General features: G+C 49.0%; 1 pseudogene; it reads right to left on the bottom strand.

Moving 5' to 3' along the window:
* Positions 1–25863: 25863 nt before the first annotated feature.
* LOC134943401 (cytochrome c, somatic-like) lies at positions 25864–62368 on the bottom strand (annotated as a pseudogene).
* Between the last annotated feature and the right edge of the window lie 9721 nt (positions 62369–72089).

The following is a 72089-nucleotide window of genomic DNA, read 5'->3' as shown; positions in this document are numbered from 1 at the left end:
TTTACCTGGCACTGTGGGGGCATTTGTATACCTGACACTGTGGGGGCATTTTTGGATCTGGCACTGTAGGGGCATTTTTGGGATCTGGCACTGTAGGGGCATTTTTGGATCTGGCACTGTAGGGGCATTTTTGGATCTGGCACCGTGGGGGCATTTTTGGATCTGGCACTGTGGGGCATTTTTGGATCTGGCACTGGGGGGGGCATTTGTGGATCTGGCACTGTGGAGGCAATTGTGGATCTGGCACTGTGGAGGCAATTGTGGATTTGGCACTGCACTATTGGGGGCATATGTCTGTGTATCACGTCTCATTTTAATTGGCCACACTCACTAAATGACTGCGGGCATTACTACAGGCAACATTACTACTGGGGGCAATACGGGCATTGCATAAGGGGCACCACTACTATGGGGTCTATATAAGGGGCACTACCAGTACAGTGGACATTGCATAATGAGCGCTACAACTGTTGGCATTGTATAATAAGCGCCACCTCACATGCACCGAAGCCGCACGCAAATGTACTTCCCCTTCCATGGTGCCCCCCCTATCATTTTCTTCTGGATCCGCCCCTGTCTGGATGTTCGGTAAAAATCCCTAATAGGCAAAACATTTCTTGAAGTACGTGTGAACTTGGCTGATCTACACGTATGTCACACGCGGATGTAATGCACTATATGTACTCCCCTATTCTTTCTGCTCCAGGTGTTTACATTGAATCCATCAACTAGTCTGGCTTGGACTGAGGGGAAGCTACCATTGAAAACGCACTTAGATGTTTTTACCGATTGTGTATTATTGAGTTAAGCGCTTATAAACCTTCTAATGATACTCTGTGGACCCCTTCATTCAAAAGTAAAGCATTCATTACCTTTAATACCAAGATATAATGACACGGAGACTTGAATTTGGCAGAAAAATTGTTAGCTATTTATTGTACCCTAACCATTAGCAAACCTGTAAATTGAAAATTTAGTTAACATGCCGATTCAGCCGGCATATGGTGGCAGAAAAAAGAACGGCTCTATTGAACTGACGCTAACCTTAAAAACGTTAAAATTCAAAACTATCCTAATTTAAATACAAACTATAAAATCGGTAATAGGTGCCCAACTCAACCCCCACGGTGACTACCCACCCTGATGGGTGCTGCCGCTGCCCCCGGACGGGTGGTCGAGCGGCCTTAAAAGTCGATGGAGGTGAGTGCACCTAAACCACACCAAACTGTAAATCACTACAGCTAACAAGACAAACTACAACCTGCCGTTCTTTTCCGCCAACAGCGAAAGACTCCTCCCCAGAGCCTTCGCACCGCCACCATAACCTCAACCTAACTCCTGCAACACTAGAAACAGATCCTCCAGGAAAAGCATCATCCCCTCATTGGACAGATGCACACCATCAGGCCGAAAAAAGGTGACTGTCTCGAAACCGAATCCTAGTTTGGCGAACCACTTTGCCTCCGTGGGACAACACCCACTTCGCCACCGCCCAATTCACCTTTTGCCTGGCCTCATCAATCAAGCGACCGTCTGCCACACCTCGCCAACTCAACCTTGGCACCATCATCGAGAACACCAAGACGCAATTGGTCCATGCCGCGGCCACACTGGCCAGATCCTGCATCATGGCCCACCGCAGCTCCAAAGATGTCCTCTTCCCCAGGTCGTTGCCACCTAAGTGGACAACCAGTACCCTAGGGACTCCATGCTCGCTGGCCTGACTGACTAATCTACTCTTCAGATCTTTCCACATCATCCCCCGCCAACCAAGCCAACGAACGCCATGAGCCCTAGGAAACATCTGTGCCCCCTCCGAGGCCAAAAACCTGGCTGCCCAGTACACATAAGAGTGGCCAACCACCCAGATAGCCAATTCATCTTCTACCCAACCTGAAGAGAAGGAAAGGGGTAAAAATTGGTTACTAAGTATCTAAAGCAGTGTTTATTAAACGCATTAACCTGAAGGATCTGCCAAAAGAAAAAATGGGCTTTTGTTTATTGCAGAAGTCACGGCCTAGCCGATCTGCACAAGCTTCCGGCCAATTTGAAGCAGAACATAAACACACAATGGGAAAAATCAAATTAAAATAAGAAAATAAACGGGGGGGAGGGGGGGTTTAAAACGGGAAAAACATGTAAGAACTCAGCTGGAGGTGAAAGCGTAAAAACCTGCTGAGGGACTTTGATTAGAACTGATCAGCCGAATTGTAGATTAGAATTCAGTCCGTCAAGTCAGGCAAAAAATCGCAAAAGAACTCCAGACCCCGCTGCCAGCAGCGGCGAGTAGCTAATCCCTGAGTAGGATAAACAGGGTAGACAAACAGGGCCGTCTTAACAGCAGTGTGGGTCCCTGGGCACAGCAATACACTGGGGCCCCTACTCATCCTCCAGCGGTAGGGGTGGGAGGTGCTATCAGTGGCAGCTTTGATGTCCCGCGGGTGGTAGGGGGTGTTCTATCTTCCGCTCAGCATGTAGGACCTGGAGCAGTAATTTCTGCTTATTACTCCTTTACTGAACAGATGTGGTGGGAGGGAGAACACTAAACTGTAGAAGGAGGCATTGGGCTGAATGAAGGGGCCCCAGTACATGACTTCCAGGGTGGTATGGGGTGTTTAATACATAAGGGAGGGGTAGATAGTGGAGTGGGCTTAATTTTCATCATTTTCTGGTGAGAAAAAAAGCTTACTTGACTGCAGATATCTCAAGTTCCTTAGATTTGAATGGGATAAAAAAAAACTAGAAAGTCCCACCTGTTAGGAGGTACTGGGACTTGCGTATCACAGTTCAGGAGCCAGAGCAATCCACCAACAAAAATATAAAACTGCATACCAGGCGTGTGGAGCTGGAGCAGGGACCGGCTGCTGGAAGGCTGATATCTCTGGTTCTGGGCATAGTAGAGACAAGCTGCCAGTGTCCAGCAAAAGTGGAGAGTTCCAGCTTTTGAAATGTACCCTCAGGAAAACTCGAAGTCATACAGAGCCCGAGATATCTGGCTGGGAAGAGCAATTAACAGGCTCGGATGGGGACCACTGCTTTGAAGTTCGATATCTCTGGTTCCCCAGGGCCGATTTTCAAAAATCTGGTACCCCTGGAAAGAGGGGACTCTCAGCTATCAGCCAAGGGCCCTTATACTCCTGGGGCCCTTGGGCAAGAGCCCATTGAGCCCATACGAAAAGACGGCCCTGGAGACAAACCGATACACCACACAAGGACGTACTGAACTTTACGACAGGACTTCTACAACTGCAAATAAAACCATATTCAAGCAAACATCTCATGCAACGGGGCGAATATATCATCTGTAACTTGACGACTTCCATCGCCCCACCGCCTGGATTTCAGCCACGGAAAACCCTGCCGACGCAGCCGACGTCGCAGCCCCGATGCGGAAGGAATGCGTCCGAAAGCAGCGGGTGGAAGGCCCAAGCTCGCCAGACAGCGACCCAGCATCCAACGAAACTGATATTTTGTCACTGGCATACCGTCATAATGCAGCAACCACGACCCCCGACCATCGGGCCGTACTGCTGCATACTGAACTGCCAACCTCACTGGGCAAATGCTCTCCTCCAGCGCCGAAACCAAGGTGACCCATCGCCCTCTACCTACTTGGTCCGTCTTAGAGCGACGCAATCTGCACAGCAAGGACCTCTCACCCACCACCACGTCTTCGAGAAGCATGCGCGAATCTGCTCGCTTAGAAGGCGCCACCAGCTCCGACACCCAAAAGGCACCGTGATAAGCCATTGAAAACGCCAACCGGAACAGCAGCGACTCAAAAATGGACGACGCGATATTGCCAACCGCCATGATGACAGCCGGTAGCAAGGCCGCATCAATGGGCCGCCTCCTATCAGGCGGCGTCGGCACCACGCGCGCCCACCCCTTCATCGCCTTAAGCAGAATCCCGCTCTTTGTCACGTCAGGGACACCCTTGATTTTGTTAAAGAACGAAATACCAGCCAAGTACCGGGATACCACCGCTCTGGACCTACCCGAAACAAACAGCTGCCAAATAAAAGAAAGCATCAGCCGATGCCCGCTCTTACCTTGTTGACTTCGTCCTTGGACAAACTCCTCCCACTCGCTCCAAGCTTGTCCGTAAGCCTTGAGCGTGTTCGGAGCGACTGACCGCATCGCTAGACCCTCCAGTCCGGCCCGATCACCTGCCAGACATAACCGGGACATTGAAAACCTTGCCCATCGGCCTCGGGTGCCAACAAACAAAACCTCTCCCATTGACCTCGTGACAACGCGTCGGCAATTCCGTTTTCCAGCCCAGGCACATGCTGCGCGCGGAACCACACATTCCTACGCAAGCATGTCAACAGCAACTGCCCCAGCACCCGCAGGACCACCAGTGATTTTGCCCTCTGGTTATTTATCGCATGCACCACGCCCAGATTGTCACATCTGAACAAGATGCTGCGATGCGCCAGACGATCGCCCCAAACCTCCAGTGCCACCATAATGGGGAAAAGCTCCAGCAGCAAAAGGTCCTTAGTGAAACCCTCGCGATGCCATTCCGCCGGCCACGAGGCCGCGCACCAAGATCCCTCCAGATAGCAACCGAACCCAGAGGAACCCGCCGCGTCTGTAAACAGCTGCAGCCCAGCGCTGTCGACTGTTGGGGCCTGCCATATACACACCCCGTTGAAGTCCTCCAGGAACGAGGCCCATACGGCCAAATCCCTCTTAATCTCGGAGGACAAGCGTACGAAATGATGCTGTCTGGCACACCCCGCAGTCGCCCTTTCCAGCTTTCGGCAGAAAACCCTGCCCATCGGTATTACCCGACAAGCAAAGTTCAACATGCCCAGCAAGGACTGCGCCTGCCGCAGCGTGACTTTGCGCGACCTTACGAACCGGCAGATAGCCTCGCGGAGCTTCGCAACCTTGTCCTGAGGCAGTCGACACGATCCCGCCACCGTGTCGATTTCTATCCCCAAAAATGACAAACAGGAGACTGGCCCCTCCGTTTTATCCTCGGCCACAGGAACGCCGAAGTGAAAAAACAGAGCCCGGATGCTGAACAGCAAGTCGCCGCAGCGTGGTGAATTCGCCGGACCCACACACAGGAAGTCATCGAGGTAATGGGCGACTCCGTGACCACCTGATGAAGACTCCACGCACCAATGTAGGAATGTGCTAAACCGTTCGAAAAAACGAGCAGGAAACGGAACATCCCATCGGCAAACACTTGTCGATGAAATACTCCGCTCCAATCCGAAAACCCATAAAACGGAATGAGTCCGGATGCAACGGCAGCAACCGAAACGCGGATTCAACATCTATCTTAGCCATCAGGGCACCAGGGCCGTAACTACGGACCAACTCTAGCGCCTCGTCGAACGACTGGTACACCACCGAGCAATGAGCCGGCGGTATCGCGTTGTTGACCGACGACCCCGACGGGTAAGAAAGATGCTGAATGAGCCTAAAAGCACCTGGAGTCTTCTTGGGAACTACCCCCACTGGGGAGATGACCAAGCTATCCACCGGGGGTGAGATAAACGGTCCCTCCATCCTACCCAGCCTAATCTCCTTATCCACTTTCTCCCGCAGAACCGACGGCAAGGCACGAGCAGACTGGAGATTCCGTTGGGCCCGGACCGAAACTTTGCTCGCAACAGCCAAGCGAAACCCAAACTGAAAACCGTAAAACAAAAACTGCGCGTCCGCCCTATTTGGATACCAATCCAACCACTTGGCCATTGTATCCAACTTAATTGGCGTTGGAGCTCTGCGGAGCGCTCCCGCTCGCGCCAGGTCTTGGGTAATTTTGCTTACCCCGGGCGCCCTGGCGACTGCCTTTAAAGCAGGTAGAGGCTGGGTGGGAGCCGCCACATTGCAAGCACAAATGTCGAAACCGACACTGCTTGCCGAAGGAACAGGACGCATTGTTAAAGCACTTCCCTTTTGCGGCGCCCCCCCCACGGACGGCCGACCTACCTGTCTTGGCCGATCCGCAGTCCGCGCCGGTCCCTTGGGCGGACGACCCTGCGCGGTGCCCGTCCGCCCCCGGATTCCGGGGCTCCCTAGCCTGTTGAGAAGCCCGGGTGACTTGGAGCCAGACTTCCACGTCCTTGCAACCAAAGTCTATCACCTGCAAGCAGTCCTGCTTTTCCCGGAATTTCTCGTCATACATCCGCCATTCGATGCCCGACGATGTGTGCTGCATATCATGTATTAAATGCAGGTATCTGATGACGTTCATATGTTCGTCCGGTCTATCTTCTAGGTAACAAGCCGCGAAGACACAAAAACCGGCCAGCCAGTTGTCGAAGGTACGGAAAGCCTCAGCCCCGATGCCCTTCTTCGCTGACACCGACTTATAGTCCTTCTTTGCGTCCTTCATCAAGACGAACATGTCACAACTGAGGGCCTGAGCTGACGGGAGGCAGCCTCAGTTGTAGGGGCTGAGATGTACCGGAACCTGGGAGGTTGTATCAGACCCCTGGACATGTAAGTAACATGAATAATAACTGCCCGAAGGCGTGACCACGACAACTTGGATAAAAGTCAATGATGTTTATTATGACAACTCCGCAACACAGCAGCAGTAAAAGAAAACGTAAAAGTCAGCAAAGAATAAATACAGTTCCTGGGTACTACAGGATGGCAGGAGCCACAGGGCACTGGTAGTGTGAGATAGTTCTTATGATCTTCTAGATGGAAAGTCCTTACCAGGCCCGACTGTAGCAATAGAGATAACCCAGGATTGTGCCAGCTGGTGTTCCAGGAAAAGCTGGGTTGCTGAAGATAAAACAGCTGCTGTGGATACTGGCTGGAACCAGACTGTTGTTAGCACGGAGTGGATACTGGCTGGAACCAGTTAAATAATAAATGAACTTGGGAGCGATGAAATATGAACTGAAATGTAGAACTTGAGAGCGGAGAAATAATAATACCGGTGGAGAGTGGTAAAGTGTAGAAAGGACACCGGCCCTTTAAGGGAAGCTGTACTCTGCTGGAAGCTGAGCTGGAAGCAGGCAATGTTGTAGCTGGAAACAGATGAATCCACAATGGATTGGAGAGTCAGGCTACACCGCAGGTGGAATGCTGGTGCGGGTCTCTATGGTGGAAGTCTTGAGACAGGAGCTGGAACCTGGAAGACAATCACAGGAGAGAGACAAACAGGAACTAGGTTTGACAACCAAAGCACTGACGCCTTCCTTGCTCAGGCACAGTGTATTTATACCTGCAGCAAGGAAGGGATTGGCTAGGCAATTATGCAGATTATCAATACTGAGAACAGATTGGTGGAAATGATCAGCTGACAGAATCCAAGATGGCTGCGCCCATGCAGACACTTGGAGGGAAGTTTGGTTTGTAATCCATGTGGTAATGAAAACAGTAATGGCGGCGCCGGCCACCGGAGACAGGAGGCGCCAGGCTGACAGATGCACATCCAACCACGCGGACACAGCGGAAGCCGCGGCTGACGTAATCGCCACTCAGACACTCTGCATGCAGAAGTTCAGGGACGGCGGCGGAGACCGCGGGAGACGCCATGCCAGGTGTAATATGGCGTTTACTGTGACAGCTTCCCAGAGTGACAGGAGAGGATACAGGAATGTACACATCAGGATAACAGATGGGATCCGGTCCTGGAGCGCTGAGCCAGCCTTAGGAGGCATCTGATGGGTAAGAAATGGCGTCCAGATACCCGGATCGTGACAGCACCCCCCCCTTTAGGAGTGGCCCCAGGACACTTCTTTGGCTTTTGAGGAAACTTGGAATGGAATCTCCGGACCAAGGCAGGAGCATGGACATCAGAAGCATTGGTCCATGAACGTTCCTCAGGACCATAACCCTTCCAGTCAATAAGATATTGTAGTTGACCGTAACGGTGATGTGAGTCCAGGATCTTGGCCACTTCATACTCAACGCCTCGTTGAGTTTGGACTTTCGGAGTTGGAGGAAGTGAGGAATGAAACCGATTCAAGATCAGCGGTTTCAACAGGGAAACATGGAATGTCCTGGGTATTTTTAAGAAGGGAGGCAACTGGAGTCTGTAAGCAACAGGATTGATGACTTGTTCAATCTTGAAAGGACCGATATAGCGAGGTGCAAACTTCATACTGGGAACTCTTAACCTCAAATTCTTCGTGGATAACCATACCCGATCACCCACCTTGAGAGCAGGAACTGCTCGACGCTTCTTATCCGCAAACTTCTTGTACCTGAACGATGCCTTGAGCAGAGCTGATCGTACGCTCTTCCAGATATTGGCAAACTGATGCAAGGTGATATCCACTGCGGGAACAGAAGTTGCTGGAAGCGGTTGGAACTCAGGGACTTTAGGGTGGAATCCAAAGTTAGTGAAGAATGGTGTTGAAGCAGATGAAGAATGATACTGGTTGTTATGACAGAACTCGGCCCAGGGAAGTAATTGAACCCAGTCATCTTGAGAGGAGGACACATAGATGCGGAGGAAGGCCTCCAAGTCCTGATTCACCCTCTCGGTTTGACCATTGGTCTGAGGATGGTAAGCCGTGGAAAACTTTAGCTTGACTTGGAGGACTTGACATAAACTTCGCCAGAATTTGGCTGTGAATTGAACTCCTCGATCTGAGATAATTTCTTCAGGAAGACCGTGGAGTCGGAAGATCTCTTGTATGAATACTTGAGCCAACTTGGAAGCTGACGGAAGACCGGTGAGAGGAATGAAGTGTGCCATCTTGGTGAACCGGTCAACTACCACCCAGATGGTATTGAACTTGTTGCACATGGGTAAGTCTGCAATGAAATCCATCGACAAGTGGGTCCATGGTCGACGGGGAACGGATAGTGGAACCAGTTGCCCCGCAGGCGACTGGCGGGATACTTTATGTTGGGCACACTTTGGGCAAGATGCAATAAACTCCAAGACGTCCTTTTTCAGAGTTGGCCACCAATAGGACCTAGAGATAAACTCCAGGGTTTTTTGGATACCTGTATGTCCGGCAAAACGGGAAGCATGGGCCCAATGCATGAGCTTCTTCCTTAGCATCGGCTTCACAAAACTTTTCCCTGATGGGGGCGTAGAGTCCATCCCTACCGTGGAGAATGCCAACGGATTTATAATAGGATGCTTGTCTGAAGACTCTGACTCATTTTCTTGCTCCCATGAGCGGGAAAGGGCATCGGCCTTGCGATTCTGAGAGCCCGGACAGAACTGGAGTTTAAAGTCGAACCTGGAAAAGAAAAGTGCCCATCTGGCCTGACGAGGGTTGAGACATTGTGCGCCCTTCAGGTATAAAAGGTTCTTGTGGTCTGTAAGTATGGTGATTGAATGAGAAGCTCCCTCCAACAGATACCTCCACTCTTCTAGAGCGAGCTTGATGGCTAGCAACTCCTGGTCGCCAATGGCATAGTTGCGCTCAGCTGGGGAGAACTTCCGGGAGAAGAAACTGCAAGGGTGTAAATGGCCATCTTTAGCCCTCTGAGATAACACCGCTCCTACTCCAACGGAGGAGGCATCCACCTCTAAGATGAAAGGAGAGTCGATGTCAGGCTGTTTCAGAACAGGCGCAGAGATGAACCTTTGTTTTAAAAGATGAAATGCTTGCATGGCTTCTTCAGACCACTTGGACGGGTTAGCACCCTTCTTAGTGAAAGCAGTAATAGGCGCCACAATGGTGGAAAAGTCTCGTATAAACTTTCGGTAATAGTTGGCGAACCCTAAGAACCTCTGGACCCCTTTGAGGGTTAAGGGTACCGGCCAATTTTGGATTGCTTGTAGTTTCTCAGGATCCATCTCTAGTCCGGAACCGGACACAATGTACCCTAGAAACGGAATGGACTTGACTTCAAAGACGCATTTTTCTAATTTGCAATAGAGATGATTGACACGGAGACGGGACAGAACCTCTTTAACCCAAAAACGATGTTCCTCTAAATCGTTGCCAAAAATGAGGATATCGTCTAGATAGACCACGACATGACGGTATAGAATGTCTCTGAAGATCTCATTGACAAAATGCTGGAAGACAGCTGGAGCATTGCTCAATCCGAAGGGCATGACGAGGTACTCATAATGTCCGTCACAGGTGTTAAAGGCGGTCTTCCACTCGTCACCCTCACGGATCCGGATGAGATTGTATGCACCTCGCAAGTCCAGCTTTGTAAAGATGGTAGCTCCGCTAACTCTGTCAAAGAGCTCAGTAATCAGGGGTAAAGGATAACGGTTCTTGATGGTAATGTCGTTCAAACCTCTGTAGTCGATGCACGGCCGCAGACCACCATCTTTCTTTTTTACAAAAAAGAAGCCTGCGCCGGCTGGAGAAGAGGAAGGTCGAATGAACCCCTTTGCTAGGTTCTCTTTAATATATTCCTCCATAGAATGCGTCTCAGGCAGAGACAACGGATAAGTTCGGCCTCGAGGTGGAACCTTCCCTGGAACGAGATCAATCGGACAGTCCCATTCTCTATGAGGAGGAAGGATATCAGCAGAAGCTTTACTGAACACATCCGTGAAATCTTGATATGGAGGAGGTGGAACATCAGACGACCTGGGGGAGGAAGAACAGACAGGCAATACTTTAAACAAACATGTCTCAGCACAGGAGGAACCCCATGCCAGGATTTGCGTAGTCGTCCAATCAATTGTAGGATTGTGAAGACGGAGCCATGGAAGGCCCAGGACCACAGGATGTGTGGCTCTTGGAATCACTAAAAAAGAAATAAGTTCGGAATGAAGAACTCCCACTCTCAGACGAACTGGTAGAGTCCTTAAAGAAATAACTGCATCAAAAATTTTGCTGCCATCCACGGCAGTTAAAGAAATGGACGAAGGAAGTCTCTCGGTGGGTAGGGACCACCGTTTAACATAGGCTTCGGTAATAAAGTTCCCAGCTGCTCCGGAATCAAGGAGGGCAATGACGTTCCGATAACGTTGAGCAACTTGAAGCGAGACTGGGAGATTACAATCTTGAGGAGATGGAGAGGAGATCATTACTCCTAGCCGGCCCTCTCCTTGGCGAGCTAGGATTTGGAGTTTCCCGGACGTTTGGGACAGGCATTAATGGTGTGAGACGGAGCTGCACAATAGAGACAGAGAAACTCGGAGAGACGTCTTCGGCGCTCAGCAGGAGTTAAACGGGAACGGCCAAGTTGCATGGGCTCATCTTTAGATGGTGACAGTTGACGAGGAGGAGGAGCAGAAGATTTTGGAGCAGATGATCTTCCACGCTCAGTTGCTCTCTCTCTGAAACGTAAATCAACTTTCGTGCAGAGTGAGATTAGCTCATCTAACTTAGAAGGTAAGTCTCTGGTAGCTAACTCATCTTTAATACGCTCAGATAAGCCATGCCAGAATGCAGCATACAGGGCCTCGTCGTTCCATGCCAGTTCGGATGCCAGGATCTGGAACTGTATCAGATATTGTCCTACAGTACGTGACCCCTGGCGTAAATGGAGAATCTCGGATGAAGCTGAGGTTACCCGGCCTGGCTCGTCGAAGATGCGCCTGAATGTTGACACGAAGGCAGTGTAGGAAGATAGCAGGGTGTCGGACCTCTCCCATAACGGTGATGCCCAATCAAGGGCTGAGCCACTGAGAAGAGAAATAATGTAGGCAATTTTTGTACGGTCACTGGGAAAATTGCCAGGTTGTAGCTCAAACTGAATCTCACACTGGTTGAGAAATCCCCTGCAGAATCTTGGAGATCCGTCAAATTTTGCTGGCGTTGGAAGATGAAGACGTGGAGCAGAAATGGGTAAGGTGGGTGGGGTTATAGCTGGAGTCACTGTGGTTGACGCACCAGACGCGCCTGATCCACGGAGAGTTGTCTGAATCCCATCCAGCCGAGTAGAGAGATCCTGGAGACAGCGGATGATGTGGCCCTGTGCAGCCTCCTGATGTTCTAGTCGGGCTGCCAGTTCTTGCATCGGCCTGGCCGCTTGATCCTGGTCTCCGGCTGGATTCATTAGGTCAGTGCTTACTGTCACAACTGAGGGCCTGAGCTGACGGGAGGCAGCCTCAGTTGTAGGGGCTGAGATGTACCGGAACCTGGGAGGTTGTATCAGACCCCTGGACATGTAAGTAACATGAATAATAACTGCCCGAAGGCGTGACCACGACAACTTGGATAAAAGTCAATGATGTTTATTATGACAACTCCGCAACACAGCAGCAGTAAAAGAAAACGTAAAAGTCAGCAAAGAATAAATACAGTTCCTGGGTACTACAGGATGGCAGGAGCCACAGGGCACTGGTAGTGTGAGATAGTTCTTATGATCTTCTAGATGGAAAGTCCTTACCAGGCCCGACTGTAGCAATAGAGATAACCCAGGATTGTGCCAGCTGGTGTTCCAGGAAAAGCTGGCTTGCTGAAGATAAAACAGCTGCTGTGGATACTGGCTGGAACCAGACTGTTGTTAGCACGGAGTGGATACTGGCTGGAACCAGTTAAATAATAAATGAACTTGGGAGCGATGAAATATGAACTGAAATGTAGAACTTGAGAGCGGAGAAATAATAATACCGGTGGAGAGTGGTAAAGTGTAGAAAGGACACCGGCCCTTTAAGGGAAGCTGTACTCTGCTGGAAGCTGAGCTGGAAGCAGGCAATGTTGTAGCTGGAAACAGATGAATCCACAATGGATTGGAGAGTCAGGCTACACCGCAGGTGGAATGCTGGTGCGGGTCTCTATGGTGGAAGTCTTGAGACAGGAGCTGGAACCTGGAAGACAATCACAGGAGAGAGACAAACAGGAACTAGGTTTGACAACCAAAGCACTGACGCCTTCCTTGCTCAGGCACAGTGTATTTATACCTGCAGCAAGGAAGGGATTGGCTAGGCAATTATGCAGATTATCAATACTGAGAACAGATTGGTGGAAATGATCAGCTGACAGAATCCAAGATGGCTGCGCCCATGCAGACACTTGGAGGGAAGTTTGGTTTGTAATCCATGTGGTAATGAAAACAGTAATGGCGGCGCCGGCCACCGGAGACAGGAGGCGCCAGGCTGACAGATGCACATCCAACCACGCGGACACAGCGGAGGCCGCGGCTGACGTAATCGCCACTCAGACACTCTGCATGCAGAAGTTCAGGGACGGCGGCGGAGGCCGCGGGAGACGCCATGCCAGGTGTAATATGGCGTTTACTGTGACAGCGTCCCAGAGTGACAGGAGAGGATACAGGAATGTACACATCAGGATAACAGATGGGATCCGGTCCTGGAGCGCTGAGCCAGCCTTAGGAGGCATCTGATGGGTAAGAAATGGCGTCCAGATACCCGGATCGTGACAGCACATATCAACGTAATCCCCCCTGCCGATTTTCCTACGGCAGCTATCCCTCAGTCCCCGCATCACGGGCGTGTAATCGCAGTGGACTACCCCAGGCAAATCGCGGCGCTTCTTGGCCCTGCGAGCGTCCTCGCTAAGCCGCTTACATCTCTTCCGTCTCTCCTGCTGACCCGCCGCCCTCTTGGCGTATTTCGTTGCACGCTTTTTCGCCCGAGTCGTGCTACTGACATCGGACGCCTGCGACGACAGAGAAGAAGAAGAGGAAGAGCTGCGAGAACTAGAGCGCGTGCTGGAGCCCGACCCCGACTGCTCTACCTCACCTGATGCCGTTGACTGCTCGGACAGGGAATCCTCCAGTGTGGCAAATGCGACATCCTCATCCTCGCTCCCCACCGTCTCCACTTCTCCGCGATCACCTGAAGAAGAAGACGGATCACCCCGGGGCGCAGGCGTCCCCGCTTCGCGACCCTGCTCGTCCCGCACGGAACGATGATCCAGCTGTGCCGCGTCCGCCCCCAGCTCGCGGCAAGTGCGAGCAACTCGCTGCGCCGCCGACACCGCCCGCGTACCGGACCCGCTTGCTACTGCATGCGTGCCAGAACGCCTTGCCATCCCCGGGGACGCGGCAGCGGCCAGCGGGCCCAATGCCGCCACCACCGTTGACAGGGCCGACGCCAGCTCTCCGGAGGGGTCCTGACCACCCCAAAACTCATCGCCGTCCCGCGTGGGTTTCCCCCGCCGATGCCGGCGCGCGCCTTCCTGCCCGACGCCCGACAGGTGCCAATGGGGGGCCCGACGCCCGGAGCCCAGACTGGCCCGGTGGGGAACCGGCAGCGCCCCTGACCACCAGCGGTCCGGTCCCCCACCAGTCACTGCTCTCCCCTTGCGCTTGCCTCATGGTGCCAGCGCTGTCCCCTCTTCCAAATCCCCCGCGCGCACCCTTCCCCCGCAGGCCGGAGCTCCCTCCGCCCGCTGGGAGGGCGCCGCGGCGTGACTCCACGCTGCCCTGTGCATTATATTCAATATTGTCCCACACACTGCCTCTCCCCCTCCCCTGCTCCCCGCCGGACTCCGGCTGCAAGGGAGTGAGCTGGGGAGACAGGGAGACCAGCGGCGCCGCTGCGCGCACACGTGCGCGAACGTGCCGCCTGTGGAGAGCGCGGGCGTGCACGCACCCCGTGCGCGCAGCCCGCCTTTTCCCGCCACCAAGCCCCCGGCCGTGCCGTCTCGAGATGCTGACGGACGAGACCCCGCGACGGGCCTCGTCCGACCTGCCGCCGCCTCCCGTCCGCTCGGCCCCCCTCACCTGGCACCGCTTCGCGGCCGCGACGAGGGGGAAGAGACTGGGGACGATTCCGGCTCCCTCGACGGCCGCCCACCGCAGCGCGCATGCGCGCGCCCGCGGGCGCCCGGCACTGAGGCTTCCACCGCTGCACCCGGAGGTGAGGGCCGATGCCCGTCCACCTCCGGGCGTCCTGCCTGCACCCCCAGCCCTCCCCGCCACCAGCGCCCGACCGGCAAAACCGGCACGGCCCCAAGCGGCCAGGATGACCGGGTCCGCCGCGCCCCGTCCATACTAGTGCCCGCATAGGCCCCAGAGGACGGGTAGCCGTCCACAGGGCCAGCCAGCCCGTCCTCGGGCCCAGACCCACCGCCTGATGAGCGGTAACGGGCTGGGGTCCCGGCGGAACGGCGAGGGCGAGATGCAGTCATGACAACAATGGAGTTTGATGTAGGGACGAAAATAAGATTTTACTCACCGGTAAATCTATTTCTCGTAGTCCGTAGTGGATGCTGGGAACTCCGTAAGGACCATGGGAATAGCGGCTCCGCAGGAGACTGGGCACAACTAAAAGAAAGCTTTTAGACTACCTGGTGTGCACTGGCTCCTCCCACTATGACCCTCCTCCAAGCCTCAGTTAGGATACTGTGCCCGGAAGAGCTGACACAATAAGGAAGGATTTTGACTCCCGGGTAAGACTCATACCAGCCAAACCAATCACACCGTATAACTTGTGATACTATACCCAGTTAACAGTATGAAATATAACTGAGCCTCTCAACAGATGGCTCAACAATAACCCTTAGTTAGGCAATAACTACATACAAGTATTGCAGACAATCCGCACCCACTACGGACTACGAGAAATAGATTTACCGGTGAGTAAAATCTTATTTTCTCTGACATCCTAGTGGATGCTGGGAACTCCGTAAGGACCATGGGGTTTATACCAAAGCTCCCAAACGGGCGGGAGAGTGTGCGGATGACTCTGCAGCACCGAATGAGAGAACTCAAGGTCCTCCTCAGCCAGGGTATCAAATTTGTAGAATTTTGCAAACGTGTTTGCCCCTGACCAAGTTGCAGCTCGGCAAAGTTGTAAAGCCGAGACCCCTCGGGCAGCCGCCCAAGATGAGCCCACTTTCCTCGTGGAATGGGCTTTTACTGATTTAGGATGCGGCAATCCAGCCGCAGAATGCTCCAGCTGAATTATGCTACAAATTCAGCGAGCAATAGTCTGCTTAGAAGCAGGAGCACCTATTTTATTGGGTGTCTACAGGATAAAAAGCGAGTCAATTTTCCTGACTCCAGCCGTCCTGGAAATATAAATTTTTAAGGCCCTGACTACGTCCAGTAACTTGGAATCTTCCAAGTCCCTAGTAGCCGCAGGCACTACAATAGGTTGGTTCAAGTGAAAAGCTGATACCACCTTAGGGAGAAACTGGGGACGAGTCCTCAATTCTGCCCTATCCATATGGAAAATCAGATAAGGGCTTTTACATGACAAAGCCGCCAATTCTGACACACGCCTGGCCGAAGCCAAGGCCAATAACATGACCACTTTCCACGTGAGATATTTCAAATCCACAGTTTTAAGTGGCTCAAACCAATGTGATTTTAGGAAACTCAACACCACGTTGAGATCCCAAGGTGCCACAGGAGGCACAAAAGGGGGCTGAATATGTAGCACTTCCTTTACAAATGTCTGAGAACTCCAGGCATTGAAGCCAGTTCTTTCTGGAAGAAAATCGACAGAGCCGAAATCTGGACCTTAATGGAACCCAAGTTTAGGCCCATAGTCACTCCTGATTGTAGGAAGTGCAGAAAACGACCCAGCTGAAATTCCTCTGTTGGGGCCTTCCTGGCCTCACACCACGCAACATATTTTCGCCAAATACGGTGATAATGGTTTGCGGTTACTTCTTTCCTGGCTTTTATCAGCGTAGGAATGACTTCCTCCGGAATGCCCTTTTCCTTTAGGATCCGGAATTCAACCGCCATGCCGTCAAACGCAGCCGCGGTAAGTCTTGGAACAGACAGGGCCCCTGCTGTAGCAGATCCTGTCTGAGCGGTAGAGGCCATGGGTCCTCTGATATCATTTCTTGAAGTTCTGGGTACCAAGCTCTTCTTGGCCCATCCGGAACCACGAGTATCGTTCTTACTCCTCGTCTTCTTATTATTCTCAGTACCTTTGGTATGAGAGGCAGAGGAGGGAATACATAAACTGACTGGTACACCCACGGTGTCACTAGAGCGTCCACAGCTATCGCCTGAGGGTCCCTTGACCTGGCGCAATATCTAGTTTTTTGTTTAGGCGGGACGCCATCATGTCCACCTGTGGCCTTTCCCAACAGTTGGAAGACTTCTGGATGAAGTCCCCACTCTCCCAGGTGTAGGTTGTGTCTGCTGAGGAAGTCTGCTTCCCAGTTGACCACTCCCGGAATGAACACTGCTGACAGTGCTAAGACGTGATTTTTTGCCCATCGGAGAATCCTTGTGGCTTCTGCCATCACCATCCTGCTTCTTGTGCCGCCCTGTCGGTTTACATGGGCGACTGCCGTGATGTTGTCTGATTGGATCAGTACCGGCTGGTTTTGAAGCAGAGGCCTTGCCAGACTTAGGGCATTGTAAATGGCCCTCAGTTCCAGAATATTTATGTGTAGGGACGACTCCTGACTTGACCAAAGTCCTTGGAAATTTCTTCCCTGTGTGACTGCCCCCCAGCCTCGAAGGCTGGCATCCGTGGTTACCAGGACCCAGTCCTGTATGCCGAATCTGCGGCCCTCTTGAAGATGAGCACTCTGCAGCCACCACAGTAGAGATACCCTGGTCCTTGGAGACAGGGTTATCAGCCGATGCATCTGAAGATGCGATCCCGACCACTTGTCCAAGAGGTCCCACTGAAAAGTTCTTGCATGGAAACTGCCGAATGGAATTCTGCTTCGTAAGAAGCTATTATTTTTCCCAGGACTCGTGTGCAGTGATGCACCGATACCTGTTTTGGTTTCAGGAGGTCTCTGACTAGAGATGACAGCTCCTTGTCTTTCTCCTGCGGGAGAAATACTTTTTTCTGTTCTGTGTCCAGAACCATCCCCAGGAACAGTAGGCGTGTGGTAGGAACCAGCTGTGACTTTGGAATGTATAGAATCCATCCGTGATGTTGTAGCACTTCCCGAGATAGTGCTACTCCGACCAACAACTGCTCCTTGGACCTCGCCTTTATAAGGAGATCGTCCAAGTACGGGATAATTAAAACTCCCTTTTTTCGAAGGAGTATCATCATTTCTGCCATTACCTTGGTAAAGACCCTCGGTGCCGTGGACAGTCCAAACGGCAGTGTTTGGAATTGGTAATGGCAATCCTGTACCACAAATCTGAGGTACTCCTGGTGAGGATGGTAAATGGGGACATGTAGGTATGTAATCCCCCTCCTCCAGGCTTGCAATAACCGCCCTGAGCGATTCCATCTTGAACTTGAATTTTTTTATGTATGTGTTCAAGGATTTCAAATTTAACATGGGTCTCACCGATCCGTCCGGTTTCGGTACCACAAACAGTGTGGAATAGTAACCCCGTCCTTGTTGAAGTAGGGGCACCTTGACTATCACCTGCTGGGAATACAGCTTGTGAATTGCCTCTAGCACAGCCTCCCTGCCTGAGGGCGTTGTCGGCAAGGCAGATTTGAGGAAACGGCGGGGGGGAGACGCCTCGAATTCCAGCTTGTACCCCTGAGATACTACTTGAAGGATCCAGGGATCCACCTGTGAGCGAGCCCACTGATCGCTGAAATTTTTGAGGCGGCCCCCCACCGTAACTGGCTACGCCTGTGGAGCCCCAGCGTCATGCGGTGGACTCAGAGGAAGCGGGGGAAGAATTTTGATTCTGGGAACTGGCTGACTGGTGCAGCTTTTTCCCTCTTCCCTCGTCTCTGTGCAGAAAGGAAGCGCCTTTGACCCGCTTGCTTTTCTGAAGCCGAAAGGACAGTACCTGATAATACAGTGCTTTCTTAGGCTGTGAGGAAACCTGAGGTAAAAAATTTTCTTCCCAGCTGTTGCTGTGGATACGAGGTCCCAGAGACCATCCCCAAACAATTCCTCACCCTTATAAGGCTCTATGTGCCTTTTAAAGTCAGCATCACCTGTCCAGTGTCGGGTCTCTAATACCCTCCTGACAGAATGGACATTGCATTAATTCTGGATGCCAGCCGGCAAAATATCCCTCTGTGCATCCCTCATATATAAGACAACGTTTTTAATATGCTCTTATGTTCGCAAAATAGTATCCCTGTTTGACAGGGTCACAGACCACGCTGCAGCAGCACTATCTGCAGGTCTCAGTCTAGTACCTGAGTGTGTAAATACAGACTTCAGGATAACCTCCTGCTTTTTATCAGCAGGTACCTTCAAAGTGGCCGTATCCTAAGACGGCAGTGCCACCTTTTTTGACAAACGTGTAAGCGCCTTATCCACCCTAGGGGATATCTCCCAACGTGACCTATCCTCTGGCGGGAAAGGGTACGCCATCAGTAACTTTTTAGAAATTACCAGTTTCTTATCGGGGGAACCCACGCTTTTTCACACTTCATTCACTCATTTGACGGGGGAACAAAACACTGCCTGCTTTTTCTCTCCACACATAAAACCCTTTTTTAGTGGTACTTGGGTTAATGTCAGAAATGTGTAACACATTTTTTATTGCCGGGATCATGTAACGGATGTTTCTAGTGGATTGTGTATATGTCTCAACCTCGTCGACACTGGAGTCAGACTCCGTGTCGACATCTGTGTCTGCCATCTGAGGGAGCGGGCGTTTTTGAGCCCCTGATGGCCTTTGAGACGCCTGGGCAGGCGCTGCTGAGAAGCCGGCTGTCCCACAGCTGTTACGTCATCCAGCCTTTTATGTAAGGAGATGACACTGTCGGTTTATACCTTCCACCTATCCATCCACTCTGGTGTCGGCCCCACAGGGGGGCGACATCACATTTATCGGCATCTGCTCTGCCACCACATAAGCCTCCTCATCAAACGTGTCGACACAGCCGTACCGACACACGCACACACACAGGGAATGCTCTGACTGAGGACAGGACCCCACAAAGCCCTTTGGGGAGACAGAGAGAGAGTATGCCAGCACACACCAGAGCGCTATATAATTTAGGGATTAACACTATATTGAGTGAATTTTTCCCAATAGCTGCTTGTATATACAATATTGCGCCTAAATTTAGTGCCCCCCCTCTCTTTTTAACCCTTTGAGCCTGCAAACTACAGGGGAGAGCCTGGGGAGCTGTCTTCCAGCTGCACTGTGAAGAGAAAATGGCGCCAGTGTGCTGAGGGAGATAGCTCCGCCCCTTTTTCGCTGACTTTTCTCCCGCTTTTTTATGGATTCTGGCAGGGGTATTTATCACATATATAGCCTCTGGGGCTATATATTGTGATATATTTGCCAGCCAAGGTGTTTTTATTGCTGCTCAGGGCGCCCCCCCCCCCCCCCCCCCAGCGCCCTGCACCCTCAGTGACCGGAGTGTGAAGTGTGTATGAGGAGCAATGGCACACAGCTGCTGTGTTGTGCGCTACCTTGGTGAAGACTGATGTCTTCTGCCGCCGATTTTCCGGACCTCTTCTTGCTTCTGGCTCTGTAAGGGGGACGGCGGCGCGGCTCCGGGAACGAACACCAAGGCCAGTTCCATGCGGTCGATCCCTCTGGAGCTAATGGTGTCCAGTAGCCTAAGAAGCCCAAGCTAGCTGCAAGCAGGTAGGTTCGCTTCTTCTCCCCTTAGTCCCTCGATGCAGTGAGCCTGTTGCCAGCAGGTCTCACTGTAAAATAAAAAACCTAAAATAAACTTTCTTTCTATGAGCTCAGGAGAGCCCCTAGTGTGCATCCAGCTCGGCCGGGCACAGAAATCTTAACTGAGGCTTGGAGGAGGGTCATAGTGGGAGGAGCCAGTGCACACCAGGTAGTCTAAAAGCTTTCTTTTAGTTGTGCCCAGTCTCCTGCGGAGCCGCTATTCCCATGGTCCTTACGGAGTTCCCAGCATCCACTAGGACGTCAGAGAAATGGAACTAAATAATTACACAGGCAAATAATGTGGAGACTCTGCTATGCAGCACTCACCCAGGCAATTCAGCAGCAAGAGAGACCAAGCTGGCCTAGCATTCCCTATATATATTAACCCTCCCCCTTTTTCCATAGGCTGTACTTTTCCTCACAGCTAGGTCCACCCCTCACAGGAGGTTTAACTCTTTCCATTCCTATGTAGTCATTTCTCTCTCCATATATCAGTATGCAGAAGTACGGCACTCAGACTCATATCCGATGTAATGAGTGGTGTATATATGACACATGTAAAATAAGCTTACACAGACTGCCCGTCAAAACTGGTCAGTCGGGTGCAAGAAGTTTGCGTCTGACGAAGCAGAACCTGTACTCAGGCACACCTACAACACAGACGTGACCTGCCCCCGGTTTTGTAGAACAGTCCCGGTCAGGACTGTGAACTATCACACAGGACCCGTTCGCAGTTCCCCAAACATCAGATTTGCACATGGGTGGTCATTCCGAGTTGATAGCTAGCTGCATTTGTTCGCAGTGCAGCGATCTGGCTAAAAAAATGGCAGTTCTGCGCATGCGTATGCGTTGCGAACCGCACGCGCGACGTACGGGCACAACAAATGATGCCGTTTTGCACAGGGTTAAGCAATGCATTTCAGTCACACTGGTTGCCGCAGAGTGATTGACATGAAGGTGGCGTTTCTGGATGGCAACTGACCGTTTTCAGGGAGTGTTCGGAAAAAACGCAGGCGTGCCAGGGAAAATGCAGGCGTGGCTGGGCGAACACTGGGCGGGTGTGTGACATCAAATCTGGAACTTAATAGTCTGAAGTAATCACAAGCGCTGAGTAGGTTTTGAGCTACTCTGAAACTACACAAAAAATGTTTGCAGGCGCTCTGCGATAAAAACGTTTGCACTTCTGCTAACCTAAAATACACTCCCAGTGGGCGGCGGCATAGCGTTTGCACGGCTGCTAAAAACTGCTAGATAGCGATCAACTCGGAATGACCCCCATAAACCATTGGGTTGTGTACAAATCGTAAATCATGAATTGTAACTAGAACAAATCATGTTGCAAGGCAAGGGGTGCAAATACATGAATTTTTTTGCATGCAGTGTAAATACCAGCTGCTTTTGCATGTAGCCCAAAAACATACTGGGTAGCTTTATTTTTACTCTGCAGTTTAGATGCAAATTTGGTCATGTCCCTCCCAAATCTAACTCTCTCTGCACATTTTAAATCTTCCCCAACTGCAGTGCAGCATAGTTTTACCAAGGTGCAAAGTTGCTCTTTTTTACTTTGCTTCCACGCAGGGCCGGCGCTACCACTAGGCAGCTTTAGGCAGCTGCCTATGGGCGCCGGCACTTTAAGGGCGGTGCTGAGTAAAAAAAAAATAAAAAAAAAATGTAAGGCCACCGCGTCCCGGCTCACTAGGTGTCCTTCCTCTTGCTCCTTCACTGCTGCGTCGCTCACTCCCCCTCCCTTCTCATACCCGCCCCGATGTCCGGGGGCGGAACATTCACCCAGGGAGGAAAGGAAAAGACTTCGTCCCCTAACGTAACGGCACATCCGTCACCGCCCGCCCCCGCTATTGCCGCCCGTTACTATAGCGCCGCACCGCGCTGGCGCACTATGCTGCCTCCGTCATGTGTGTTCTGCTGCTGGGAGCCCGGAGCGTGACCGCAGTGACAGCGTCACGCTTCCGGAGCTGTACACAGGCAAGCGGGCTCGGCTCCTCTTCAGTTCACGGGGATAGGCAGAGTTGCGCAGCGGCTGATCCAGGAGTCCAGGACAGTATAAGTCTGAAGCGTCTGTCCTGGACTGCTGGATCAGCCGCTGCGCAACTCTGCCTATCCCCGTCAATCTCCCTTTCTCTCTGCCTATCCCCGTCCTGGAGCTCAGTGCCGTCACTAGAGTTTATCTACATGATTCTTGCTTTCCGGATGCCCAGAGGGGTCATGCAAGTCAGGTTCTGTTCCTGACCATAAACCACCTGCACAGGGATGGGATCTGCCACATTCCGGGGGCCGATATCATATGTAAGTACAGAACATACTTATCAGTAGTGTGAGAGACTGTGTGTGTGTGTGTGCTACAGAGGTGGCGTTCTCCTAGTACCTCTATACTTAGCAGTAAGCCTTCCTCACCGTCCACCTACATTACTCCTTTCCTCATCCTCAGCCACAGTCCTCATTACAGCACATAGCATCACACGGCTGCAGATGCCTGGGCGTTAGTTGTGTAGTTAGTGCCTGGGTTTCGGTTGCGTAGTTAGTGTCTGGGTGTCGGTCAGAGGCGTAACTAAGGGGGGGTTGGGCAGGGCACGTGCCCTGGGTGCCGTAGCAGGCCGAGCAGAGGGGGGGTGTTGCCGGCCAGGTCATCATGCCCGCCCCCGCTATTGCCGCCCGTTACTATAGCGCTGCTGCCGCCCGTTACCATAGCGCCGCACTGCGCCGGCGCACTATGCAGCTCCCTGCCTCCGTCCTGTGTGTGCTGCTGCTGGGAGCCGGGAGCGTGACTGCAGTGACAGTGTCACGCTCACAAAGCTGTAAAGGCATGCGGGCTCGGCTCCTCTTCACTTCACGGAGATAGGCAGAGTTGCGCAGCGGCTGATCCAGGAGTCCAGGACAGTATAAGTCTGAAGAGTCTGTCCTGGACTCCTGGATCAGCCACTGCGCAACTCTGCCTATCCCCGTCAATCTCCCTTTCTCTCTGCCTATCCCCGTCAATCTCCCGCATTGCCTCCTCCTGCCTTCTGCGTCTCCTCCCGCTTATCTTATATCTCCCCATGGCCGCATAATGTTTTGCTGGGCTGCGGGGTCCAGAAGCATTTGAGCACTGCAAATACTGGTTCGCCCAGCTTGTGACACCACGGAGCTGCCTCCCCACCTGAAGGTACGGTCTGTATGTGTAACTGCTCTCCAGAGCACCTCTCCTCTACTGAAATCTCTCTCCCTTGCGCTCTCTCCCCCCATATGCCTCTTTCTCCTCATGCCAAGCCCCCCTCCTCTCTCCCTCTTAATGCCCCATCTCTCTTCATGCCTCCTTTCTCTCTGTATGCCTCTCTCTCCATGCCCGCTTGTTATCTCCCCCCATGTCCCCCCTCTAGAATACTGTGTCCTAGAATGTGAATTTTGGTTCATACCGTGTCCTAGAATGTGAATTTCGGTTCACACCGTGTCCTAGAATGTGAATTTCGGTTCACACTGTGTCCTACAATGTGAATTTGGGCTCATTCAGGGGTCTATTCATGTAAGAATGCGATGTTTATGTTTAACTTATCACTAAACATCGCATTCTTATTTCAGGGGTTTTTTTCAGATGTTTAACGCAATTCATTAATACTTACCTGTTCCCTGATGCGATGCGGTATCCGGCTGTTCCGCAATCCCGGCTTCCCTAGTCTTCTCTCTTCATACCGCAGCTGGGATCGTCTGCACATGCGCAGTGTCCCCCTCCTGCCTCCAGGTGTCATCTGCGCATGCGCCGGGGAAACGAGACCTCCAGCGGCGGGCAAGGGCAGCAAGGAGGAGGTGACCCGGCATATGCAAATGCATATGCACTGGGCTCCTCTGATTGGCTCTTGTCACGGAAGGGGGCGGGGAGAAGGCAGGAGACGGACGTCTTCATTGCTCTTCTCCTGTACAAGCCTCCCCATCGCCTGTCTGAGATAGCGATGAGGTTTTGCGAAGGGTAACGGAAAGCTGGGCTTTCCGTTCCTACATGAATTGCAGTCACCATACAAACGTATGGTGATGCGATTCAGCCACAGAGCGGGGGTGCCGCTGGGGAAGTCAGGGACTTCTCCACGGTAACCCGCTCTGTGAATTGCAGAAAGCAGAGAAAAGCCCTGTTTACCGCAAAACAGGGCTTTTCTCTGCTGCATGAATAGACCCCTCAGTGTGCTACAATGTGAATTTCGGCTCATTCAGTGTGCTACAAGGTGAATTTCGGCTCATTAAGTGTGCTATAATTTGAAAGGGGCACCAATACTAGAGAGTATAAGGGGTATTACTACACTGAGGGACATGCCCCCTTTTTAGTGGCCACGGCCCCTTTTCCGGAGCGCGCGCGCATGATTTCACCCTTCGCTTTTTTTTTTCTTTTTTTTTGGGGGGGGGGGGGGGGCGCCATTAATGATATTGCCCTGGGCCCCAAAATCCCTAGTTACACCTCTGATATATATATATATATATATATATATATATTATTTTTTTTTGGGGGGGGGGTTTGCTGATGATTTGCCTAGGGTGCTGGGAAACCTTGCACCGGCCCTGCTTCCACATTAGGGGTATGTTTTCTAAAGTGCGGGTTTATAGAAGTGAAGCTGTTACCTATAGTAGTAACCAATCAGATTCTACTTATCGTTTACCTAGCACCTTCTAGAAGAAAATCAGCTCAGTGGTCAGTCAGCTTTACTACAACTATGTAATGCTTCTAAAGAGATACACAATGTAAATGAACACCACACCATAGTAGTTAAATTATCATTTATAGATAACATTAAAACAATGGGGGTCATTCCGAGTTGTTCGCTCGTTATTTTTTTCTCGCAACGGAGCGATTAGTCGCTAATGCGTATGCGCAATGTCCGCAGTGCGACTGCGCCAAGTAAATTTGCTATGCAGTTAGGTATATTACTCACGGCATTACAAGGTTTTTTCTTCGTTCTGGTGATCGTAATGTGATTGACAGGAAGTGGGTGTTTCTGGGCGGAAACTGGCCGTTTTATGGGTGTGTGCGAAAAAACGCTACCGTTTCTGGGAAAAACGCGGGAGTGGCTGGAGAAACGGAGGAGTGTCTGGCCGAACGCTGGGAGTGTTTGTGACATCAAACCAGGAACGAAACTGACTGAACTGATCGCAGTTGCCGAGTAAGTGTGGAGCTACTCAGAAACTGCTAAGAAGTGTCTAATCGCAATTTTGCTAATCTTTCGTTCGCAATTTTGATAAGCTAAGATTCACTCCCAGTAGGCGGCGGCTTAGCGTGTGCAAAGCTGCTAAAAGCAGCTTGCGAGCGAACAACTCGGAATGAGGGCCAATATGCATTATAAATATTATTTCACAGTTCTGTTAATGCCAGATTCCCTTTACATATACTGTATGTAGCCGATCTTACAAGAAATAGGAGCACGGTTTCCATGGAGTTATGTATTATCTGTCCGTATCAAAATTCACATTGATGGTTAGTTTGCTAGATGAGCATTAAAACATTCAGGATGACATGATCTGCTAGTATGGCGTCTATTCTTTACGTGGCTCACGGTGGAGTCCCAGTAACTGGGCTCATCACGCTGACGTTGCTTTCTTTAGATAGGAAATTAGATCTTGCCGTTCATTCTTCTTTTTGACACCAGCAAAAATGATCTTGGTTCCCAGTATATACTTCTTGGGGTTCTCCAGATATTCTAACAGAGTATCCTCCCCCCAAACAATTCCTGTGGCAAACAACAGGTAAGGTTAGGGGATTACAGATGACATGCACCTGGTTTGCCGATGACACTCAAAATAAACCCTAATGCATACCTCCCAACATGACCCTCTCCAGGAGGGACACAATGCTCTGCTTCTGGACTTTTTCTCTTAATGTATGATTGCTGGCACCTGTGTTGAACAGGTTAATGGATAAGAAAGGTATTTCAGTACAGGTGATTGCAATCATACATTAAGAGGGAAGTCCAGGAGCAGAGCATTGTGTCCCTCCTGGAGAGGGTCATGTTGGGAGGTATGCTAATGGGGGGGTGTAATAGAGTGCGAGAACCAGGAAGTGAGGGACTTCAGAGTTCTCATGCATTTTTAAAGCGGCACTAAGTTACACTGCAAAACCACTCTTGTTTTGTCATGTACCTGACTGCCGCTTTAAAAATATGTGAGAACTCGGACGAAGTCCCACCCTTCCTGGTTCTCGCACTCTATTATATTACCCCCCCTGGTTTCTGTGTTACTTCCTGTATTTGTCGAATGTAAATATTATTAGTAGATGGATGTATCATATTATTATTATTATTACTACCATATTTTTCGTAGGGTTGGTATGTTGCTAACCTTGTCTACGGAATGAGTCGGTAGAGCCTGATTCAGAGTTGTACACAAGTCTGTTTTGCAGAAGGCTATTGTGATGTTTTTGCACTGAACATATGTATGAAACAAGCATATGCTACTTGGGCCATTCATAATCTCAGCCGCACATTCACTGAATGGGTGTAATTGGGCATTTGCACATAAGCCAAGTGTTGAGGGCATGACAGTTGCTAAAAAGGAATTATGGGAAAGAGACCAGACATAAGAGCTTGTTAACTAACACTGGGCTCTATTCAACAAGCAGGCACATGGGGGGTCATTCCGAGTTGTTCGCTCGCAAGCTGCTTTTAGCAGCTTTGCACACGCTAAGCCGCCGCCTACTGGGAGTGAATCTTAGCTTAGCAAAATTGCGAACGAAAGATTAGCAAAATAGCGAATAGACACCTCTTAGCAGTTTCTGAGTAGCTCCACACTTACTCGGCATCTGCGATCAGTTCAGTGCTTGTCGTTCCTGGTTTGACGTCACAAACACACCCAGCGTTCGCCCAGACACTCCTCCGTTTCTCCAGCCACTCCCGCGTTTTTCCCAGAAACTGTAGCGTTTTTTCACACACACCCATAAAACGGCCAGTTTCCGCCCAGAAACACCCACTTCCTGTCAATCACATTACGATCACCAGAACGAAGAAAAAACCTCGTAATGCCGTGAGTAAAATACCTAACTGCATAGCAAATTTACTTGGCGCAGTCGCACTGCGGACATTGCGCATGCGCATTAGCGACTAATCGCTCCTTTGCGAGAAAAAAATACAGAGCGAACAACTCGGAATGACCCCCATTGTCAGGTGCACTCAGAACTTGCACAGTGACGCAAAATATGATGTCCCCTCACTCTCGCGATTAAGCAACTATAAATGAGCTAATCAGCATTATAAATAGTGATGTGTACCGGAAATTTTTCGGGTTTTGTGTTTTGCTTTTGTATTCGGTTCCGCGGCCGTGTTTTGGATTCGGACGCGTTTTGGCAAAACCTAACTTAAATTTTTTTGTCGGATTCTGGTGTTTTTTTCCAAAAAAAACCCTCAAAAACAGCTTTAATCATAGAATTTGGGGGTAATTTTGATCCGATAGTATTATTAACCTCAATAACCATAATTTCCACTAATTTTCAGTCTATTCTGAAAACCTCACACCTCACAATATTATTTTTAGTCCTAAAATTTGCACCGAGGTCGCTGGATGACTAAGCTAAGCGACCCAAGTGGTAGGCACAAACACCTGGCCAATCTAGGAGTGGCACTGCAGTGTCAGGCAGGATGGCACTTAAAAATATTGGCCCCAAACATCACATGATGCAAAGATAAATAATAAAAAAAGAGGTGCAAGATGGAATTGTCCTTGGGCCCTCCCACCCTCCCACCCACCCTTATCTTGTATTAACAGGACATGCACACTTTAACAAATCCATCATTTCATCGACAGGGTCTGCCACACGACTGTGGCTGAAATGACTGGTTGGTTTGGGCCCCCACCAAAAAAGAAGCAATCAATCTCTCCTTGCACAAACTGGCTCTACATAGGCAAGATGTCGACCTCATCATCCTCCAATTCCTCACCCCTTTCATTGTGTACATCCCCCTCCTCACAGAGTATTAATTCGTCCCCACTGGAATCCACCATCACAGGTCCCTGTGTACTTTCTGGAGGCAATTGCTGGTAAATGTCTCCACGGAGGAATTGATTATAATTCATTTTGATGAACATAATCTTCTCCACATTTTGTGGAAGTAACCTCGTACGCCGATCACTGACAAGGTGACCGGCTGCACTAAACACTCTTTTGGAGTACACGCTGGAGGGGGGGGGGGGGCAACTTAGGTTAAATAAAGTCAGTTTGTGCAAGTGCCTCCAAATTGACTCTTTTTCCTGCCAGTATACGTACGGACTGTCTGACGTGCCTACTTGGATGCTGTCACTCATATAATCCTCCACCATTCTTTCAATGGTGACAGAATCATATGCAGTGACAGTAGACGACATGTCAGTAATCGTTGGCAGGTCCTTCAGTCCGGACCAGATGTCAGTTTTCGCTCCTGACTGCCCTGCATCACCGCCAGCGGGTGGTTTTAGAAATTTGATCCTTTTCCTGGCCGCTCCAGTGGCTGTAGAAAATGAAGGAGGAGCTGTTGGCGGGTCACGTTCCACTTGACTTGACAATTGTCTCACCAGCAGGTCTTTGAACATCTGCAGACTTGTGTCTGCCGGAAAGAGAGATACAACGTAGGCTTTAAACCTAGGATCGAGCACGGTGGCTAAAATGTAGTGCTCTGATTTCAACAGATTGACCACCCGTGAATCCTGGTTAAGCGAATAAAGGGCTCCATCCACAAGTCCCACATGCCTAGCGGAATCGCTCCGTTTTAGCTCCTCCTTCAATCTCTCCAGCTGCATCTGCAAAAGCCTGATGAGGGGAATGACCTGACTCAGGCTGGCAGTGTCTGAACTTACTTCACGTGTGGCAAGTTCAAAGGGTTGCAGAACCTTGCACAACGTTGAAATCATTCTCCACTGCGCTTGAGTCAGGTGCATTCCCCCTCCTTTGCCTATATCGTAGGCAGATGTATAGGCTTGAATGGCCTTTTGCTGCTCCTCCATCCTATGAAGCATATAGAGGGTTAAATTCCACCTCGTTACCACCTCTTGCTTCAGCTGATGGCGGGGCAGGTTCAGGAGTGTTTGCTGGTGCTTCAGTCTTCGGCACGCGGTGGCTGAATGCCGAAAGTGGCCCGCAATTCTTCAGGCCACCGACAGCAACCCTTGCACACCCCTGTCGTTTTTAAAAAAATTCTGCACCACCAAATTCATTGTATGTGCAAAACATAGGACGTGCTGAAATTTGCCCACATGTAATGCACGCACAATATTGGTGGCGTTGTCCGATGTCACAAATACCCAGGAGAGTCCAATTGGGGTAAGCCAATCTGCAATGATGTTCCTCAGTTTCCGTAAAAGGTTGTCAGCTGTGTGCCTCTTATGGAAAGCGGTTATACAAAGCGTAGCCTGCCTAGGAACGAGTTGGCATTTGCGATATGCTGCTACTGGTGCCGCTGCTGCTGTTGTTGCTGAGGGAGGCAATACATCTACCCAGTGGGCTGTCACAGTCATATAATCCTTAGTCTGCCCTGCTCCACTTGTCCACATGTCCGTGGTTAAGTGGACATTGGGTACAACTGCATTTTTTAGGACGCTGGTGACTCTTTTTCTGACGTCTATGTACATTCTCAGTATCGCCTGCCTAGAGAAGTGGAACCTAGATGGTATTTGGTACCGGGGACACACTATCTCAAGAAATTCTCTAAGTCCCTGTGAATTAACGCCGGATACCGGACGCACGTCTAACACCAAAACAGCTGCCAAGGCCTGAGTTATCCGCTTTGCAACAGGATGACTGCTGTGATATTTCATCTTCCTCGCAAAGCACTGTTGGACAGTGCAAGTTGTCTTCCGACTTCCCCTCTGTTACGATCCTGATGCTCAGGACAGGGGAGATCTTATGCAGTAAGTCCAGAGCACCAGGACGTGATGCTGGGATAGGGAAGTGGAATGGAAATAGCCCCTAGCACCCTACCTCCGTTGTCTTACCCGTGTTGTCTATTCACGCCTGAATGACTATGGTTTCTTGGGCCCACGGCAGCCGCGTTTGAAGGGCGGATTATGTCTGCCCAACTCCGATGCCCCCCGGTCTTAGTTGGAGACAAGGCGTGAACTGAGACAGGGTAATAACAAGGGGACCTCTAACTGAAACAACCAAGCTAGGGGCTACTAACTACCTAAAAACTAAACGTATGTGCGGCACGCCGCCAAAGGAAAAGAACTACAAAGGATACCACTGTCCACTCCCCCACACGGCACCGCCGAGTTCCGGGGAGGACAGTGAAAGCGGAAACCTCCGCAAAAGCACCAACTCAAAGAAACGCAAATACTAAGCGGCCTAGGCCGCAACACGCGGCAGAAGCCGCTACTCACGAAACCGGGCGAGAACCCCAGATGACAGTAACAGGTTCACAAGGACCAGAAGGATTCCCAGGACCGGCTTCAGAACTCCAGAATACAAGAGGGCAGGGAGCAGGATCGACCAGATGCAGCTGACCAGGAACAAACTTCTACAAGGCAGGAACAGCATACAGGAAGCTATCACCGGCGTTTGTGTGAGACACTGAGGAGGCATATAACAGGGAACCCTCCAATGACAGTACAGAGCCTAATTGATAAATGTCGTGCTGCTGCCTTGCTGCACGACCAGGGGAGAATAGGTGAGTAATCTTATGGCAACGGGGAACGCGGTCCACCTGTGGCGTCCCCGTTGCCATGGATCCGGCAGCCCTGCACGCACGGCGTCCTAGCGTTGCCAGGGACCCGGCGGCTATCGCGCGCATGGCGTCCCGGCGTTGCTAGGCGTCGTGCGTAAGCAGGGAGAGAGAGAGGCGCGGCGGCCGTGACCGCTGCTCTGTCAGGGCACGGCCGAACCCCGCCGCGCCTAACAGTACCCCCCCTTGAGGAGGGGTTAAAGAACCCCTAGAGCCGGGTTTCTGAGGAAACTCCTGAAAGAATATCTTCTTAAGTTTAGGAGCATGTAAATCCTTATCCAACACCCAAGACCTTTCTTCAGGGCAATTACCTTTCCAGTGGACCAAAAAATAAAGCCGGCCACGAGAAAGCTTAGAATCTAAAACCTTCTCCACCAAGAACTCTTGTTGCCCCTGAACATCCACCGGAGATCTACCCTGGGAAGTCCTCCGAGGAAATCTCCTGGAAGAAAAATACTGTTTCAAAAGGGTACAGTGAAAAGTATTGCCAATTTTGAGTGATCTCGGCAGACGTAGCCGAAAAGCAACTGGGTTGACTTTCTTAATGATAAGGAATGGTCCAATAAATTTGGGTCCCAATCTAGCCGAGGGTTGTCGGAGCTTGATGTTGCGAGTTGACAACCACACCTTATCTCCCACCTTAAAAGTGCAAGGACGTCGGAGCCTATCAGAAAATTTCTTTTCTCGGAAGGCAGCTTTCTTCAGGGCAAGGTGCACCTTTCTCCAAACCGTTCTGAGATGGGAGGTTAAGGTCAACGAGGAGACTGGAGAATGAGGGAAAAAAGAGTTGGCTCTAGGATGAAAGCCAAAGACCGAAAAGAATGGGGACTCCTTGGTGGAAGAATGACAAGAGTTATTATAGGCAAATTCAGCTAAAGGAAGAAATTCAGACCAATCATTCTGAAGTTTGTCCGAATACAACCGTAAATACTGTTTTAACGACTGATTAACTCGTTCGGTTTGTCCGTTAGATTGTGGATGGTACCCAGATGTTAAAGAGAGTTTCATATTTAATGAGGCACAAAAACGTTTCCAGAAACGGGCGATGAATTGCGGACCCCGATCAGAGACAATATCCCTGGGCAACCCATGGAGCCTGAACACATGGCGGAGAAACAAGACTGCCAACCCTTGAGCAGAGGGTAATCGGGGAAGAGCAATGAAGTGAGCCATCTTACTAAAACGATCTACTACCACCCAAATGACTCGAAATCCGGCTGAAAGAGGAAGGTCCACCACGAAATCCATGGATATATGTGACCATGGCCTGAGAGGAACGGCTAAAGGTATGAGTTGCCCGATCGGCAACGAACGAGAAACCTTATGCTGTGCACAAACCTGACAGGAATGGACAAATTCCCTTACATCTTTAGAAAGATTAGGCCACCACACCGAGACTAACTCCAAGGTCTTAGTGATACCTGGATGACCAGAGACTTTGTTGTCATGAAACTCAGCTAAAACAGTGCCTCTCAGAAATTCAGGGACGAAGAGACGATCAGCAGGAGTAAGTTTGGGAGCCTGCCGTTGAAGCTGGACTAACTGAGTAAATAAATCCTGTGTGAGGCCTGCCCGGATGACAGATGATGGAACTATGGGGGTAGTAGCAGGATGGTTATTGTGAACCGGAAGAAAACAACGTGACAGGGCATCAGCTTTCGTATTCTTGGAACCGGGCCTGAAGGTGATAATAAACCTGAAACGAGTAAAAAACAATGCCCAACGTGCCTGCCGAGCATTAAGCCGTTTAGCTGACTCAATATACTGCAGGTTCTTATGGTCTGTAAACACTGTAATGGTATGCCTAACTCCCTCCAGCCAATGCCTCCACTCCTCGAAAGCCCATTTAACTGCCAGCAATTCTCGATTACCAACATCATAGTTGGATTCTGCGGAGGAGAATTTCCTGGACATGAAGGCACAAGGGTGTAATTCCTGAGACTCCGGATCTTCCTGAGAAAGGATAGCCCCCACTCCAACCTCTGAGGCATCTACCTCGACTATAAAGGGGAGCTCCGGGTTAGGGTGCCTGAGAACAGGAGCCAAGACAAAGGCCTGCTTCAAGGCCAGAAAGGCAGACTCAGCTTCAGGCGACCAATTGGAAGGGTCCGCTCCTTTTTTAGTCAATGCTACTATAGGAATGACCAAATCAGAAAAGGTATGAATGAAACGCCTATAATAATTTGCAAACCCTAAAAAGCGCTGAATTGCTTTTAAATTCGTGGGTTGCGCCCAATTAAGGATGGCCTGGAGTTTTTTCGGTTCCATGAAAAAGCCCTGGGGAGAAATAATATACCCCAAGAAGGACACTTCTGTGATGTGGAAATCACATTTCTCCAGTTTAGCGTATAAATGATTCTCCCGTAGTTTTTGAAGGACCAGTCGCACATGGGTAATATGTTGTTCCATAGACTCAGAGTTAATCAAAATGTCGTCTAAGTAAACGACTACGAACCTCCCTAGAAAGTCACGAAGAACATCATTAATAAGGTCTTGAAATACCGCAGGAGCATTTGACAGCCCAAACGGCATCACCAGGTATTCATAATGACCCGACTGTGTGCTGAAAGCCGTCTTCCACTCATCCCCAGATCTTATTCGGATGAGATTGTAAGCTCCTCTAAGATCGATCTTAGAGAAGATAACGGCAGAGCGTAACTGATCAAACAGTACTGAAATCAATGGCAAGGGGTAGGTGTTTTTAACAGAAATTTTATTCAGAGCCCGAAAATCAATACATGGTCTGAGCGACCCATCTTTTTTCTCAACAAAAAAGAACCCTGCACTCAATGGAGACTTCGAGGGCCTAATGAAGCCTTTTTTCAGGCTCTCCTGAATATAATTATCCATAGCCGTGGTTTCCGGCCCAGACAGGGCATATAATCTCCCTTTAGGTAAAGTGGCACCTGGGATTAAATCAATAGCGCAGTCATAGGACCGATGGGGAGGCAGAATGTCCGCATTACCCTTGGAGAAAACATCGGCAAAATCCTGATATTCCAAAGGAATAAGTTCTGGGGTAACTGCCGCAACCCGGACTGGATGGGAAATACACTCCTTTACACAAAAGGGACCCCATTGGGAAATCTCCCCAGACCTCCAATCTATGGTGGGATTATGAAAGGCAAGCCAGGGGTGACCCAAAACTACTGGAACTGCCGGACAATGTGTAAGGTAAAATTCTATTTTTTCTGAATGTAGGGCCCCCACTGTCAGTTGTACTGGAGGTGTGCGGTGAGTAATTACCCCATTGGAAAACGGACCACCATCCAAGCCGTGCATGGTGATGCGTTTATCCAAAGGTATCTGCGGAACGCCTAAAGCCTTAGCCCAACCTAAATCCATGAAATTTCCTGCAGCTCCACTGTCGATGAAGGCCGACACCAACGAACTGAGGCTACCAAAGGAAATCTTTACAGGAACTAATAAAGAATCATTAGAGGAGATTAACTGCAGACCCAAGTGAACCCCTTCACAATTCACTTGGTCAGAGCGTTTCCCGGCTTATTCGGGCAACTACGTGCGATATGTCCCTTGCCACCACAATACAAACAAAGACCAGAATTTAACCTTCTGGTTCTTTCCTCTGGGGACAGCCGGGAGAGACCCATTTGCATGGGCTCCTCGACGTCCTCAGGAAAAGTATTTACACATGGACTAGGCCTAAAAGTTGTTCCTCTTCCAGCCCTCCGCTCTCGGAGACGACAATCAATTTTAATAGCGAGCTCCATGAGTTTGTCTAGAGTCTCAGGAGCGGGGTACTGAAGGAGACTGTCTTTAATAACTTCAGACAAACCGAGGCGAAACTGACTGCGCAGGGCCGGGTCATTCCAGCCACAGTCGTTCGACCAACGGCGAAACTCGGTACAATACGCCTCTGCAGGATTTTTACCTTGCTTAAGGGCACGCAGGGGGCTCTCAGCTGATGCTTCCCTATCTGGGTCATCATATAAAAGGCCTAAGGACTTAAAAAAGGTGTCTACTGATAACAAGGCAGCATCATCCGCTCTTAGCCCAAAAGCCCAGGTCTGTGGATCACCTTGGAGTAAAGACATCACAATCCCGACCCGTTGAGACTCAGTACCAGAGGCCCCCTTAAACGAAAATAAAGCTTACAAGCTTCCTTAAAATGATAGAAATCTTTTCGGTTACCCAAAAAACGGTCAGGTAAATGCATTTTTGGTTCTGGAACCATACTCGGGGAGGCTCGCAAAAGATCTTCCTGCGATCTCACCCGAAGAGTAAGGTCCTGAACCATCTGAGTTAGTTTCTGAATCTGGTTGACCAAAAGCTGACTGGGATTTGGCCCTAAAACTGCCGGATTAATGAGGCCGAATTTCTAGGCCCACCAATACAAAGGAAAAAAAAATTATACCCCTTTTTGTGGGCCGGTGATAATGTTACGATCCTGATGCTCAGGACAGGGAAGATCTTATGCAGTAAGTCCAGAGCACCAGGACGTGATGCTGGGATAGGGAAATGGAATGGAAATAGCCCCTAGCACCCTACCTCCATTGTCTTACCCGTGTTGTCTATTCACGCCTGAATGACTATGGTTTCTTGGGCCCACGGCAGCCACGTTTGAAGGGCGGATTATGTCTGCCCAACTCCGATGCCCCCCGGTCTTAGTTGGAGACAAGGCGTGAACTGAGACAGGGTAATAACAAGGGGACCTCTAACTGAAACAACCAAGCTAGGGGCTACTAACTACCTAAAAACTAAACGTATGTGCGGCACGCCGCCAAAGGAAAAGAACTACAAAGGATACCACTGTCCACTCCCCCACACGGCACCGTCGAGTTCCGGGGAGGAAAGTGAAAGCGGAAACCTCCGCAAAAGCACCACCTCAAAGAAACGCAAATACTAAGCAGCCTAGGCCGCAACACGCGGCAGAAGCCGCTGCTCACGAAACCGGGCGAGAACCCCAGATGACAGTAACAGGTTCACAAGGACCAGAAGGATTCCCAGGACCGGCTTCAGAACTCCAGAATACAAGAGGGCAGGGAGCAGGATCGACCAGATGCAGCTGACCAGGAACAAACTTCTACAAGGCAGGAACAGCATACAGGAAGCTATCACCGGCGTTTGTGTGAGACACTGAGGAGGCATATAACAGGGAACCCTCCAATGGCAATACAGAGCCTAATTGATAAATGTCGTGCAGCTGCCTTGCTGCACGACCAGGGGAGAACAGGTGAGTAATCTTATGGCAACGGGGAACGCGGTCCACCTGTGGCGTCCCCGTTGCCATGGACCCGGCGGCCCTGCAAGCACGGTGTCCTTGCGTTGCCAGGGACCCAACGGCTATCGCGCGCACTGCGTCCCGGCGTTGCTAGGCGCCGTGCGGAAGCAGGGATAGAGTGTTAGGGTCTCCTGCTCTGTGCTGCCACGTCATCATGGCAACCGGGAGACAAGTGCTAGCGGAGTAACCTGAGCGTAGCTGATACTCCGGTTCGGGTCTTTTGCTGTGCAGTGGTTACAGGCTCTGTGCACGGCAGGGGATCCGGTGCTGGTTTTTGTGCTCACAGTCTTTGAGGTCTGAGTGGGGCGTGGACAGCACCTGCTATATAAACCCTCTTCTCAGGTTAGGCAGATGCTGCTGAATCTTTGTTGGTTAGTCAGCTCCTGAAAGCTAGCTAGTACTGTGTAAACTTTGTATTTGTTTGTTGCTTACTGCAAATAGGCCTTGGGATTTGGTATTACACTCTGCCAATCCAGACCTAGCAGTAAGACTGGAGTTAGTCGTTTAACCTGCTGGGGTTCTTTTGCTACTCTGTGAACCTAGCAAGTTTGCGGCTGTATTCTCAGACTTGCCTTCCAAAATCCTTTCTCACTGTGCAAGGTGTTCAGGTGTCAGTTTAGTGGCAGTAAGCTGAACCAGTGCACTGCAAGTGAGGACTAGGATTGTGGAGACTCTCCTTGTGTCTATTATTCCATCTCTGACCAAGGAGTTTACTGCCACACTCGTTGGTAACCCTTTAGGGTTTTGCTGTTGCCCTTAGCAACAGCATTTCGGGTTCTCTACGTATTTAATCACTACATCTTGCTTCTTTCCATCTGAGCATTCCTAATATTAGGGAGACACCCAGTCTCCTAGCCTTTGGGCTTCTCTGTTCACTTTGTGTTTATTTTGTTACCCTATCACCTTCTGTGTATGTAATGTCATATTCCCCAGTCTGTCTGTGAGTTCATTTGTTTTGCATCCCTCACCGTTCAGACACCAGTACATTCCTGCTGGCACTGGTGTGCATAACAGAGAGAGAGAGGCGCGGCGGCCGTGACCTCTGCTCTGTCAGGGCACGGCCGAACACTGCCGCGCCTAACACCCTCTGGGATGATGACCGACTCCCAGCAGCAACAACAGCAGCGCCAGCAGCAGTAGGCGTTACACTCAAGGATTATTATTTTATTATTAGCAGTTTCTTATATAGCGCAGCATATTCCGTTGCCCTTTACAAAAAGAACAACCGTTATAGAACAAAACTGGGCAAAGACAGACAGACAGACAGAGGTAGGAAGGCCTTGCTCGCAAGCTTACAATCTATAGGAGAGGACTCATCAGACTTGGCAGTGACATGGCCTGCAGGACTATTGGCGTTCCTATCTAAGGAGGAAATTGACACTGAGGGAGTTGGTGGTGTGGTTTGCAGGAGCTTGGGTACAAGAGGAAGAAGGGATTTAGTTGTCAGTGGACTGCTTCCGCTGTCACCCAAAGTTTTTGAACTTGTCAATGACTTCTGATGAATGCACTCCAGGTGACGTATAAGGGAGGATGTTCCTAGGTGGTTAACGTCCTTACCCCTACTTATTGCAGGTTGACAAAGGCAACACACGGCTTGACACCAGTTGTCCGCATTTCTGTTGAAATAATTCCACACCGAAGAGGTGATTTTTTTGGTATTTTGACCAGGCATGTCAATGGCCTTATTCATCCCACGGACAACAGGTGTCTCCCCGGGTGCCTGACTTTAACAAACCACCTCTACATCAGAATCCTCCTTGTCAATTTCCCCCTCAGCGCCAGCAACACCCATATCCTCATCCTGGTGTACTTCAACAGTGACATCTTCAATTTGAATATCAGGAACTGTACTGTGGGTGCTCCTTCCAGCACTTGCAGGGGGCGTGCAAATGGTGGAAGGAGCCATCTCTTCCCGTCCAGTGTTGGGAAGGTCAGGCATCGCAACTGACACAATTGGACTCTCCTTGGGGATTTGTGATTTAGAAGAATGCACAGTTCTTTGCTGTGCTTTTGCCAGCTTAACTCTTTTAATTTTTCTAGCGGGAGGATGAGTGCTTCCATCCTCATGTGAAGCAGACCCACTAGTCATGAGGAACATAGGAGAGGGCTCTAGCCGTTCCTTGCCACTCTGTGTCGTAAATGGCATATTGGCAAGTTTACGCTTCTCCTCAGACGCTTTTAATTTAGATATTTGGGTCATTTTACTGAACTTTTGTTTTTTGGATTTTACATGCTCTCTACTATGACATTGATGGCATTTCATCGTCTCTGCCATGACTAGTGGCAGCAGCTTCCGCACTAGTGGAAGTGGATCTTGATCTTTTCCTATTTTACCCTCCACATTTTTGTTCTCCATTTTTTAATGTGTGGAATTATATGCCAGCTGCTAGATACAGCAATGGACTACTGTACTGTACTACTATATACTGGGCGTCACCACAATGTAGAACTGTACTACTATATACTGGTCACAACAATGCAGCAGATATTGAGCACTGATCAGGATACTAGAACTGAGTCTGACACTGAGCTGCAAGATACAGCAATGGACAACTGTACTGTACTACTATATACTGGTGGTCACCACAATGCAGCACTGTACTACTATATACTGGTCCCCACAATGCAGCAGAGATATTGAGCACTGATCTGGAGAATAGAACTGAGTCTGACACGGAGCTGCAAGATACAGCAATGGACAACTGTACTGTACTACTATATACTGGTGGTCACCACAATGCAGCACTGTACTACTATATACTGGTCCACACAATGCAGCAAAGATATTGAGCACTGATCTGGAGAATAGAACCGAGTCTGACACTGAGCTGCAAGATACAGCAATGGACAACTGTACTGTACTACTATATACTGGTGGTCACCACAATGCAGCACTGTACTACTATATACTGGTCCCCACAATGCAGCAAAGATATTGAGCACTGATCCGGAGAATAGAACTGAGTCTGACACGGAGCTGCAAGATACAGCAATGGACAACTGTACTGTACTACTATATACTGGTGGTCACCACAATGCAGCACTGTACTACTATATACTGGTCCACACAATGCAGCACAGATATTGAGCACTGATCTGTAGAATAGAACTGAATCTGACACTGAGCTGCAAGATAGAGCAATGGACAACTGTACTGTACTACTATATACTGGTAGTCAACACAGTGCAGCACTGTACTACTATATACTGGTCCCCACAATTCAGCAAAGATATTGAGCACTGATCAGGAGAATAGAACTGAGTCGGACACTGAGCTGCAAGATACAGCAATGGACAACTGTACTATACTACTACATACTGGTGGTCACCACAATGCAGCACTGTACTACTATATACTGGTCCCCAAAATGCAGCAAAGATATTGAGCACTGATCCGGAGAATAGAACTGAGTCTGACACGGAGCTGCTAGATACAGCAATGGACAACTGTACTGTACTACTATATAGTTGTGGTCACCACAGTGCAGCACTGTACTACTATATACTGGTCACCACAATGCAGCAAAGATATTGAGCACTGATCCGAAGAATAGAACTGAGTCTGACACTGAGCTGCAAGATACAGCAATGGACAACTGTACTGTACTACTATATACTGTGGTCACCACAATGCAGCACTGTACTACTATATACTGGTCCCCGCAATGCAGCAAAGATATTGAGCACTGATCCGGAGCATAGAACTGAGTCTGACAAGGAGCTGCAAGATACAGCAATGGACAACTGTACTGTACTACTAAATACTGATGGTCACCACAATGCAGCACTGTACTACTATATACTGATCCCAACAATGCAGCAAAGGCATTGAGCACTGATCTGGAGAATAGAACTGAGTCTGACATTGTGCTGCAAGATACAGCAATGGACAACTGCACTGTGTTAGGCGCCGCGGTCCGGGACTTCCTCCCGGCCCGGCGCCTAGCAACTAGGGACGCCGAGCGCGCTGAGCCGCCGGGTCCCTAGCAACGCTAGGACGCCGTGCGCGCTGAGCCGCCGGCTCCCTAGCAACGCTAGGACGCCGCCGCCGGGACCCTAGCAACGGGGACGCCGCGGACGGCCCGCGTTCCCCGTTGCTGGGTTGATTATTTAACTGTGCACACAAGTTTTCTGGTCGTGCAGCAAGGCAGCTGCACGACATTCATTGTAATCAGGCTCTGGACTCTGATTGGAGGATTCCCTGCTAAATACCTTCTCAGTGCCTCACACAGACGCCGGTGATAGTGTCCTGCATGCTGCTCATGTTGGTGAACGTCTGTTCCTGGTCTGCTGTGCCCGGTCATTCCAGTCCTCTGAGTTCCTGAGTCTTGGTGTTTGTCATCTTATCCCAAGGAGTTCTCCTGGTCCTCAGTTACCTGTGACAGTCTTTAGAGGATCTCGTTTGGTTTCGTGAGTGGCGGCTCTGCCGCGTGCTGCGGCATAAGCCGCTTTATATTGTGTTCTGGTTTTGGAGCATTTGCGGAGGTATCCGCTTCCACAGTCCTCTCCGGAACTCGGCAGTGCCGTGTAGGAGAGTGGACAAGTGGAGTATTTTGGTTGTTCTTTTCCCTGGCGGTAATCCGCTCATACTTTAGTTTTAGGTTTGTTAGTAGCCCCTGGCCTTGTTGTTTAGTTAGAGGGCCCCTTGTTATCACCCTGTCTCGGTTCACTCTTTGTCTCTCATTAAGACCTGAGGGGGCATCGGAGTTGGGCAGACGTAATCCGCCCTTCAAACGCGGCTGCCATGGGCCCAAGAAACCATAGTCTCGCAAGAGTGTACTGACAGCACGGGCGAGACAACGGAGATAGGGCGCCAGGGGCTATTCCCATTCCTTTCCCCTTTCCCAGCATTACGTTCTGGTATTCAGGTCCTTTCATATAAGATCACCCCTGACCTGAGTATTAGAATCATAACATTATCACCGGCCCAAAAACTTTAAAAAAAAAAAGGGGGTTTTACATTTTTTCCCATTCAGTTTTGGTAAGAGTTAACCGGCTTCATGAATCCGGCAGGGTTAGGACCAAATCCCGGTCAGCTTTTAGTTAACCAAATTCAAGAACTTACTCAGATGGTTCAGGACCTTTCTCTTCGGGTGAGATCGCAGGAAGATCTTTTGCGAGCCTACCCGAGGGTGGTCCCAGAACCAAAGATGCATTTACCCGACCGTTTTTCGGGTAACCGAAAATATTTTTTTTAATTTTAAAGAAGCTTGTAAGCTATATTTCTCTAACGTCCTAAGTGGATGCTGGGACTCCGTAAGGACCATGGGGATTAGCGGCTCCGCAGGAGACTAGGCACAACTAAAGAAAGCTTTAGGACTACCTGGTGTGCACTAGGCTCCTCCCACTAAGACCCTCCTCCAGACCTCAGTTAGATTTCTGTGCCCGGCTGAGCTGGATGCACACTAGGGGCTCTCCTGAGCACCTAGAAAGAAAGTATATTTAGGTTTTTTATTTTCAGTGAGATCTGCTGGCAACAGACTCACTGCAGCGAGGGACTAAGGGGAGAAGAAGCGAACCTACCTAACAGGTGGTAGTTTGGGCTTCTTAGGCTACTGGACACCATTAGCTCCAGAGGGATCGACCGCAGGACCCGACCTTGGTGTTCGTTCCCGGAGCAGCGCCGCCGTCCCCCTTACAGAGCCAGAAGCACGAAGAAGGTCCGGAAAATCGGCGGCAGAAGACTTCGGTCTTCACCAAGGTAGCGCACAGCACTGCAGCTGTGCGCCATTGCTCCTCATGTACACCTCACACTTCGGTCACTGATGGGTGCAGGGCGCTGGGGGGGGGCGCCCTGAGGGCAATAAATAACACCTTGGCTGGCAAAATATACATCATATATAGTCCCAGAGGCTATATAGATGTAAAATTACCCCTGCCAGTATCACAGAAAAAGCGGGAGAAAGTCCGCCGAAAAGGGGGCGGGGCTTCTCCCTCAGCACACTGGCGCCATTTTCTCTTCACAGTGCAGCTGGAAGACAGCTCCCCAGGCTCTCCCCTGTAGTTTTCAGGCTCAAAGGGCTAAAAAGAGAGGGGGGGGGGCACTAAATTTAGGCGCAATATATGTATACAAGCAGCTATTTGGGGAAAAATCACTCAGTTATAGTGTTAATCCCTGCAATATATAGCGCTCTGGTGTGTGCTGGCATACTCTCTCTCGGTCTCCCCAAAGGACTTTGTGGGGTCCTGTCCTCAGTCAGAGCATTCCCTGTGTGTGTGCGGTGTGTCGGTACGGCTGTGTCGACATGCTGGATGAGGAAGGTTACGTGGAGGCGGAGCAGAGGCCGATAAATGGGATGTCGCCCCCTGTGGGGCCGACACCAGAGTGGATGGATAGGTGGAAGGTATTAACCGACAGTGTCAACTCCTTACATAAAAGGCTGGATGACGTAACAGCTGTGGGACAGCCGGCTTCTCAGCCCGCGTCTGCCCAGGCGTCTCAAAGGCCATCAGGGGCTCAAAACAACGCCCGTTACCTCAGATGGCAGACACAGATGTCGACACAGAGTCTGACTCCAGTGTCGACGAGGTTGAGACATATACACAATCCACTAGGAACATCCGTTACATGATCTCGGCAATGAAAAATGTGTTACGCATTTTCTGACATGAACCCAAGTACCACATAATAGGGGTTTTATTTTTGGGGAGAAAAAACAGCCACTGTTTTGTTCCCCCATCAGATGAATGAATGAAGTGTGTAAAGAAGCGTGGTTTCCCCCGATAAGAAACTGGTTATTTCTAAAAAGTTACTGATGGCGTACCCTTTCCCGCCAGAGGATAGGTCACGTTGGGAGATATCCCTTAGGGTGGATAAGGCGCTCACACGTTTGTCAAAAGGTGGCACTGCCGTCTTAGGATACGGCCACCTTGAAGGAACCTGCTGATAAAAAGCAGGAGGCGATCCTGAAGTCTGTATTTACACACTCAGGTTATATACTGAAACCTGCAATTGCCTCAGCATAAATAGTGCTGCTGCAGCGTGGTCTGACACCCTGTCAGATAATATTAATACGCTAAGACAGGGATAATAATATTTGCTAACATTGAGCATATTTAAGACGTTGTCTTATATATAAAGGATGCACAGAGGGATATTTGCCGGCTGGCATCCAGAATTAATGCAATGTCCATTCTGCCAGGAGGGTAGTAGAAACCCGGCACTGGACAGGTGATGCTGCATTTAAAAGGCACATGGAGATTCTGCCTTATAAGGGTGAGGAATTGTTTGGGGATGGTCTCTGGGACCTCGTATCCACAGCAACAGCTGGGAAGAAATTTTTTTACCTCAGGTTTCCTCACAAAAGCCTAAAGAAAGCACCGTATTTTCAGGTACAGTCCTTTCGGCTTCAGAAAAGCAAGCGGGTCAAAGGCGCTTCCTTTCTGCACAGAGACAAGGGAAGAAGGAAAAAGCTGCACCCGTCAGCCAATTCCAGGATCAAATATTTTCCCTCGCTTCCTCTGAGTCCACCGCATGACGCTGGGGCTCCACAGGTGGAGACAGGTGCGGTGGGGGCGCGTCTCGGGAACTGCAGGGATCAGTGGGCTTGCCCACAGGTGGATCCCTAGGTTCTGCAAGTAGTATCACAGGGATACAGGCTGGAGTTCGAGACGACTCCCCCTCGCCGTTGCCTCACATCAGCCTTGCCTGCTGCCCTCGGAGAAAGGTAGTACTGGCGGCAATTCACAAGCTGTACTTCCAGCAGGTGAAATCAAGGTACCCCTCTTTCAACAAGGCCGGGGTTACTATTCCAAAATGTTGTGGTACCGAAACCAGACGGTTCGGTGAGACCCATTCTAAAATTGAAATCCTTGAACACTTATATACGAAGGTTCAAGTTCAAAATGGAATCGCTCAGGGCGATTATTGCAAGCCTGGAAAATTTCAGGGTATCACTGGACATCAAGGATACTTACCTGCATGTCCCTATTTACCCTCAAAAATTGTGGTACAGGATTGTCATTACCAATTCCAGACGTTGCCGTTGGTCTGTCCCGGGCACCGAGGGTATTTACCAAGGTAATGGCCGAAGTACTTATCCCGTACTTGGACGATCTCCTTATAAAGGCGAGGTCCAGGGAGCAGTTGTTCGTCGGAGTAGCACTATCTCGGGAAGTGCTACAACAGCACGGCTGGATTCTGAATATTCCAAAGTCACAGCTGGTTCCTACGACGCGTCTACTGTTCCTGGGTATGGTTCTGGACACAGAACAGGATAAAAAGGGTTTCTCCCGGAGGAGAAGTCCAAGGAGTTGTTGTCTCTACACAGAGACCTCCTAAGACGTATACAGGTATCGGTGCATCTATGCACGCGAGCCTTGGGAAAGATGGTAGCTTCTTACGAAGAATTTCCATTCGCCAAGTCCCATGCAAGGATCTTCCAGTGGGATCTGTTGGACAAGTGGTCCGGGTCGCATTCTCAGATGCATCGGCGGATAACCCTGTCTCCTAGGGCCAGGGTGTCGCTGTGGTGGTGACTGCACATCTTCTAGGGGGCCGTAGATTCGGCAAACAGGACTGGGTCCTGGTGACCACGGATGCCAGCCTTCAAGGCTGGGGGGCAGTCACACAGGGAAGAAACTTCCAAGGCCTATGGAAAAGTCAGGAGACTTCCCTACACATAAATGTTCTGGAACTTTGGGCCATTTACAATGCCCTAAGTCAGGCTAGACCCCTGCTTCAACACCGGCCGGTGCTGATCCAGTCAGACAACATCACGGCGGTCGCTCATGTAAACCGACAGGGCGGCACAAGAAGCAGGATGGCGATGGCAGAAGCCACAAGGATTCTCCGATGGGCGGAAAATCATGTGTTAGCACTGTCAGCAGTGTTCATTCCCGGAGTGGACAACTGAGAAGCAGACTTTCTCAGCAGACACGACCTCCACCCGAGAGAGTGGGGACTTCATCCAGAAGTCTTCCAAATGATTGTACACCGTGGGGAAAGGCCACAGGTGGACAGGATGGCGTCCCGCCTCAACAAAAAGCAACAAAGATATTGCGCCAGGTCAAGGGACCCTCAGGCGATAGCTGTGGACGCTCTGGTAACACCGTGGGTGTACCAGTCGGTGTATGTGTTCCCTTCTCTGCCTCTCATACCCAGGGTAATGAGAATAATAAGAAGGAGAGGAGTAAGAACTATACTCATTGTTCCGGGTGGCCAAGAAGAGCTTGGTACCCAGAACTCCAAGAAATGATCTCAGAGGACCCATGGCCTCTGCCGCTCAGACAGGACCTGCTGCAGCAGGGGGCCTGTCTGTTCCAAGACGTACCGCAGCTGCGTTTGACGGCAGGGCGGTTGAACGCCGGATCCTGAAGGAAAAGGGCATTCCGGAGGAAGTTATCCCTACGCTATTTAAAGCTAGGAAAGAAGTGAACGCAAACCATTATCACCGCATATGGCGGAAATATGTTGCGTGCTGTGAGGCCAGTAAGGCCCCAAAGGAGGAATTTCAGCTAAGTCGCTTTCTGCACTTCCTACAAGTCAGAGGTGACTATGGGCCTAAAATTGGGTTCCATTAAGGTCCAGATTTCGGCTCTATCGATTTTCTTCCAAAATAGAACTGGCTTCACTGCCTGAAGTTCAGACTTTTGTTAAGGGAGTTCTGCATAGTCAACCCCCGTTTGTGTCTCCAGTGGCACCGTGGGATCTCAACGTAGTGTTGGATTTCCTGAAGTCGCATTGAGTTGAGCCACTTAAATCCGTGGAGCTACAATACCTCAAGTGGAAAGTGGTCATGCTGTGGGCCGTGGCGTCGGCCAGGCGTGTATCAGAATTGGCGGCTTTGTCATACAAATGCCCTTATCTGTATTTTATATGGATAAGGCGGAATTGAGGACTCGTTCCCAATTCCTTCCTAAGGTGGTATCAGTTTTTCATGTGAACCAACCTATTGTGGTGCCTGCGGCTACTTGGGACTTGGAGGATTCCAAGTTTTCTGGACGTAGTCAGGGCCCTGAAAAGTATATGTTTCCAGGACGGCTGGAGTCAGGAAAACTGACTCGCTATTTATCCTGTATGCACCCAACAAGCTGGGTGCTACTGCTTCTAAGCAGACTATTGCTCGCTGGATCTGTAGCACGATTCAACTTGCACATTCTGCGGCTGGAATGCCACACCCTAAATCTGTGAAAGCCCATTCCACGAGGAAAGTGGGCTCTTCTTGGGCGGCTGCCCGAGGGGTCTCGGCTTTACAAATTTGCCGAGCTGTTACTTGGTCGGGTTAAAACACTCTTGCAAGAGTCTACAAGTTTGATACCCTGGCTGAGGAGGACCTAGAGTTTGCTCATTCGGTGCTGCAGAGTCATCCGCACTCTCCCGCCCGTTTGGGAGCTTTGGTATAATCCCCATGGTCCTTACGGAGTCCCAGCATCCACTTAGGACGTTAGAGAAAATAAGATTTTACTCACCGGTAAATCTATTTCTCGTAGTCCGTAGTGGATGCTGGGCGCCCATCCCAAGTGCGGATTGTCTGCAATACTTGTATATAGTTATTGCCTAACTAAAGGGTTATTGTTGAGCCATCTGTTGAGAGGCTCAGTTGTTATCATACTGTTAACTGGGTATAGTATCACGAGTTATACGGTGTGATTGGTGTGGCTGGTATGAGTCTTACCCGGGATTCAAAATCCTTCCTTATTGTGTCAGCTCTTCCGGGCACAGTATCCTAACTGAGGTCTGGAGGAGGGTCTTAGTGGGAGGAGCCAGTGCACACCAGGTAGTCCTAAAGCTTTCTTTAGTTGTGCCCAGTCTCCTGCGGAGCCGTTAATCCCCATGGTCCTTACGGAGTCCCAGCATCCACTACGGACTACGAGAAATAGATTTACCGGTGAGTAAAATCTTATTTTTCGTTTAAGGCCTAGTTCCTCTGGTACTGAATCTCAGCGGGTTGGGATTATTATGTCGTTACTCCAGGGGGATCCACAGACCTGGGCGTTTGGGTTAAAAGCTGAAGATCCTGCTTTGTTATCTGTAGACGCCTTTTTTAAATCATTAGGTCTGTTGTATGATGACCCAGATAGAGAGGCGTCAGCTGAGAGTCACCTGCGTGCTCTCAAACAAGGTAAAAATCCAGCAGAGGTGTATTGTACCGAATTTCGCCGCTGGTCGAACGACTGTTGCTGGAATGACCCGGCCCTGCGCAGTCAGTTTCACCTCGGTTTATCTGAACTTATTAAAGACAGTCTCCTCCAGTACCCCGCTCCTGAGACTCTCGATAAACTCATGGAGCTTGCTATAACAATAGATCGTCGTCTCCGAGAGCGGAGGGCTGAAAGAGGAACAACTGTTAGGCCTAGTCCTTGTGTTTATACCTTTCCAGAGGACGTCGAGGAGCACATGCAGATGGGTCTCTCCCGGCTGTCCCCAGAGGAAAGAACCAGAAGATTAAGTTCTGGTCTTTGTTTGTACTGTGGTGGTAAGGGACATATTGCTTGCAACTGCCCGAACAAGTCGGGAAACGCTCTGACCAAGTGAATTGTTAGGGGGTTCACTTAGGTCTGCAGTTTATCTCCTCAAATGACTCTCTCTTAGTCCCTGTTAAGATTTCCTTTGGCAGCCTCAGTTCATTGGTGTCGGCCTTTGTCGACAGTGGAGCTGCAGGAAATTTTATGGATTTAACTTGGGCTAAGGCCTTAGGCATTCCACAGATACCGTTGGATAAACGTATCACCATGCACGGGTTAGATGGGGGTCCGCTTTCCAATGGGATAATTACTCACCGCACACCTCCAGTATTACTTACAGTAGGAGCCTTACATTCTGAAGATATAGAATTCTACCTTACACATTGTCCGGCAGTTCCTGTAGTTTTGGGTCACCCTTGGCTTGCCTTTCATAATCCCACCATTGATTGGCGGTCCGGGGAGATTTCCCAATGGGGTCCTTTTTGTGTTAAGGAATGTATTTCTTATCCAGTCCGGGTTGCAGCAATCGTCCCAGAGCTTATTCCTGTGGAATATCAGGATTTTGCCGATGTGTTCTCCAAAGGCAATGCGGACATTCTGCCTCCCCATCGGTCCTACGATTGTGCAATTGAGTTAGTACCAGGTGCCACTTTGCCTAAGGGGAGATTATATGCCCTGTCCGGGCCAGAAACCACGGCCATGAATAATTACATTCAGGAAAGCCTTAAAAAAGGTTTTATTAGGCCTTCAAAATCTCCGTTGAGTGCAGGATTTTTCTTTGTTGAGAAAAAAGATGGGTCACTTAGACCATGTATTGATTTTAGGGCTCTGAATAAGATCTCTCTGATAAACACCTATCCTTTGCCATTAATTTCAGTGCTTTTTGATCAGTTACGCTCCGCCGTGATCTTTTCGAAAATTGATCTTAGGGGAGCTTACAACCTCATCCGAATAAAATCTGGGGATGAGTGGAAGACGGCTTTCAGCACTCAGTCGGATCACTATGAATACCTGGTGATGCCGTTCGGCCTGTCAAATGCTCCAGCAGTTTTTCAAGACCTCATTAACAATGTTCTCCGTGACTTCCTTGGGAAGTTTGTGGTCGTTTATCTTGACGACATTTTGATATACTCTGAGTCTATGGAACAACATGTTACCCAGGTGCGTCTGGTTCTTCAAAAATTACGAGAGAATCATTTATATGCCAAGCTTGAGAAGTGTGATTTTCACATCACAGAGGTGTCTTTCTTGGGGTACATTATTTCTCCCCAGGGATTTTTCATGGAACCGAAAAAACTCCAGGCCATCCTTAATTGGGCGCAACCCACTAATTTAAAAGCAATTCAGCGTTTTTTAGGGTTTGCTAATTATTATAGGCGGTTCATTCATACTTTTTCTGACCTGGTCGCTCCCATAGTAGCTTTGACTAAAAAAGGAGCAGATCCCTCCAATTGGTCGCTTGAAGCTGAGTTAGCCTTCCGGGCCTTGAAGCAGGCCTTTGTCTCAGCTCCTGTCCTCAGACATCCTAATCCGGAACTTCCCTTTATTGTGGAGGTTGATGCCTCAGAGGTTGGAGTGGGGGCTATCCTTTCTCAGGAAGATCCGGAGTCTCAGGAGTTACATCCTTGTGCCTTCATGTCCAGGAAATTCTCCTTCGCTGAATCAAACTATGACGTTGGTAATCGGGAATTACTGGCAGTAAAATGGGCTTTCGAGGAATGGAGGCATTGGCTGGAGGGAGCTAGGCATACTATTACTGTTTTTACGGACCATAAGAACCTGCAATATATTGAATCAGCTAAACGGCTTAATGCTCGGCAGGCACGTTGGGCATTGTTTTTTACTCGGTTCAGGTTTATAATCACCTTCAGGCCTTGTTCCAAGAATACGAAAGCTGATGCCCTGTCACGTTGCTTTCTTCCGGTTCACAATAGCAATCCTGTTACTACCCCCATAGTTCCATCTTCAGTCATCCGGGCAGGCCTCACACAGGATTTATTTACTCAGTTAAACCAGCTTCAACACCAAGCTCCTAGACTTACTCCTGCTGGTCGTCTTTTTGTCCCTGAATTTTTTAGAGGCACTGTTTTAACTGAGTTTCATGACAACAAAGTCTCGGGGCATCCGGGTATCACTAAGACCTTGGAGTTAGTCTCTCGCTCAGTGTGGTGGCCTAGTCTTTCTAAAGACGTTAAGGAATTCGTCCATTCCTGTCAGGTTTGTGCACAGCATAAGGTTCCTCGTTCGTTGCCTATCGGGCAACTTATGCCTTTAGCCGTTCCTCTCAGGCCATGGTCTCATATTTCCATGGATTTCGTGGTGGACCTTCCCCTTTCAGCCGGATTGCGAGTCATTTGGGTGGTAGTGGACCGTTTTAGTAAAATGGCTCATTTCATTGCTCTTCCCCGATTACCCTTTGCTCAAGGGTTGGCAGTTTTGTTCCTCCGCCATGTGTTCAGGCTCCATGGTTTGCCCACTGATGTTGTCTCTGATCGGGGTACACAATTCATCGCACGATTCTGGAAACGTTTTTGTGCCTCTTTGAAGATGAAACTGTCTTTAACATCGGGTTACCATCCACAGTCTAACGGGCAAACCGAACGAGTCAACCAGTCATTAAAACAGTACTTACGCTTGTATTCGGCCAAACTTCAGAATGATTGGTCCGAGTTTCTTCCTTTGGCCGAATTTGCTTATAATAACTCTTGTCATTCCTCCACCAAGGAGTCTCCATTCTTTTCAGTCTTTGGTTTTCATCCTAGAGCCAACTCTTTTTTCCATCATTCTCCAGTTTCCTCGTTGACCTTAACCTCCCATCTCAGAGCAATTTGGAGAAAAGTGCACCTTGCCCTCAGAAAAGCGGCCTTCCGAGAAAATAAATTTTCTGATAGGCTCCGACGTCCTTGCACTTTTAAGGTGGGAGATAAGGTATGGTTGTCAACTCGCAACATCAAGCTTCGACAACCCTCGGCTAGACTGGGACCTAAATTTATTGGATCGTTTCTTATCATTAAGAAGGTCAACCCAGTTGCTTTTCGGCTACGCTTGCCAAGATCTCTCAGAATTGGGAATACTTTCCATTGTTCCCTGTTGAAACAATATGTTTCTTCCAGCAGATTTCCTCGGAGGACCTCCCAGGGTAGATCTCCAGTGGATGTGCAGGGACAACAGGAGTTCTTGGTAGAGAAGGTGTTAGATTCAAAAGTTTCCCGGGGCCGGCTTTATTTTTTGGTTCACTGGGAAGGCTATGGTCCGGAGGAAAGGTCTTGGGTCTTGGATAAGGATCTACATGCCCCTAAACTCAAGAGATTATTCTTTCAGGAATTTCCTCAGAAACCTGGCTTTAGGGGTTCATTGACCCCTCCTCAAGGGGGGGGACTTCCTCCCGGCCCGGCGCCTAGCAACTAGGGACGCCGAGCGCGCTGAGCCGCCGGGTCCCTAGCAACGCTAGGACGCCGTGCACGCTGAGCCGCCGGCTCCCTAGCAACGCTAGGACGCCGGGCGCGCCGAGCCGCCGGGACCCTAGCAACGGGGACGCCACGGACGGACCGCGTTCCCCGTTGCTGGGTTGATTATTTAACTGTGCACACATGTTTTCTGGTCGTGCAGCAAGGCAGCTGCACGACATTCATTGTAATCAGGCTCTGGACTCTGATTGGAGGATTCCCTGCTAAATACCTTCTCAGTGCCTCACACAGACGCCGGTGATAGTTTCCTGCATGCTGCTCATGTTGGTGAACGTCTGTTCCTGGTCTGCTGTGCCCGGTCATTCCAGTCCTCTGAGTTCCTGAGTCTTGGTGTTTGTCATCTCATCCCAAGGAGTTCTCCTGGTCCTCATTTACCTGTGACAGTCTTTAGAGGATCTCGTTTGGTTTCGTGAGTGGCGGCTCTGCCGCGTGCTGCGGCCTAGGCCGCTTTATATTGTGTTCTGGTTTTGGAGCATTTGCGGAGGTATCCGCTTCCACAGTCCTCTCCGGAACTCGGCGGTGCCGTGTAGGAGAGTGGACAAGTGGAGTATTTTGGTTGTTCTTTTCCCTGGCGGTAATCCGCGCATACTTTAGTTTTAGGTTTGTTAGTAGCCCCTGGCCTTGTTGTTTAGTTAGAGGGCCCCTTGTTATCACCCTGTCTCGGTTCACTCTTTGTCTCTCATTAAGACCTGAGGGAGCATCGGAGTTGGGCAGACGTAATCTGCCCTTCAAACGCGGCTGCCATGGGCCCAAGCAACCATAGTCTCGCAAGAGTGTACTGACAGCACGGGCGAGACAACGGAGATAGGGCGCCAGGGGCTATTCCCATTCCTTTCCCCTTTCCCAGCATTACGTTCTGGTATTCAGGTCCTTTCATATAAGATCACCCCTGACCTGAGTATTAGAATCATAACACACTGTACTACTATATACTGGTGGTCACCACAATGCAGCACTGTACTACTATATACTGGTCCACACAATGCAGCACAGATATTGAGCACTGATCTGGAGAATAGAACTGAGTCTGATACGGAGCTGCAAGATACAGCAATGGACAACTGTACTGTACTACTATATACTGGTGGTCACCACAATGCAGCACTGTACTACTTTATACTGGTCCACACAATGCAGCACAGATATTGAGCACTGATCCGGAGAATAGAACTGAGTCTGACACGGAGCTGCAAGATACAGCAATGGACAACTGTACTGTACTACTACATACTGGTGGTCACCACAATGCAGCACTGTACTACTATATACTGGTCCCCACAATTCAGCAAAGATATTGAGCACTGATCTGGAGAATAGAACTGAGTTGGACACTGAGCTGCAAGATACAGCAATGGACAACTGTACTGTACTACTATATACTGGTGGTCACCACAATGCAGCACTGTACTACTATATACTGGTCCCCACAATGCAGCAAAGATATTGAGCACTGATCCGGAGAATAGAACTGAGTCTGACACGGAGCTGCAAGATACAGCAATGGACAACTGTACTGTACTACTATATACTGGTGGTCACCACAATGCAGCACTGTACTACTATATACTGGTCCCCAAAATGCAGCAAAGATATTGAGCACTGATCTGGAGAATAGAACTGAGTCTGACACGGAGCTGCAAGATACAGCAATGGACAACTGTACTGTACTACTATATACTGGTGGTCACCACAATGCAGCACTGTATTACTATATACTGGTCCCCACAATGCAGCAAAGATATTGAGCACTGATCCGGAGTAGAACCGAGTCTGACACGGAGCTGCAAGATACAGCAATGGACAACTGTACTGTACTTTTAAATACTGGTGGTGCATTGTGCACTGTACTACTGTATACTGGTCCCCACAATGCAGCACACTGAGCACAGATATTGAGCTTTTCAGGCAGAGAACGTAGCCACGTCCTCTCCGCTCAATCGACAATGCACGAGTGAAAATGGCGGCGACGCGCAGCTCTTTATATGGAATCCGAATTTCGCGAGAATCCGACAGCGGGATGATGACGTTTTCCCCCGTTCAAATTTTGCGTCTTAGGTGGGAAGAACCGAGGCTGCCTCGGACCCGTGTAAGCCACGTGAAGTTCGGTGGGGTTCCGATCTCGACGAACCGAACCCGCTCATCTCTAATTCTAAATGTCTTGTGTAATAAATGCATTCATTTCAAACACAGTAGGGTGTGGGTACATTAATGTGGTGCTTACACTTCAGCACAGTGAGCCCTTTCTCATACCCTCGAACATTTTACACATAAAAATCGGTACAAATTAGAAAAGGGGGCGTGGCCACGGGTAACCTTTTCCTATACTTTCAATAGAAGTTTGGAGAGCCAAAAATCGGTACAGACCATAAAAAAAGGTGCTGTACCTATTAAAAAGGTACAGTTGGAGGGTATGCTTTCTGCCCCTCTGTCTGCATAGGCACAGTTTTACGGCAACTTCTCCCAAAAGGAAAAAGTTATCATTATTTCTCTTACGTCCTAGAGGATGCTGGGGTTCCTTTTAGTACCATGGGGTATAGACGGGTCCTTTGGGAGCCACTGGCACTTTAAGAGTTTAACAGTGTGGGCTGGCTCCTCCCTCTATGCCCCTCCTACCAGACTCAGTTTAGAAAATGTGCCCGGAGGAGCCGGTCACAACTCGGGGAGCTCCTAGGAGTTTTCTTAGTTTTATTGTTTTCTAGAGTTTGTTATTTTACAGGCAGGCAGCTGGCAACAGCCTCCCTGCTTCATGGGACAAAGGGGGGAGAAGGATCCAACCCTTGAGGTTAATGGCTCCTATCTCCACTGACAGGACACTGAGCTCCTGAGGGTGATGATTGTTAGCCGCCCGAGGCGACCGCTCACTCCCGCAGTACGGCCGCCACCCCCTAACAGAGCCAGAAGAAAGAAGAGTGGTGAATCTGACGCCGGAGACCCGGTAAGCAGGTCCCCAGTGGGAATGGCGGCACAAGGGTGGGAGCGCAGTTCTGACAGGCTGCGCTCCGGAAGGCTCAGCGGCACACTGTGAACGGCGCTGTGAGGGGCGTCCTGGGCCTGCGCGATACCCTACACTGGTCAAACATAGCTTTCAAGGTCTAACCCACTGTTTGCTGCAAAAATTACCTCATGCCAGTATAATCTCTAAATGCGGGAAGACGTGCCATTACAGGGAGCGGAGCTTCTCCTCGGAGCGGATCCAGCACTAACCAGCGCCATTTCCTCCCTGCAGACACTCGCTGACAGGGTACACTGTCCTCCACATAACTACACTGAGGTAAAAGGTGTTATAAAAGGGGGGGGGGGAGTAATATTATGTACTAGCTACCCTGTTAAGGTTACGCTAGTCAGCGGGGTTTTAATCTTTCTAAAAGCCTATAAGGGCGCGCTGTGGCTGGTTTCTTATGCTCTGTGACTCTCTCTGAAGATATTCTGGGGGGAAGGGGGGGACTGTGTTGACATTTTCCTGTGTATGTGTAATCCACTTTACCATGTTTAAGGGACTTTTGTGGTCATTCCGAGTTGTTCGCTCGCTAGCAGTTTTTAGCAGCCGTGCAAACGCTATGCCGCCTCCCACTGGGAGTGTATTTTAGCTTAGCAGAAGTGCAAACGAAAGGTTCGCACAGCGGCTACAAAAAAATTTTGTGCACTTTCAGAGTAGCTTCAGACCTACTCAGCACTTGCGATGACTTCAGACTGTTCAGTTCCTGTTTTGACGTCACGAACACGCCCTGTGTTCTCCCAGCCACGCCTGCGTTTTTGCTGGCACGCCTGCGTTTTTTCGAACACTCTCTGAAAACGGTCAGTTGACACCCAGAAACGCCCTCTTCCTGTCAATCACTCTGCGACCAGCAGTGCGACTGAAAAGCTTTGCTGGACCTTGTGTGAAACTACATCGTTCGTTGTAATAGTACAACGCGCGTGCGCATTGCACCACATACGCATGTGCAGAAGTGCCGCTTTTTTGCCTGATCACTGCGCAGCGAACGAAAGCAGCTAGCGAAGAACTCGGAATGACTACCTTTGTCCTTAACTGCAGAATGTATATCTTCTGCTGGGGAGTCTATACCATGCTCAAAACTGTACACATTTCAGGCTTCGGTGGCAGATTCCCCTGGGGTGGTCTCCATAAGGTGTACTTTAGGAATATATTGCTTCCAATATGTCCCATACTGGGTAGAAGCCACAGTTTTGAGAAAAGTGGGGTTTCAAATCCCACTGCTGTGCCTCTCACCCCAACTCCGTACTCTAGTAAGCGTACACTTACCCATATAATGCATATATATGAGGGGTCCAACATATGTTTGAGGCTATTAGGGATGAGGAATATTATATATATATATATACACACACACACACACACACACACACACACACACACACACACACACACACACAGTATATATAAATAATGAATGCCTTCCCACTGTGTAGGGCGTTGAACTCCTTATTTGGGAAAACCTGAGTACACCCAGAGTTATTATCCACATCCCCATAGAGTGTCTAAATTGTCAAATATGGTTGTCTTACCTGTCCCTGATACAAACTCCACAAAGGCTGATCACCTATTGAGACTAATCTGTAATACTGTACACTGCTGCAGGTGTGACTCAGAGACCCACTTTTGCATACAACTCTGGGGCTATTGTAACGTGATCAGCCTCCTTACTTGATGATTTAGATTCTATGTGTAGAAGTGACTTGTACTTGTTTCTATGGCACATACATCTTCACGGCGAGACGCAATGACGGAGATTGACCTGCATAATGCAAGGACCATTGCTCTGGCAGTTTCGACATGCAGGGGACAATGGCTAAACCAATGGACTGCGGATACAGAATCCGAGTAAGGTATGACAGGTCCGCCCTTCACAGGTAGGACCCTGTTGGGACGCATGGGATACGTGATTATCCATGTCAACTGCGGGTAAGTCGGTATGTCTTCCTTCCGCAGCTGCACTGACCAGGAAATTATATCCTACACCTACACTGCCATTCCTTCGAACATGATTCCACATATTCCTCCACTTCCTTTAGAGGACGTTGGAGAAATCCAGAAAACCTGCGCCACCAGGTTCCCAGGGACGGATTTTAAATTCGGCCTTTTTCAAACCCTTAGGTTTGTCAGTGGACCTCACTGCCTGGGGATCAGGCAGGTGGGAACGAGACTAAAGAGCTTCAATAACACATCTGCCTAGACCCCTGCAAACAGTTGGGTTGCCCAGGGTGCAGACTAGAATTTCTAGTAATCCCACTTTACAGATTATTCAAATCAGGCTTACTAGCTTCTCATGCAGAAAGTGCACTACTGCTGGAAGCTATCATATCATTTGTCAAACTAATGTTATTATTCCAGTTCCACCTCATTTACGTAACAGGGGTTACTATTCAAACCTGGGGTTACTGATCCCTACTGGTGGGTGTTCAATTCAGGATGGAGTCTGTGAGTGGTGACCTCTGCTCGAGATGTTGAGGAATTCCTGGTATCCCGGGATATCAGGGGTGTGTACTTCACATTCCAATCTGGCCTCTTCTCTAGGCCTATGTAGGGTGGCCCTACAACTGTGTCACTTCCAGTTCCAAAACACTGAGCTTGGCTTCTGCGCAACACCAGGGGTGTTCATCGGGGCCATAGCAGCCGTTATACTCCTGCTCCACAAACCAGGAATGGACATAATTCCATATCTGGCCGACCTTAACATCCTCCAGGGAGATGTTGTTATGGATTGTTGCTCTCTCAAATCAACTGTCCCGGGAACTCGGGTGGATCCTGAAGCTTCCAATTTCACATTTGAAGCTGATAAGGAGGCGTTCCTTCCGGGGGATGATTCTCAACACGGAAGTGCAGAGGGTGTTTCTACCGGTGAAGAAAGCGTTGGTGATCCAATCAATGGTCCGGGATGTCCTGATGCCAGCCCGGGTATCGGTTCATCAGTGCATTCGCCTTCTGGGGAAGATGGTTGCCTACTAAGAGGCTAGACAGTACGGAAGATTCCTTGCACGGTCTTTCCCACTGGATCTCCTGGTCTTATTGTCAGGATCTCATCTTCACATGCACCAGTGGAAACGCCTGTTGCCGAAAGCCAGAATTTCATGCCCCTGGTGGCTGCAAACTTCTTACCTACTCGAGGGCCGCAGGTTTGGGATTCAGAATTGGATTCATCTTACCACAGATGCAAGTCTATGGGGTTGGGAAGCAGCCGCTCAGGGGGAAAACTTCCAAGGAAAGCGGTCAGTTCAGGTATCTTTCCTTCCAATAAACATTCTGGATCTGAAGGCCGTGTACAACGACCTTCTACAAGCGGCACAACTTCTGCGAGATCAAGCCGTTCAGGTTCAGTCGGACATCGTCACAGCGGTGTCCTACATAAATGGGCAGGGCGGAACAAAGAGCAGGGCTGCAATGTCAGAGGTGACAATAATCCTCCTCTGGGCAGAGAAGCATGCGCGGGCGCTGTCAGCAGTCTTCATTCCGGGAGTGGACAACTGGGAAGCAGACTTCCTCAGCAGACACGATCACCATTCAGGAGAATGGGGCCTCCATCTGGAGGTATTCGCAGAGGTAACAAGCCGATGGTGTGTACCTCAGATAGACATGATGGCCTCTCGCCTCAACGAGAAGCTTTGGAGATACTGTTCCAGGTCACGAGACCCACAAGCAGTGGTGGTGGACGCCCTGGTAACTCTCTGGGTGTCCCAGTCAGTGTATGTGTTCCCTCCATTTCCACTCATCCCATGAATTCTCAAGCTAATAAAAAGAACAAGAGTTCAGGCGATCCTCATTGCTTCGGACTGGCCAAGAAGTGCTTGGTATGTGGATCCTCTGGAGTTACTGCTGGAAGATCCGAGGCATCTTCCTCTTCGCCAGGACCTTCTGCAACAAGGGCCGTTCGCTTATCAAGACTTACCACGGCTACGTTTGACGGCATGGAGGTTGAACGCCAGATCTTAGCTCGGAAGGGCATTCTGAACAAAGTCATTCCTACCCTGATACAGCCTAGGAAGGGGGTAACGTCTAAACATTACCATCGCATTTGGAAAACGTACATGTCTTAGTGTGAATCCAAGAAGTTTCCTACGGTCGAGTTTCAACTAGGACGGTTTCTCCTTTTTCTGCGAGCAGGTGTGGTTGTGGGCCTACGCTTGGGCTCCATAAAGGTCCAGATTTTGCCCTTGTCCATTTTCCTCCAGAAACAATTGACTGCTCTCCCTGAGATTCAGACTTTCTTGATAGGGATTCTGCACATCCAACCACCCTTTCTGCCTCCTATGGCATCTTGGGATCTTAATGTGGTGCTACAGTTCCTGCAGTCGGATTGGTTTGAGCCTTTAAAGGAGGTGGACGTCAAGTTTCTCACTTGGAAGGTGGTCACACTGTTGGCATTGGCATCTGCTCGACGGGTGTCAAAATTGGGGCATTGTCATGCAAGAGCCCCTACTTGTTTTTCCATGAAGATGGAGCTGAGCTCAGAACGCGTCAGCAATTTCTTCCAAGGGTTGTGTCGGTTTTTCATATCACCAACCTATCGTGGTGCCAGTGGCTACTGGCTCCTCAATTACCTCACAGTCGTTGGATGTTGTGAGGGCTTTGAAAGTTTCGGTGAAGAGGACATCTCGTCACAGGTAGTCGGACGCTCTGTTTGTCCTTTATGGTCCCAAAAAAACTGTGTTCCCTAATGCACACCGAGTGAATAATATTACTACATAATAATAGTCAGATAATACGGAGATCTTAGTTGCGTATATCTGCAGATATAGGGTTAAGCCCCCAGGCCGATCGACAAGGCTTCTCCGTCACTGGGGGTCCCTAATACTAGGTATGGGCCCGGGGTGCAGGACCCCACGATGTCGGCACAGGTCGGCCACCCCAGGTCAGCACACTGGTGAGAATTAATAGGGGTTAATAAGAAGCACAGAAGTGCTATGTAAGTGGTGTGATTAAAATAATATATACAAAGTGATAGGAAAAATAATAAGTGTTAATAAAGTGTTAGGGTGTGCAGCCCAGCCATACCGACACAGGGGCCACCGCACCCCACACCCACCCCATAAATAATTACAAATATATCTGGGTTAAATTCCCAGTGTAAGGCCACATGATAATGGCACCTACAGCATCTGAGAACCAGCTTACCTGGGGATACCCCTGGCTTCCCCTGTGGCACTTCTGGAGTCAGCAATCCCTCCTAATGCTGACCCATTTATGCCTCTCTATATACAATACACAAAGTGGAAAGCTGCTCAATCAGATTGACCAGCTTTCCACTTTGTGTATCCTTTATGGTCCCAACAAGGTTGGGTGTCCTGCTTCTAAGCAGACATTTGCTCGCTGGATCGGGTTTACAATCCAGCATGCTTATTCTATGGCATGCCTGCCGTGTCCAAGATCTGTTAAGGCCCACTCTACTCGTAGAGTGGGTTGTTCCTAGGCAGCTGCCCGGGGTGTCTCGGCTTTACAGCTTTGCCGACTAGCTACTTGATCGGGGTCGAACATGTTTGCTGAACTTCTGCAAGTTCAATACTTTGGCATCTGAGGACCTAAAGTTTGGTCACTCCATTTTGCAGGATCCTCAGCACTCTCCCTCCCATACTGGGAGCTTTGGTACATCCCCATGGTACTAAATGGAACCCCAGCATCCTCTAGGACGTAAGAGAAAATAGGATTTTAATTACCTACCGGTAAATCCTTTTCTCGTAGTCTGTAGAGGATGCTGGGCGCCCGCCCAGTGCTTCGTTTTCCTGCGTTGCTACTTGGTTAAGTATTGGTTCAGCTGTTGCTGTTCCTCTTTCATGCATGGTTAGCATAGTTTCTTCAGGTTACATGCGGATTGGCATGGTTGCTTTCTGTTTCATGCTAGATAACATGTTTTCTTCGTGTTTCATGAGGGTTGGCATGATTTATTCATGTTTCATCCTGGTTGGCTTGATTACTTCATGTTGCCTGCTGGCTAGCATGGTTTCTTCATGTTACCTGCTGGTTGACATGGTTTCTTCATGTTTCATGCGGTTTTGCATGATTTCTTCATGGTGCATGCTGGTTAGCATGGTTTCTCCATGTTGCATGCTGGTCAGCATGGTTAGAAACATAGAAACATAGAATTTGTCGGCAGATAAGAACCACTTGGCCCATCTAGTCTGCCCCTTTTTTTTTTTTTATATTATTTTTTATCTCTAACCTTATTTGATCCTTATTTCTTTGTAAGGATATCCTTATGTCTATCCCATGCATGTTTAAATTGCTCTACTGTCTTAGCCTCTACCACCTCTGATGGGAGGCTATTCCACTTGTCCACTACCCTTTCTGTGAAATAATTTTTCCGCAAATTTCCCCTGGTTTTTTCGATTCGGTGTGAGCTGGTGTGAATCTCACCACTACCTGTATTTTCTTCTTTCGAAGTATGTTCGTCTCCTCAGGCACAGTTTCTAGACTGAGTCTGGTAGGGGGGGGGGGGGGGGGGGGGGTGAGGAGCCAACCCACACTAAACTCTTAAAGGGCCAGTGGCTCCCAATGGACCCGTCTATACCCCATGGTACTAAATGGAACCCCAGCATCCTCTACAGACTACGAGAAAAGGATTTACCGGTAGGTAATTAAAATTCTATTTTATTAAATTGTTATGGTTTATTTATAAGGTGCCACAACAATTAGGGGTCTATTTACTAAGCCTTGGATGGAGATATAGTGTATGGAGATAAAGTACCAGACAATCAGCTCCTAACTGTCATTTTTCAAACCCAGCCTGTAACATGGCAGTTAGGAGCTGATTGGCTGGTACTTTATCTCCCTCCACTTTATCTCCACCCAGGGCTTAGTAAATAGACCCCTTAGTGCTGTAGAGTGCTGTAGTAGAGTTTATTATAAAGACATATACAACAGACAAGCAATGTTCTGGACTTTCAAGAACCATAATACAGAGCATAAGACATAACAGGAAATGTGTTATAAAGAACAAGCCAGTGGTGAGAGGAAGCTCGTGAGGCGGTTTTAGTAATGCCATTAAAGTGTGTTTATAGGGTGAGGGAAGAGGCCACTGGAGAGAGAAAGCTGAAGAGGTGGACTAGGGCCCTCATTCCGAGTTGTTCGCTCGGTAAAAATCTTCGCATCGCAGCGATTTTCCGCATAATGCGCATGCGCAATGTCCGCACTGCGACTGCGCCAAGTAAATTTGCTATGCACTTAGGAATTTTACTCACGGCTTTTTCATCGGTCTGGCGATCGTAATGTGATTGACAGGAAATGGGTGTTACTGGGCGGAAACAGGCCGTTTTATGGGCGTGTGGGAAAAAACGCTACCGTTTCTGGAAAAAACGCAGGAGTGGCCGGAGAAACGGAGGAGTGTCTGGGCGAACGCTGGGTGTGTTTGTGACGTCAAACCAGGAACGACAAGCACTGAACTGATCGCAGATGCCGAGTAAGTCTGGAGCTACTCAGAAACTGCTACGAGGTGTGTAATCGCAATATTGCGATTACTTCGTTCGCAATTTTAAGATGCTAAGATTCACTCCCAGTAGGCGGCGGCTTAGCGTGAGCAACTCTGCTAAAATCGCCTTGCGAGCGAACAACTCGGAATGACCTCCTAGGTGCGGAAAGGTACAGAGGGGTAGATGTATGAAGCCTGGAGAAGTGAGAAAACAGTGATAAGTGCAAGGTGATAACGCACCAGCCAATCATTACGGGTTTGAATAATGACAATAAGGAGCTGATTGGCTGGTGCGTTATCACCTTACACTTATCACTGCTTTATCAATTTTCCAGGCTTATTAAATCTTCCCCAGAGTGAGATATGGAGTGGAGAAGGCAAGAGAGGATTGGGTCAAGAGGGCAGAGAAAATGCGAGGAGAGCATGCATTTATTAAAAACACCCCAGATGGCATGATTTGATTATGGGGGATTGTAAACTTTTTTATACGAACTAAACTCTCAGAAAAATATGTATGTTACAATGCCAACGCAACTGAAGAAATCTTCTTGGGCATTTTTCCTGCTACTGAAGCATGCAATATATGACCTTCTAACTGTTGTGTAACTACAAGTCCCAGAATGTCCTGCTAGCTAGAAGCTGGCAATGCATGCACAGATTTGTGTGTGCCGGAGAGCCACAGCTTCTAATATTCATGTCTAACGTATCTTTGCTTTTGTTTGCATCTGTGTAAGAGAAGCCTGGCGCCTGGCCCGTTTTACGGGCAAAGAGACCCCATAAGTTTGGACATGTCTTATGTTTTCCATGTTGTTCAACTGTGTGTCACTGGGCGCACTTCTGGACAAAAATCTTCTTCCCTTTTTCTACATCTCCCATTTTGGATTCTCCTCCACTGTACTTTAGGGGGGGGGGACACATTAATTATACATCACATTTACAAACTGTAAAGTAAACAGATTACTAGAAACATCTCAATATTAAATGTAAGATGCACATATTTATAAAGAGAGAGGATTACAGTAAGAAAATATTCCTTCAATATAAAAAGCACATTTATTGCTACTGGCACTAGAAACGTTTGTGTATGATCACTTTGCATATGTCTATATACTGGGGATGTAGTCAATAGATCAACAATAACAATCTCAACATTCATTATGTCAACAGTTATGCTGACACTGTCCAAATTTTGACAGACGTGTCGCCATTCTCAGAATGCCAACAGGCAAAATGTTGACATGTCAGAATGTTGACATTAGGGTTAGGCTACAGGGGGAAGGAGGTTAGACTTAGGCACTAGAGGGAGGGTTAGGGGTAAGGATTAGGGTCAGGGACAGTGAGGAAATACTCAACCAAATGCCGGAGGATCTGAGGTCTGACCCAGAAATCACAAGAACCCAGAACTCTGAAGTCAACGCTGGAGCTACTGCAGCTGTTGGAAACAGGTAATACACCATACACCTAAAGATTTATTATCCAATCTGGCTGGCTGGAATTAAAACCTGGTAATGTATGGGAGCAAATGACAATTGACCATTTGCTCCCAAACACTAACAAGTGGACAAAAATGATCAGACAAATTGGTGAAATCCACATGATTTGACCAGTTTGTCTGAAAGACCAGTTTTCCGGCATTTCAGAGCAAATGGTCAATTGTCATGTGCTCCCATACACAGTGGGGCCAAGAGGGGGGAAGAGGTACTCATTACCTGGGCCTGCCCCCCCCCCCCCCCCAGCCCTGTTTTAAACAGCAGCAGCAAATATATTGAAAAAGCCATATTCACATGATACACTTCAGCTCCTCCATGTGTCACTCAGCCAGCTCCCCCATGTGTCAGTGTGTCACTCTTGCCAGCACCCTCCTGTGTCACTCCAGTCAGCTCCCCCATTATGTCACTCTTGCCAGCACCCTCCTGTGTCACTCCAGTCAGCTCCCCCATTATGTCTCTCCTGCCAGGATTCTCCTTTGTCACTCCAGCCAGCTCCCCGTTGTGTCTCTCCTGCCAGGATTCTCCTTTGTCACTCCAGCCAGCTCCCCATTGTGTCTCTCCTGCCAGGATTCTCCTTTGTCACTCCAGCCAGCTCCCCATTGTGTCTCTCCTGCCAGGATTCTCCTTTGTCACTCCAGCCAGCTCCCCGTTGTGTCTCTCCTGCCAGGATTCTCCTTTGTCACTCCAGCCAGCTCCCCATTGTGTCTCTCCTGCCAGGATTCTCCTTTGTCACTCCAGCCAGCTCCCCATTGTGTCACTCTTGCCAGCATCCTCCTGTGTCACTCCAGCCAGCACCCTCCTGTATCACTCCAGTCGGCTCCCCCATTATGTCTCTCCTACCAGGATCCTTCTGTGTCACTCCAGCTCCCCCTTGTGTCACTCCAGCCCACCCTCATATGTCACTACAGCCCAGTATCTGGCTCCCCCAGTTTTCAGTCGCCGTAGTGCTGCTGTGTGTCTGGTTGGAGTGCACCAGTTTCCAGGATCTATTGTGGTCAGGTGACTGAGTGTCGGGAGCCACATTTGAATAAAGAAAGAGCCGCATGCGACTCAAGAGCCACAGGTTGGCCACGGCTGCACTAAGGGCCGGATTTTGAGTCGCACAGGCGCAGACAGTGAATTTTTGCATGCACCATTGGAGTTTACATTCTAATTGACCTAGCACACACACAAAACACACGAGGGTCCATTTTATCAGAAGCCAATTTGCCTACTAGGAATATTCGGATACATGTCATTCTCACTATATGTTTGCGTTTTGGGGGCATTACAAATTTAAATGTTAGAACGTAAAATGCAAAAAAATTAACAAGTCTATTTATAGCGTACATGTGCAAAGTCACATACAGACGTGTCCTCATACACTGCGGCTTCAATCGCGCCAAACAGCCCCGCTGGGTGCGCCAGTTCTCGAGAGAACGTGCTTTTTTAAAAAGAAATAAAACACCTGAAGCAACAAACAGATGTGTCCACTTACATCTTTGCTTTTTTACAAATTTGGCACAACATGCAAAACACGGCTAAGCTGTTTTTCACGAGTAGCGAGTTCATGAATTTAAAAATTTTTGTTTGCCATCATAGAATATGTATAAAGTAACATATTAAAGAAGCAAATTAAGAAAAATCAGATTAAACTGAACAATCTGATGTGCGTCGTTTGCATATCTGCGTGCCTGTATATGTAGTGATACGATGCAGCGGCCGCAGCTATTTTTCACGCCAGCTTCCACCACGGATGCTGGCGTGTGAAATAGCTGCGGCCGCTGCATCGCAGCACTATATATACAAGCACACAGATATACGGAGACTTTGTACCTGTGTACAACTAATTCCTGTGTGGGTATAGTCGGTGTGACTGGCGCTTGGCGCTTGCTGCAGAATGTGTGAGGAGAGGTGTACACACTGCTAATGGCCCTAATAAGGGGAGACGGTCATTAGGTCGACCACTATAGATCGACATGCATTAGATCGGCATGGTCACTAGGTCGACATGGAAAAAGTTTTTCACATTTGTTTTTAATTTTTTAAATTTTTTCATACTTTACGATCCACGTGGACTACGATTGGGAATAGTAACCTGTGCCGAGCCATGCGAGAGGACACGGTGCACTAATTGGGGTTCCCCGTCACTTTACAAAGAAACCCTCATGCCGAACTTTTTCCATGTCAACCTAGTGACCCATACCCCTAATAAGGCACAGGCAACAGAGTTACACATAGATTACCAGGCCTCCTGTGCTGTGTATGTATACATGGAGTCATGCAGGGCTCCTGGTGTGCTCTTGTCCTGCAGCAGCAGCATGGTTGGTACATGTCCAGCGGTATAAGAGTGTGATGCCAGCCTGTGATACCGCAGTCCGGCACCACAGTATGTACTCGCTGTGCCCTCCTCCCCACCCTCTCACCGGACTCTCCGCTCACTGCTCTGCCTCTCAGGATTTCCACACCTAACGCGGGAGGAGCTGCTGCCACCCGGCTCCCCGTAATCACCCAGGGCAACCGGGCCAAGCTGCACACACTGCTGGGGGGGATACTCCGACATCACGGAAGCCCATAGCCTTCACCCCCAAAACCACGCCCAGCTGTACCACCTGTATCCAATGACGTTAGGTTTTCTCTTGTTTACACAGCGATTGGTGGAGATGAGTAGTGGGCGTGGTCTCTTGAGAACCAGCTTACCTGGGGATACCCCTGGCTTCCCCTGTGGCACTTCTGGAGTCAGCAATCCCTCCTAATGCTGACCCATTTATGCCTCTCTATATACAATACACAAAGTGGAAAGCTGCTCAATCAGATTGAGCAGCTTTCCACTTTGTGTATCCTTTATGGTCCCAACAAGGTTGGGTGTCCTGCTTCTAAGCAGACATTTGCTCGCTGGATCGGGTTTACAATCCAGCATGCTTATTCTATGGCATGCCTGCCGTGTCCAAGATCTGTTAAGGCCCACTCTACTCGTAGAGTGGGTTGTTCCTAGGCAGCTGCCCGGGGTGTCTCGGCTTTACAGCTTTGCCGACTAGCTACTTGATCGGGGTCGAACATGTTTGCTGAACTTCTGCAAGTTCAATACTTTGGCATCTGAGGACCTAAAGTTTGGTCACTCCATTTTGCAGGATCCTCAACACTCTCCCTCCCATACTGGGAGCTTTGGTACATCCCCATGGTACTAAATGGAACCCCAGCATCCTCTAGGACGTAAGAGAAAATAGGATTTTAATTACCTACCGGTAAATCCTTTTCTCGTAGTCTGTAGAGGATGCTGGGCGCCCGCCCAGTGCTTCGTTTTCCTGCGTTGCTACTTGGTTAAGTATTGGTTCAGCTGTTGCTGTTCCTCTTTCATGCATGGTTAGCATAGTTTCTTCAGGTTACATGCGGATTGGCATGGTTGCTTTCTGTTTCATGCTAGATAACATGTTTTCTTCGTGTTTCATGAGGGTTGGCATGATTTATTCATGTTTCATCCTGGTTGGCTTGATTACTTCATGTTGCCTGCTGGCTAGCATGGTTTCTTCATGTTACCTGCTGGTTGACATGGTTTCTTCATGTTTCATGCGGTTTTGCATGATTTCTTCATGGTGCATGCTGGTTAGCATGGTTTCTCCATGTTGCATGCTGGTCAGCATGGTTAGAAACATAGAAACATAGAATTTGTCGGCAGATAAGAACCACTTGGCCCATCTAGTCTGCCCCTTTTTTTTTTTTTATATTATTTTTTATCTCTAACCTTATTTGATCCTTATTTCTTTGTAAGGATATCCTTATGTCTATCCCATGCATGTTTAAATTGCTCTACTGTCTTAGCCTCTACCACCTCTGATGGGAGGCTATTCCACTTGTCCACTACCCTTTCTGTGAAATAATTTTTCCGCAAATTTCCCCTGGTTTTTTCGATTCGGTGTGAGCTGGTGTGAATCTCACCACTACCTGTATTTCCTTCTTTCGAAGTATGTTCGTCTCCTCAGGCACAGTTTCTAGACTGAGTCTGGTAGGGGGGGGGGGGGGGGGGGGGGGTGAGGAGCCAACCCACACTAAACTCTTAAAGGGCCAGTGGCTCCCAATGGACCCGTCTATACCCCATGGTACTAAATGGAACCCCAGCATCCTCTACAGACTACGAGAAAAGGATTTACCGGTAGGTAATTAAAATTCTATTTTATTAAATTGTTATGGTTTATTTATAAGGTGCCACAACAATTAGGGGTCTATTTACTAAGCCTTGGATGGAGATATAGTGTATGGAGATAAAGTACCAGACAATCAGCTCCTAACTGTCATTTTTCAAACCCAGCCTGTAACATGGCAGTTAGGAGCTGATTGGCTGGTACTTTATCTCCCTCCACTTTATCTCCACCCAGGGCTTAGTAAATAGACCCCTTAGTGCTGTAGAGTGCTGTAGTAGAGTTTATTGGCCCTCATTCCGAGTTGTTCGCTCGGTATTTTTCATCGCATCGCAGTGAAAATCCGCTTAGTGCGCATGCGCAATGTTCGCACTGCGACTGCGCCAAGTAACTTTACTATGAAGAAAGTATTTTTACTCACGGCTTTTTCTTCGCTCCGGCGATCGTAATGTGATTGACAGGAAATGGGTGTTACTGGGCGGAAACACGGCGTTTCAGGGGCGTGTGGCTGAAAACGCTACCGTTTCCGGAAAAAACGCAGGAGTGGCCGGAGAAACGGTGGGAGTGCCTGGGCGAACGCTGGGTGTGTTTGTGACGTCAACCAGGAACGACAAGCACTGAAATGATCGCACAGGCAGAGTAAGTCTGGAGCTACTCTGAAACTGCTAAGTAGTTAGTAATCGCAATATTGCGAATACATCGGTCGCAATTTTAAGAAGCTAAGATTCACTCCCAGTAGGCGGCGGCTTAGCGTGTGTAACTCTGCTAAATTCGCCTTGCGACCGATCAACTCGGAATGAGGGCCATTATAAAGACATATACAACAGACAAGCAATGTTCTGGACTTTCAAGAACCATAATACAGAGCATAAGACATAACAGGAAATGTGTTATAAAGAACAAGCCAGTGGTGAGAGGAAGCTCGTGAGGCGGTTTTAGTAATGCCATTAAAGTGTGTTTATAGGGTGAGGGAAGAGGCCACTGGAGAGAGAAAGCTGAAGAGGTGGACTAGGGCCCTCATTCCGAGTTGTTCGCTCGGTAAAAATCTTCGCATCGCAGCGATTTTCCGCTTAATGCGCATGCGCAATGTCCGCACTGCGACTGCGCCAAGTAAATTTGCTATGCACTTAGGAATTTTACTCACGGCTTTTTCATCGGTCTGGCGATCGTAATGTGATTGACAGGAAATGGGTGTTACTGGGCGGAAACAGGCCGTTTTATGGGCGTGTGGGAAAAAACGCTACCGTTTCTGGAAAAAACGCAGGAGTGGCCGGAGAAACGGAGGAGTGTCTGGGCGAACGCTGGGTGTGTTTGTGACGTCAAACCAGGAACGACAAGCACTGAACTGATCGCAGATGCCGAGTAAGTCTGGAGCTACTCAGAAACTGCTACGAGGTGTGTAATCGCAATACTGCGATTACTTCGTTCGCAATTTTAAGATGCTAAGATTCACTCCCAGTAGGCGGCGGCTTAGCGTGAGCAACTCTGCTAAAATCGCCTTGCGAGCGAACAACTCGGAATGACCTCCTAGGTGCGGAAAGGTACAGAGGGGTAGATGTATGAAGCCTGGAGAAGTGAGAAAACAGTGATAAGTGCAAGGTGATAACGCACCAGCCAATCATTACGGGTTTGAATAATGACAATAAGGAGCTGATTGGCTGGTGCGTTATCACCTTACACTTATCACTGCTTTATCAATTTTCCAGGCTTATTAAATCTTCCCCAGAGTGAGATATGGAGTGGAGAAGGCAAGAGAGGATTGGGTCAAGAGGGCAGAGAAAATGCGAGGAGAGCATGCATTTATTAAAAACACCCCAGATGGCATGATTTGATTATGGGGGATTGTAAACTTTTTTATACGAACTAAACTCTCAGAAAAATATGTATGTTACAATGCCAACGCAACTGAAGAAATCTTCTTGGGCATTTTTCCTGCTACTGAAGCATGCAATATATGACCTTCTAACTGTTGTGTAACTACAAGTCCCAGAATGTCCTGCTAGCTAGAAGCTGGCAATGCATGCTGTCAAAGTCAGAAAAATATCCCTATACACGCTGCCATATTTGCACCTCACGCTGGTCCGCGCTGCGCATGCGTGCGCTTTCCCGTGATAGCGCATACCCGCTGATGCGTGCACCCGCTCGCATCGGTATGCGTATTTACGGTAAAGAGTATGTAGTCGTAGCGTGCGACCCAATCGTTACATATTTCCACAATTAATGTAGTTTGTAGATCATGGTCCCTTTGATAGATTCTGAAAGTTTGGTTAATATAGAATGTCCCTGAATGGAGGAATCCCTCTTTGTATTGTGCGAAGGGTCTAACAGGAATCATACAGCAGTGTTTGGTACCCATCGGAAGAGTATTTAATTAGCAATATTCCGGTGTTGGTTTGGAGCGTATTAATCGCTCGTGCGAATAGTTATGGACATAAGAAGTTTATGTCCATTACTATTATTTACTCATACTCAGGTATGCGGCGGGAAACCTAGTTTCCCACCCACCTGAGCTGTTTGAAATCGTCACAGCCCACCTGTATGAATCACCCTATGACCTTTTGTTATAGTGCGAAGCCGAATTCCTGCGTCCAATGGACAATGAGGTTGTAGGGACCATTAGATTGCATTGTGTGAGTAGCATAAAAGACAGGCCTGTGGCATCCAGCTTTCACTTCTCATCAAACGGTTCTCATTGCTGATAATCGGGAAGCTGGATGTCCAGAGGCGCATGCGATCACACCCTTTGTGCGTAAGTTTCTCTCCGTAATCATATTGTCTTACTGTGAGCCAATCTCTCTCTCTCTCCGTCTTTCTCTCTCTCTCTCTCTCTCTCTCTCTCTCTCTCTCCTTTCTCTTTCTCTCGTATCTCCCATTGACTAGTATTGTATTGTATTAGATCAGCATAGTATTGTATTGTATTTCTTGTATAGTTATTTGGTTAGGAAGTCTCTGTTATATTGTAGTGTATCATTTGTACTGTGATTCTTTTTGGCAAGTATAATAGTTATAATACAGATAATAGGCTTTGGACCCTAAACCAGTATCTGTGTATTTCCTATAGTTTTAAGTGTTCACTTGAGCGTCGGTGACGCTCAAGCAGCTTTGTAGTTAGTCAGGTTACACAAGGTTGCACTTACACCCTGTATTCACATTAAGGTATTCTGTGTATTTCATTAATAATAGGTTTAGACATAAAGGTATAGCGTTGTGAGCGTCTGCGCCGCTGGTGATCTCCTCGTGGTCTCGAGCGTCCGCTACGCCATAGCGAATCATTACTCTAGTCATCACCAATAACGTGCTGTCCTGTGATCGCTGGGCCGTGAGCGAACGTGACGCTTGAGCGTCTCGCCTACGGCTAAGCGATCGTTACGCAACTAGCATACCCTTACGGTACTTCTTAAGTAAACAGCGTACTGTGTTCTTAGACTTCATTAAGGGTTGTTTATACGACAAAGGAATTTAACATTGTCAATTGGGGACTCGTCCTGTCCTTCTCATATCTGCACTAGGTAGATCAGCAGACATTATCCCCCAGCAAAGGGTGGGAGGTTGTCTCACAGTGCTGACGGGATAAGCGTCTGCTTCACTTAGATAAAGAGTGCTGAAGGAATCCGGGAACCGGAAGTAAGAACAAAACGCTTGTATCTTTTAAAACTGTTTATTTCTTTTCTGTCTTGCGTATACACGCACGCATACATATATATCTGCATTTCTTTTTCAATTTCGTATATCACTATCCCTGTTTGCCAATTTTTATAGTTGAAAGAAAAGTGCTAAAAGAGACTTGCTGTTATTTCATAGTTTAAGAATAGAGGTAATAGTTAAAAGTGTAAGACAAACACACAGGTTTGCCTGGGAGATAAGGCAAAGCCAGTGGGGTACGCGGTAGATGATCAGGGATCGTTTACATTGATAAAAGTATATCGTGTTACGGTGGATCTTTTGTTTTGCGTACACGTGTCTCTAACAAAGACTAGCGTACGCAATCCAAAGGCCGACGCACGCAGCGTTCATTACGCAACGTGGCGTCCGGTTACGCCCACGTAGCTCAAGTCACGATAAGCGATAATTAGCGCAAAGCGGTAGATAACGCGACGCGGTAAATAACGCAAGTCTATTTTTGGAAAATTTGAAATTTAGTTTAACAGATCCTGCTCCTAATTGGTAACACAGCTGGGCTAAAGAAAATTTCTGCGCAGAAATAGATATAGAAACGAAAGTGTACATGTGTTGAGTGAGTGTGTTTTTATTACATAAGTTTATATAACTTAGAGGTTGAACCAAAAAGAAATCAGGTAGGACATACGTGCAAGTGACATATACGGTGGCTAAGGAGGCATCCTTGGTTAAATAAAATATGAGCATTAGAGTATAGCGGACCACAAGGTAACAAGACCAGGAGGTCACAAGGACAAGGCCAGGAGGTCACAAGGTACAAGAAGGTCCGCTATAAAGGTACAAGAAGCACAACCCCGGGGGTTGGTGCTAAAACCCATATAGGCCATTGGAAGCTCTGGCTGAAGGAATTCGCAGCCGCAATTTTCGATTCCACTGATCTCTCAGTACATAACAGGTAGTGCTTATGTACTGAACGATTGTACCGCACGTAATTGTGTGCAGTAGTTAGTAATCTGACCTAATACCATTAGAGTAAAGTGGTCACAAACGCTATCTGTACATTCTGACGTGATTTGTGTAATTTTTTATTTTTAAAGGGAAGTTCGCTGGTCACTCAGGAACTATCTAACAACCCCACCTTTATTGGAAAGAGTAAGTGTCCTGCGGGTAACCCTCATATGTTCCAGTAAACAGAAGGTTTTTCTGGTAGGGCCCTGTATCGAGTACGCCAGCACCATATCGGTGTGATCAGGTCGTATTGGTCGAGGTGGGCGAGTGAGTGGGGTACTCGGTAAACCGCCACCGCCGGCCTATTTTGAATAATTTGGTTTGCTGTAAGGGTTCGCTGAAGACCGTGATATAAAGATCAAAGGA

The sequence above is a fragment of the Pseudophryne corroboree genome, chromosome 7 (genome assembly GCF_028390025.1).
Source record: "Pseudophryne corroboree isolate aPseCor3 chromosome 7, aPseCor3.hap2, whole genome shotgun sequence".
NCBI lineage: Eukaryota > Metazoa > Chordata > Amphibia > Anura > Myobatrachidae > Pseudophryne > Pseudophryne corroboree.
The sequence above is the reverse complement of the archived record's forward strand: the minus strand, read 5'-3'. Positions and strand labels throughout refer to the sequence as shown.